This window comes from Euprymna scolopes, chromosome 14, assembly GCF_053919585.1.
Source record: "Euprymna scolopes isolate OS-2025 chromosome 14, ASM5391958v1, whole genome shotgun sequence".
In the NCBI taxonomy this organism is placed as follows: Eukaryota; Metazoa; Mollusca; class Cephalopoda; order Sepiida; family Sepiolidae; genus Euprymna; species Euprymna scolopes.
Window position 1 is genome coordinate 150009522 of NC_136495.1, and position 72089 is coordinate 150081610.

A 72089-nucleotide genomic window follows, 5' to 3' on the forward strand; every position below is an offset into this window, starting at 1 on the left:
TGCATGTCAAGAATAGAGTACGGTGTCATCAGCAAATATACCAATCTCAGACACAAAGTATATTCCACATCTAATGTTACAAGTGTAATATTAGTGTTGTAACGTTACATTTTACGTTTTTTGTTCATGTTTTTTTTACTCAAGATGAATTTTAAAGTAAATAGAATAACTCCACTGATTTTCCCCACATTAAAAGACCTTGTGTCACATCTTGCTGTTGTAGGGAACAATTAAATATGCAATTAATGTATTCAGTTTTTGCTACAACTTTTAATGTAAAATTCCACAAAATTGGAATTGATCAGAATGGAACGCTGTCTACCCCCGCCCCCCCACACCACCACCAAATTCCTCTTTTTTTTTTTTTTTTTTTACATAGGCATCACCACTTATCAAGGCCCAGAGACCACTCGAGGATAAGGGTTAAGAGTGTGCAGTAGTCAACTGGACAATATAGTAATCGTCAGTAACGGAAATTTGGTAAATTTGTTAACTTAAGTGGAACGGCTAATCAAGAACTTGTTTACGTTGGACTTGAATACACCGATATTGTAGTCAGCTGGAAAGCAGGAAAACGGAAGACAATTCTACAGGTGTGCACTTCTAAGAAAGAAACTTTGTTCATGGAATTTCCATTGTTGCCTACAATGCGATTATGATGACCTTGCACAAATGCAGTACAACAAAATTTTAAAAAAGAGGTTACTTCTTTAACGTGCGAAAATTCGTCATGAAATAAAATAAAAAGAGCCAAGGAAAACATGGCTGACAAAAAGAAAATCTACTGACAGGCTAACCCTGTATTAATGCTCCGACAGTAGCAGAGATGTTCCCAGATGCACATGCTGCTTCCCCTGATGTATCCAAATCAAAAGAATGCAGTAAAATTCCCATCTTTGCATTCTAGGGATGCAGAAAAGGATTTGCATAATAAAAATCCCATTTAGTAAAATGTCGACCTCAGAAGTTTTTCATTGTTTATTCAGGTCTTTGTAGTATTAACTGTCTTCATACAACACTCATTTACACATACATACACTGGGGGAGCTCAGATCTAATTACCTCCCTTTTCGCCATGCTAGGAGGGGGGGGTGCTGAGAGCAGTACTTTTCCTGACCTGAAACACGCATACATAACACATGCACAAGATATGTGAAACACATTCTTCCACCTTCTCTCTCTCTCACTCACACACACACACACACACACACACTCACACACACACACACACGCACACACACATTCTTTCAGACTTTCTTTGAACTATGTATGAACACAATCTAATTTAAAGCAAACTTTGCTGCTTACCCAATTTCATCTCAATATTTAAAACTGCTTGTAAAATGAAAATAAACAAGATTGCACATTGTGTACTTATCTGTTGGGTTAAAAAAACACAGTATAACAAAATGTAGGCGTATTTATTCAGTATTTTTGTTGCAAAAAGAAAAACAAATTCCTTTGAATTCTCTGATCAGCTATTTTTCACCTTTATTTAAGCAAATACCAAAGGGACATAATTCATATTTTGAAAGTCAATCAAGCCTTTCTCCTTCCTCATATTAAAAATGAATTCCAAAATTTGCGGATGGGGGTGGGTGGGGGTGTAATAATTTTATTTCATTTAAAAAAAATAAATAAATAAAAAATACCGAATAGATTTGTGTAAATTTTGGTGTACTATAGATCTTTTTTTTTTAACCTAACAGATGTACACATAATAAAATTTATGTTTACTTCATCCCATGAGGAAAGATGATTTCCCTTTTCACTCCATATATGGTCAGCCATACTCGATTTTTTAATCTCTCCACATATTACAGCTTTTTCATGTTCTCATAACCTTACCTTTAGAGGACAACGTGTCTCACCTTTGTACAATTTCTAACACGTACATGGAATCTCATACACACAATTCTGTCATGCTTTTTCCATAGGGAACTTGACTCACACAAAATTTTTCTGGAAAATTGAATCGCTCCTGAATAACGTCCTAATGGATTACATATTTTTTAATTATTTCCAACAAGCCTTTGAAATGTATTGTTGTTACTACAAATTACTTTTGCTCGGTGTTCTAGGCAATGAACGATTCCTTTCTTTATACTATATTGATGGCAGGTGTTGAAGTTTAGATACTGTCCAGAGAAAGTTTCAATATACAGATGACATAAACCATCAGTGCAAGTTATCAGCACATCTAGAAAAGATAATCTATTATTCTGTTCCTTTACCATCGTGAACTGCATAGATGTACGGATAGAGTTCACATGGTCCAGTAATGTTTGAGCATCTTCCTGGTGCAGTTACAGTATTGGGTTTAGTGGTGTTGATCCTAATGTCATTTCCACAAATCATTCTTGGCCAATATGGAGGACAATAGTAATCGTATTGTCAAACCTTCTTCTTGTTGGTATATATCAGATCCCATCACAAAGTAGGTAGTTTCTAGACAGAAGGTCAACATCTTCATTATATTGTCAATTAGGATGCAAGTGGGTTCTTTCAGTGAAGTACTGTACGAGCCTTTTTCAAGTCTCACACAAAACACACATTCATATTTCAAGCTGTCATATACATACGCGCACACAAACATACGCGCCCACGTCCACACATGTACACATATTCACGTTCGCGTACATACACTCACATTCACGTATATATACACACACGCTTATGTATACACATGTACTCACACACGCGAACACGAACACACACATGGACGACGTCACTTCCGCTTTCTAAGGAAATACACATGCGCAAAAGACACTCCAGAAGCAAGTATAAAACATGGAGACAAGCTGTTTCTAATCCTCTCTTTAGGACCAACTCTCAACGAGAGAGGTTGGGCTAACAAGCCGCCGCCGTTTCGGCGCGCACGCACGCGCACCTCACGCCCACTTCCTACTATGTATGGGGCACGAGCTAATGACTGTATGTATACATTCTCACTCTTTCTCTCTCCATCTACTACTGGTCACTAAGAACACCTTCGCGTAGCTGACTACTAACTGATGACAACTCTAATATCTTCTTCCTTGCCTACACGCTGGATTCTCATTTCCACTACAACACTCACTTCAATTCCCACGCGCGAACAAACAATAGTGACCCAAACTTGAGATGAAAACACATTTCCTTTTCTTGCTACAACACCAGTCCTGCAACGGACATTGGTTACATACGCGCGGACATGTTATAACTAAAATGTTCATTTCTTTCAACAGCAAATAAACGATGTATATCTTATCCATTACTTGAGTCTTTGTTTCCTTCAATTCCCATTCGTTTCATTATTCTTTTGTAACGGGATTGGGGTATTTATATATCCTAGTCCCCTACAGTACTTGAAATTAGCTTATCCCATTCTACCATCAGTCTTGTCAGTGGGTACTTTCATGAACAAGGTCTTGTTTACCAGCTGACTGATGCATTGTGGGACTGTTTCTTTCTTTATATTTTTCAAAAGTAAACATGACGATCTTTTTGTATTTTTAGGTTCACTTCAATCGTTTAAAATGGAGAAGTTTTCTTTCAATTTTAGTTTTTTTATATTCTATTGCATCACAAAAAAAAACAAAAAAACAAAAAACAAAAGAAAGCACTGAAAAAGAAAAGCAAATAGTTATTACAATACAAGCAGAACTTTAAAGCAAACAAAATATTATTTTCTGAAATCTCTGAGGTGAGGATTGATAATTTGTATTATTTGGTACAATGGATAAAGAGGTTGATTAACAATCAGTCAATCTTTCAGGGGTTAAAACTTCTATGCTGACAGAACAAGAACAGTCCACCCTGTAGATTATATAAAGTGTTCACTTCAAAATGTTGTATAAATTCAGAGTTTGATATAAACTTTCTCAAGTTCGCAAAAAAAAAATACACTTGAAGAAGGTCAAAACGTAAAAAAGTAGCATTTAAGATGAGAATAATACTCCAAATAGTTTCTGCTTATATATAAAACGCACTTTGTCTGTGTGTGAGTTTGTTCCTTATAAACTTTGAAACAGCTGGACCGATATTTTTGCAATTTCACACAAACTTATTTTATGTGTGAGAGCGTTCTTAAATAGGTTTTATATCAGAATGCCTCTGATAAGTATAAAAAATTACTAATAAAAAAAAATCTGATTAATGGAGGAACAGTACGATTTTGACCAAAGTTAACACCCTTATATAGCCTAACAACACACGTATATTTGAGAAGTTTTATCACTGCACACGCAGAAGGGTCTGGGATATAAAATCAACAGTAGGTTCTTTGATAAAACAGAGGTGCATTTGAAATTAAAGTTTCTTTAGAACACAATTGAACCATAATACGTGACTTTTGCTTCTTAAACTATAAATTAAGCCATTATATGTAAATAATTATATAAAATCAACAGCACATTCTTTACAGTGCAATGTAGATTACAATGTATTGTATATTAAGACGCTGCGGTGGGTCCCCAGCTAGAGCAAGCAATCAATCAATTTGATTAAAAAAAAATGAAAAAAAAAAAAAAAATGGGCGCTTTCACCAATTTCAATGACAATAAAAGCATTGGAGTCTCGGGCAACGTCATGTCTCTCTGCTAGTAAAACTAAATATAACCCTCAAAGCACCATTTCGCTTTTATTGTATTTGTTTTGCTAATAAACTATAAATTACAAATTTAATAAAAAATTTAAATGATTCTGTTGTGGAGACGCCCACTAATTAGCATACGTGGGTGAACAAGATATAGATAAAGGTATCAAGTCAGCAAGACCGGGGAGCTGTGTTTGAACGCCGGATAGGCAAGACGCATGTGCTGGTTGCTCCATGAAAGACTGTAACACGCCCTCTGCCGGACAATCTTCCAACTGCACCTTTGTAAATATGTATTATCTTTCCGTCTTAATATGTTTGTTTTACCTTTACTTTCTGCGTTCGTGTTGTTATTGACACAGACACAACAGATTCTTTTATCAATGTTTTTCCTTTGTATTTTATTACTCTGTTATTTATTGCTTTTATTGTGTTAAAGAAGAGACAACCTGAAACGATCCGTGTCTAACGATAATAGATCAAGTTCAATACAGATCTGAAATATTTGAATTTTCAAATGGAAGGTTGTGGCCATATTATGCCTTCTTAAAACCCTTTAAATTATTCCAAAGATACTGAAATTAGGCGAATATTTATTAATTAATGTCAGGCAAAAATTTTTTTAAATCAAATTAGAGAATATTCAATCATATAAAATTTCTTACGCACACAGAACTTAATATAAACAATCCCTGGCTGGCGGCAAATCCCGTCCATTCACTGTAAAGGTCTCCATACACCAAAAAACTTTCTAATAGTTTTTCCTTTATTTGCCTGCATGCATTTGGAATTCTTTTCCTGCTTTCTGTTTTAAAGATTGTCCTTACATGTAAGGATTTAAATGTAATGTGAACAAACATCTTGCTTTACAACTCATATCCCTTATAAATCTGCCCCTAAATCACATTATCCCCTGACAAAATTTAAAAAAATAAATAAATTAGAGAAGATTCAATTGTATAGAATTCCGAATGCGCATAGAATCTAATATAAACAATACGTTAATAAATATAAACAATTCATAAATAAAGCAGACACAAGAGAGTTAATCACATAGTTTATTATTAGGGCTATGACAACAGATTATTCCTTTCATTGTTTTGATTCTCGGGTATATATCTGACACAGTTAATCAACTGAGAACCGCATCATATAAGATGTCAACGGATACACACTCGAGAGTCAAAACAATGAAAAGAATATGCTGTTGTCCTAGCCCTAGTAATTATTATACACAAGACAAAACTAGTACATGTATATATAAGTATATATAATTATATATCCCAACTTCTGGTCATTAAAAAAACTATCTGACTGTTTACTGTATATGCCAACTTACTTGGCATTTATAGACTTAATTTCCCCTCAATTATTGTGCTAATTATTGGTGGCCTTGATAAAGAATGCTAGAGAAATTAAAAGTTGTTTTATAGTTATGCCTTTGCATTTATAAATCAAAATATAATAATATTTAATCTTATGCCAAGAATTTTTATTTCAATTTTGTTGAAAATCCATTGCATGATCTTGATAAAACACTCTCAAAAATTCAAAGTGTCTGAAATATATGAATTTTTCAAGCAAAAGATTCTGGCCACATTATGTTCCCAAAAAATCTTTTTAAATACTCCAACCAATTAAATCCCCTGAAATTTGACGAATATTTAGTAATTGATGTCGAATACTTATTGTTAAAATTTCACAAAAATCAGAGATATCTGCATTTTCATAAAAAGTATTACCCTCTTTTTATCCTCTTTGCCTAAAATTAAATATAGTCCACATTTGAACCCTTTATGCCTAGCAGTTGGGTTTCAAGATTCATTTAGTTTAGAAGTAGTGTTGGGACAATTAATCGAAATCGGTATCAGAAAAATTTGTGCCTACTCTTCAATTTCCAAAAGACAAAGCTCGTTTCCTTCAATAATTAGAAAAAAAAAACCTTCTCAACTACCAATAGCTTTGGCTAAAGATACATTACCTGAAAGCACTTCGTTCAAACTCCTCAGCTTAACGTTCACAGGGAACATGAGTTGGAACAGATATATAGAGAGCATTCCCAAGGCTGTTGCTGTGAAGAAAATGGGCTATCTACCGTGCTAGAAAGTTACTTATGCCTGAAAGGATCCTGTACCTCTATAAGGCCACTATTCGCCCATGTATAAAGTATTGTTGTAACATTTGGGCTGGTGCATCTGCTACTAATCTCTCGCTCCTGGACAAAGTTCAAAAGAGAGTCACCAACCTGATAGGTTCTGAAATGTTATCTAAGCTTCAACCTCTGTCCCATCCACAAAATATTACATCCCTCTGCCTGTTCTACAAGTAATTTAATGGTGGATGCTCTGACGAACTACACGCCCTTGTATCACCTCGACGTAAATACCTCAGACAAATGCAACAAGCAGCACAATCCCACCCCTACACAGTAGAGGTCCCTAGATGTAAGAAAGCTTTTTACTACAATAGTTTCTTCCCCAAAACTGCTAGACTTTGGAATTTCCTTCCAGGTTCCTGCTTCCCCAACTGTACTGACATGCATAAGTTAAAGTATAATGTGAACAGACATCTTGTTGCTCAACTCCCTACAGAGTATCCCTTCAACTTATAGTAGTCCTCTACATCAAAGTGGCACTGTGCCTTGTTTGGGATGAAAATGTAATTAAAAAAAAAAAAAAAGATTCATCTTCTTTTGAAGTCATCAGAACTAAGACGGTCTTTAAGACTCACATTACACATCCATCGTATCATTCTTGTTCAAATAAAAAAACAAAAATTTAAAAAAAAAAACAAAAAAAAACATGCACTGGCTATTCTCTTGAGCCTAACCAATAATTGGTTACAATATTGAACAGTTAACACTTCAAATTACTGATGGATAAAATGTGTCTGTGTGTATTTTGTATACCATTTACACATTTCTTATTAATCATTGATTTTAAAGTTTTGATTTTTTTAGATGAGGGTTGATTGTTTATATCACTTGTATTGAGTGGACTATTGTTTTCATCTTGAGTGTTATTTATACAACGCTTAGGTCCGTTTGGGCTTCGACCGTCTTCAGGCATGCTGTATGGAAAAGAAAGGGCGAAAAGTTACTGGCTCAGTAGATATTTTCGTATTATTGGAGTTAGTCTCTGTTTTATGGTTATTGTTTCATATGTGCAAAAAAACTTCTTTCCCAAACAAACAACATGCCTGAAGATGGTCAAAGGACAATCTGACCAAAATGTTGCACAAATAACACTCAAGATGGGAACAATAGTCCAATCAAAGCAAGTAATATAAACAATCATCGATTTATTTGAAATTAAAATGTCAACCCTGACTCTGCAGTTTGGTATTATAAAAAAATATTAACCACTTACCTACAATTATCTTGAAAAATTTTTTCAAATTTAAAATTATCCATGAAAACTTTGTAAATTCAATATTTTTATTTTCAAATCTTACAAATTTTTAAATAAATTTTTCCTTAAAAGTTTCAGGTTTGTGAAAATTATGTCAAGTGATGAGGAGGCGAGGATGAGGAAGAAGATGATGGCGAGGACGGAGATGAAGATCTTCGACGTGATTTTGAGGATAATTTATTAGAAGATTGTGACTTTGAATGTGATGCGTGATGGGATTTGGATTTTTCTGAATGACCTTTGCCCTTTCTTTTTTGTTCCTTATAAGTTTTATTTGAATAAGATTGCTTCTCATGTTTGCGAGATAAGGACCTTGAATTTTGTGGAGATTTTGATCTGCTTCTTGACCGTGATTGCATTCTTGATCTTGGCTTTGACCGCGATGACATTCTAGACCTTGATCTTGACCTAGATCTTGATTTAGACCATGACCGCGACTTTGATCTCGACCTGTGCCTAGACCTTTTTGAGGATCTAATTCTAGAATAATGATTTGGGGAAGAAGAGCCTCTTCTTTTTCTTCTTTTAGGAGAAGGAGATCGTCTTGATGTGGATCTAGTTCTAGAAGGAGAAGGAGAATGCCTTGAGCGATCACTGCGGTAATATCGATTATAACGACTACTGCTACTCCGATGGCTCATCACTGAATTTTCCCTCCGATGCTGGCGGTGATTTTGTGATTCAAAGTCTCGGTCTGATCGATTAAATTCACGAGTTGGATTACGGAAAACGTGAAGAAAATTGCACGACTTTCCTTTGTGACATCGATTTTCACTGTATAACCCTAAAAACGAGAAAGAACATTATTATTATTACGTGACAATTTTGATAGTTTTTATGGCTGAACACAAACATTAATAAAACGCACAAATCATTGAATTGCAAAAAACACACACAATGCATCCCATGTCAACAACCGTAATCTGTGTATAAATTGATGGTCAATCACACCAACACATACCAAATGTAGTTTATGCTGCAAATTTAAATTTAGCAAAAAATATTAAATTATTGAAAGTTTATAGTTTAGAGGCCTGTGGAACTGTATTCCATTTTCCTGCTTTCCAGTTGACTACAATATGGTTGTCTTCAAGTCCAATGTAAACAAGTTCTTGATAAGCCGTTCCCCTTAACAAATTTACTGAATTTCCATTACTGACAATTACTATATTGTCCAATTGACTACTTTACACTATTTAACCCTTATCCTCGAGTGACCCCTGGGCCTTGATAAGTGATGCCTATGTTAAAAAAAATAAATAAATAAATGTTATAAGAATAGTATATTTCATATTAGATCCTACCTTGATAAAGGGAGGTTCGCTATTATATATTATAAATAGAGCATTAATATAAGATAAAATAAAATGATGGAAAATAAAAATTTACATTATCAATTCATCAAAAGTTCAAAAACAAGGAATAGAACAAGACTTTCCTTATTCTATGGAGTTTCAAAATTAAGGGTTTTTTTTTTCTCTAGAGGAAATAATTATCCAAATAAAAGTATAGAATTACTAGTTAGCATAAAAACTGAAAACTTTGAAAAATGATTTAAAATAGAAAATTGAAAATGAGGTCCATCAATAAATAATGATAAATTACATGTTAATATTACGGATTTTTTACTTATAATTTACTAGCAGTTCCATCCGGCTTTGCTCGGGCCCTATGTACTGTTCATAACTTTATGTGCGTACGTATATATTAAAAAGTGTGAATATGTACGGTAATGCCGTTCTATATAATAGGCTTCCTTAACTGCCATCGAGAAAAATTGGTAGGGACTGCAGATGTCAAATTTTTTTTTAACTTTGACCCCAATTTTGACCCCTTAACATTTGTTTTGGGCTCAAATTAAATTAAAATGTTTGACTCATGTCCAAGTAATCTACATCTAAAATTTCAAGTGTTTAGACCCAACATTGGTAGAGGAGTTTGGTAGAGTCTACAAAGGTCAGCTCTAAACTTTGACCTCTTGCTAGCCAAATTTTCGCCCAAAAACTGATTAAAAAGCTAACCTGTATCTAAAATTTCAAGTGTCTAGACCCAAAATTGGTGACGGTGTTTGGTAGAATTCTCAAAGGTCAAATCGTTGAACTTTGACCCCTTAACAGCCAAATTTGTCCAAAAACTGATTAAAAAGATTTTCCCAAATCTCATTACTCCTTATTTCAAGTTTCGAGTCTGTAGACCAAAAATTGACAGAGTTATTTGATAGGGAAGTGTACACAGACAGACAAACACACAAACATTTTCACTTTTATAGATTTATCAACCAATTCATTGATTGAAATTCCAAGAAAAGCTTAATAAAAATCAAGCAGAACTATTTTATGTTAAATTTACATAAAAAACTCAACCCATGGCTAAAAATTTAAAAAGATTTATTGCACTATTTTTCTTATTTAATTATTATATAACTTTCTCTTTTCATGGGGAACTGTTTAGCCTTTAATCCAGAATTAAAAAAAAATGAAATTTGCTTTTAAGGCAATTACATGTAAACAGCCTCAAAAAATATTGTCAGAAATAGTGATAGAAAAAAGTCACATTGCCAAAGCTGCTGCAAAGAAGGTGGGCTCCCTCTATCATGCTAGAAAATACTCACATCTGACATTATCCTGTATCCCTATAAAGCCACCATTCGTCCATGCATGAAGTACTGTTGCCACATTTAAGCAAGTCCATCAACCACTCGTCTTTTTATTAGACAGGGTTCGTAGAGAGAAAAAAAAGTCTTCAATCTAATAGGTTTTGCACTGTCATCTAAGTTCCAACCTCTGTCCCATCGCCGCAATGTTGCATCCCTATGGTTGTTTTACAAGTACTTCAATGGAATCTGCTCTGACAAACTTGTAGCACTGGTTCTCCCTCGATATAATCCCCCCCCGCCCCCAACTAACTTGACAAGCAGCAAAATTCCATGCCTTCAGTGCAGAGGACCTTAATGCCAGAGAGCCTTCTACTTGAACTCCTAGACTTTGGAATTCCCTCCCTGTATCCTGCTTCCCCGACTATACTAACATGCAGAAATTTAAATGTAATGTGAACAGACATCTTGCTGCTCAACTCCCTACTTAGGATGTCCCTACAAGCATGGTTTCTAATTCACGGTAGCTCCTTACATATCAGTGATAAATTGTCTTGAATAAAAGAAAACAAAAAAAAACTTTAAAGGCTAAAAATAACTCGAGAATAAGAGTTAATGAAATGGGTAGATCTGACAATTAAATGATGATGAATACTATGAGAAGATTGAAAATCTCCAGCCGACCCAGAAAGTAATTGTTTTCTCTTTGTCAGAAACATCATACCTGCAATCAGACAACTCAAAGACTCAAAAAACAAAATAGACAGAAGTGATAATTAAGTTATAAGACTGCCAAAAAAACGTCTTAATCGTCATATCTGAAAATAATTTGTGTTATTTCAGAAAAAAACATTCCATTTGAACATTGAGAGATGAAAATGCTATTTCAAATTAAAAAATGGCAGACAGACAGACCCGGCCTCTTATAGAGATGCATGGACATATCTAAAATATTTGTCAATAAACAAAATCTTAAATTTGTATTGCACTTGTCAGTGCATTTTCTTTTTTTCTTCTTTAATCTTCTGCTTACAATAAAAACAAACCTTGTGCTTTCTTATCTGATAATGAAGAAACAAATACATTTTATCAACTCGATTTCACAAAATGATTATTTGAATGAAATATGAAAATTATCACATCTACAAAAGTTTCTCTTTGCTCATATGTGTGTGCAGACGGGAAGTTTTTGCTGCAAAAAACATGTGGTACAATAGGGAAACATTGACGCCTACCCCCCTCCACCTTCTCCAAGTGTTAGGAAGTAGCGGGGGAAAGAAAAATATGACAAAAAATAGAGAAAATAGGCTTATCAGCAGAAGAATGGAGAGGAAGTTGTTCAGAAAGAAACACAAAAGAAAGCAAAAATAGGATTGTTAATTAAGGTGTGGCAATAACTTGGGACAAAAGGCTATACAATAGGTCAATATAGAGTTAGGGTGTGGCGGTGGGTTTTTTTGACAGTTTATGACGGTTGGGAACAATTTGTGAACAGTCTTGAGTTTATAACAGTTGACAACAGTTAAAGAATAGTTGTGAGTTTGCCACAGTCAACGACAGATTGTGGCTTTGGGTCAGATCGAGAAATCTCTAGGTTGAGAAGAGGAAATGAACTTGTCCACCGACTGACAAACATAGCCTTAGCAGATGACTAAGATGCGAATGTTAGAATTCAGAGGGCCAATAGTGTCACACACACACACCCAGAGTACAACTGATATTTACAGAATGTATCAGAGTTTGTGGGGATTTTTTGTGCTTTGTTTTATTTTAATTTTATATTCGTGAACTTGTACACCAATGTGAGAGACAATGACACTGTCAGAAGAGAAAAGAAACCAAATCAACAGCACACAACATTAGGGTTGGCAATCATTGTCATGTGCATGGTATCACATTGGCGCCATGGACTGGGATCAACCCTTACAAGTAAAAAAAAAAAAAAAAAAAAAAAAAAAAAATGAAAAAGAAAAAAAGATAGAAAAATTGAATAAATTTGCATAAGAAAAGAATGAAAGAAAAATAAAAGGGAAAAATAGTTTAAAAAAATGTATCAATTATAGCAGCACTTCAAAGAGCACTGTTTTTTTTTTTTTTTTTTTTACTCTCACATTCACCCCCTAACAAGGCATATCACCACTTGGACGTAAGGGGCTACTATTTGAAACTATGCCTAGGAAAGATTAACAAGATGTTGGTTTACGTTACATTTAAACTTCTGCATATCAGTACAGTCAGGGAAGCAGTTAGCAGGAAGGGAATTTCAAAGTCTAGCTGTTTGAGGGAAGAAACTATTAGAGTGATTGGTGATTGTAATCTTACTCATTCTCTCTTCAATCTTGAACACGCAGTGAAATTCGAAAAACGTAGTTTGTTACTTTTAACATCTTTAAAAGCAAGCTTCTCGCTTTTCACTAAAAACACTTGACCATGACAAATCTTACCAAGGACAAAAACCTTTTCTGAGATTAATTTTTACCAGAATGTAATGGAAATGTTTCAATTTTAGTTTATCCTTTTGTTCACTGTTACCCCTGTTCTATAAGTTGGAGCACAAATGGTGATTGGGACTCTCAGAAATGACCAAAAGGGGTTGAATCTTTTGCTGATCAGGATCTGACTGCTTTCTTTAAGCACAAGCTGGAGGTCAAGATCAGATGTGATAGAAAAAGATTTTATCTGTCAGTTTTGAAAGGAAAAAAAAAAAATTTTTTAAGTGGATACAAGTAAGGATCTTGTGTATAAAAAGCAGTCAAGTTTTTTTGCCTGAGCATCGCATGCAATAGCTAGTTCCATTGGATTCCAGCTTTTTGGATGTTTAATCGCTTCGCTAGTCAAGTGAATGAGTTACCCCCAGCTGCTAGTAATAGACATTCTTCAAGATGCCAACTAACTTACCCTGTTAGCATTTTTTGGGGTCCTTTATTCTTCATTTTTTTTTTTAGAGTATTCATAGATCCCCCCACCCCCCTATCATTACTCAGGTATGGTATATATGTCTATTTTTGTAAATAAAATTTCATTGAATCAATTGGATATCTTTTAAGCAGGATTAAAGCCATGGAGTGAATGCAGTATTTTTGTGAAAGAGTTTAGTTTAGAGTAGGCAAAAGTTTTTGTCAAAAGAATAACTTTCGACACCCGCAGGACGTAATGAAATTATTATTTTTATTTGACTAAATAAATTGGCACCAAACATTTTTCAGTGGTTCAACATGAGATTGACTGATTAAGATAAACCTTTCCTCTAGATTAAACTCCAAAGTGTTAAAAAGTTATCAATTTGTTCTAATAACAGATTTGTTTGGTTTGTTTTAAAGCATATTAACCCTTTTCAGATTATTGCATTACTGGTTCTAGTCATTTTGATAAATGCTTTTTAGAATTCAAGTTCTTAAAATACTCAAATTTTTATTCATGCTGTAAATTTGTATATGTTGTTTTGCATTATGGCATATCAACCCTTTTCAGGTTATTTAATACTGAATCCATGGCAAGTGCTCGTCTGAACTCCAATCTCTGGTCCCCCCTCGCCAATCTTTCATGAAAAACACCGGTCTAGCTGAATCCACTGTGAAAAATTTCCCCCACTCTATATCTGTGCCTAAATCAAAATGTGGATTCCATGAACAAAGCTTCTTTCTTAGAACTGCACGCCTGTGGAACTCTGTTCCGTCTGCCTGCTTCCCTCCGGACTACAACTTGGATGTCTTCAAGTCCAATGTTAACAAATTCCTAATGAACCGCCCCTTTAAGTAAACACTTCATCAAATCTCCACACTAACGTAATGTACTTGCAATAACCCTTATCCCTGAGTGGCTTCCGGGCCTTGATAAGTGGTGATCACTGTGTAAAAAAAAAAAAAAAATCCAGTAATTTTTTATTTTTTTAAAAAGTTTTATACTTCAAGTGCTTTATATCTTCAAATATTTATTAATGGTGTTTGGTTTAGCTGATTTGTAGAGGAAAATTTTATATTTTTTTTTGCAGAACACGATTGGGAATGGGAAAAAAAATGGTGGACAGCCTGAACTGGTAGCATCAGGAAATTTGTACATATACCAACAGATAGTTTCATGGTATATACGGGACTGACTCATAGATAAAACACTTGCAAGTGAACTTTAGAATATAGGTAACTACAGGGTGGCTCCACACTGCCTAAATCTCACAAGTTGGGCCCTCATCATTGAATGTAGTTCAACAGTCATGTTCATACACTGTATGCCTTTTTCTCAATAATTTCAATCCCTTTAACTTTAGCTAGTTTTAAGAGTAATGATACTATGATTGTCTTCAAACTTGAAAAAATTATAACATTCAATTGTTAAACTATCACTGAGAATTTCTGCATTTCATAAACTTACCTTGATTATTATCCCTAGTGCTTGAAAAAAGTGTGTTTATGACAACAAACTAAATCTTCACTCTCTGAGACAAATGGCGGCGTATTGAATGTAAGCAATAGATAGTTGCAATCTGGAAGTATCTGGCATCTACTCAAGGTACAAGGCGTGTTTGAATCAATTCCCACTTTATGGTGTTATATTCATTTATTTATGACTGAACAAATTAGTTCAACCAGATTATAAAAGGTTAACAAGAGTTCTTGAAAAATGATACCACTGAGGAAATTTTCCAGCTATCATAGAAGCAAGATTCAGCAATAAATTTGTTATAGATTTTGGAGAGGACAGAGGCTAGTTCAACAGAGCCTTTTTTTTTTTTTTACTCTATAGCAAGGATAAGATCAGGTTCACAAGCTCTGGAAGTGTAAAGTATTTTATGATATTTAAAAAAAATGGGAAGAGATGACGATCAGATCATCTAGTGCAGTTTTTGTCTGAAGTGGGAAATTTGGGATTGGATTACAACAACAAATGATTGTAAAACGTAAGTACAGCTCTTAGCTTTTAAGATTATGACATACCAAGAAAAGAGAATTGATGATTAATTTAGCTACAGATCATAAACATGCATATTTGCTCATGACAGAAAAACTAATAATGCATCTAATTAATGAAGCTGAATATAGTTTTTTGAGTGTGTTATATTACCCAAAATTAAAAAGTAATTCTTTGAAGGCCAGAAACTTAAATAAGAACAATCCTCACTTAATCTAAGGGAGATAATTGTTCACTATTTTTTGGTTTTAGGTTTGATTAGGTTCCTTGGTAGAGTAAAATTGTTTTTGTTTTTGACTTTACAGAACATGAACGAGTTTTGCTATGAGAAGATTACAATGTAGAAATTAACAGTGTAATTATTATTAATATAAAATTAAAATTGCATGTGAATTCTGAAGAGGGTGTAAAAGTGAGGAAATTATTTCATCCTTTAACGTACCACAAATGGCAGCAACCCATCTTTTGATTTCCACCACTTGACAGGAAAGTCGTTTTCCACCATACCAACGACCATTAAACTTGGCATAGGCTTTCATCGTTTCCTCTTCACTGATATAGAATAGAAAAAAATAAAAGACATTTTAAGAAAGTATCACAAATGTGTGCAAAAATGGGTAAAAAAAGTAAAACTCTTTTCAATTTTAACTTGTGAATACTCATTTATTTTAGACATTTTAATTAAATAAAATGAATTTAATCTTTTCTCTTTATAGATGTAGAAGTCTTCTTTTTCTTAGATTAAAAAGAAACTATTTTTAATCATTGTATTCTAAATATAACAAGGGATAATACATATTTCTAGGTAAGACCTCTTTATCAAATGTTAAAGTGTTTCAAATCTCCTGGTTAATAATAGGATTAGATTTATTTGAGTCAGGAAAAAAGGTGAGTTCGCAAAACCAGTTAAAGTTAAAAAAGACAAAATTAGTCTTTTCTGTTCATATTTCACTAGCTTTTTTTTCTTTTAAATACTATTAATACTTGTGATGAAATTCCCTATTGCAATCTTCTGTTTTATTGCTAAGTTTATTACTTTTTGACTATTGATAAACAGATAGAGAGGCAAACAGAAAGAATGACAAAAACTGTCCAAGATTAGAGCAGAGGGAGGGGAGCAATCAACATATAAGCATACAGTGGGAGAGGGTAAGAGTAACAGAGAGAAGCTTAGTAAAAAATGAGCGACTTAGTAAATTACAAATTACGGTTAGTTACAAAAATTAAAACATTTTTTTTTTTTTCAAACATAGCTCAATCCAAAAACCTATGAACACTTCGGTAGTCTCTGTGATCAAAATATATACCAAAAAAATAAAAAGAGTACTTTATTTTATTTATTTATTTTTTAATTAAACTGGAAAGAGGATTATTTTCTGTAGAAAAACAAGGTAACCTGATCTTCTTCAAATAACCATGAAAACAGATCACATGAGTATAAGGTGATGTAAGGGTCATTGACATAGTGAGATTCAAAAGGTTGTGGACGTAAGATGATCTCTAGATGACCAGAAAGAACCCAGACAGGAGAGACAGATGACAGAATCGATAAAGCCAGAAGATTATATAAAAAAAAAAAAAAACATGTACAATTAAAGACAAGATGTTCTAGTTCTTGTCAATTTGTAATATAGTATATACCAGGATACGGCATTAAAAATTAATAACAGAATACAGTACAGTATATAATACACACGAATATAATCAAACACCATTATAAACAACACCATAAGGTAAATACCATAACCAGGGTCCGGAAAAACATTGTATTCCACATTGTAATCTGAAAAGATTGTATCCTAGAGCCACCGTATCCCAGGGTTCTTCTGCACAAGTTTTCTAATGATGGCTAAGGATTTGACAAAGTCATTCATCAAATAGGATAAAAAATGGGTTTTCTTTGCATTTTTTTTTTTTTTGAGAAATGAACCAAAGTCACGTTATAATAAAACAAAACTTTCTACAATATTATTTTTTTAAAAAAGAGAAAGAAAAGATAAAAAGGAGAAAATAATTTTTTAAATAGTTATTTACTTGCCTCCCCACGAGGGCAGTTAGACACTAATGTTTTAAATGTGAGGAAAACTAGTTCCCCAAAAGAGGCACACAGGATTGGCAACATTGCCCCAGTCTTTAAGGATTTCTTCTACTTTTTACAAAGATTTTCTAGTGTTACATTATTATTGTGTTACAAAATTTAAATTTTAAAGAAAAAGGTCACTTCTTGTAAAATTTAATTTGAAAATTTAAAAAAAAACTCTCAGCTGAAAATTGTGATTGTGACAAAATTTTTGTTTTTTTTTATTTCAATAATAAATAAATGAACTTGTTTATTTTTTTACAAGGATTAAAAAATTAAAAAAAAGTGGCACACTGGGTTGAAAAAAAGTCTCAGTCTTTAAGGATTTGCCAAAAAATAATCAACCGTAACTGTGTGTAAAGTCGTTTTGTTGTTTCTTTGAATAGCACAAGACATTTTTCATTATCAGACTCAGTAGATTGCCTGTGTAAGATAAAATATTTAATAAAAATCGGAAGTTTTCTTTAGTAAATATCTTTTTAGGTATGAACTTAAAAAGATTTTTACCAAAAATAACCTCTCGAAACTTCTGAGTAAATTTGTTTTATTGCTTATTACAAGATTGTTTTACAATATTTTACACTGACAGACCCAGTCGATAGCCTGCATCAAAATTGCTTTAATCAGCAGCAGCAATTAGTCGTATATTGATCGTACCTAATTTTTAGAAAAACCAAACAAAACTGTATAGAAAAACGATTTTTTATATAAATTTTTTTTTTTAATTTTAAGAGAAATTGCTTCAAACAAAGCCTGAAGTCACTTGTAAGTAGAACTACAAACGATTATCACAAAGACAATATGTGAGCAGATAATAGTGAACAGATAAATGGCATAACAATCTTCAGGAGAAATTACTTTTTACATTTATAAAATTACAAACAAAACACAGATTTGAAAAAAGAAATAAATGTTTTAACCTAACATTTATTTATCTGAAAAAAAAAAAAAGATGTTAAAAAATTGATGCTTAACTCCCATTTTATAAAAAAGATATTTAACTCACGTTTTATACTGAACATAAACATTGCCACGGAGATGAGGTTCAAAGTTACAAGATACTTTGAATTGAGTAACATGGCCAACATTTTTGAACTCTGGTAAGACATCTTCATAAAACTGCTTGAAATCATCATAGACTTCACCTTCTTCGAATTCAAGGGTTAAATCTGGAATAATATAATTAGAAATTTACAAAAATATCGTGAGAAGGCTCAATATGTTCTTCAGTCTTTTCACTCCTTTGGAATCATTTCTTATATTTTGGATAGAATGTATCTTCATACGCAGGATTTTAATTTGACAGAATACTCAAGAACTAACCTATTATTATTACACTAAAACTGAATTAACATTTATTTCTCTGAAGCTTTCTTCCTATATATTTTAAACAACAGGCTCCTTCAGTCTTTGACAGACAATGGATACCCACGAAGGGTTGCCTGCGCATGAAATTTTTGTGGTAGGAGGTGCGCAATATCCAATCACACCTTTCCTGAGACAACATTGTTAAATACCAGTGGCAAGTGAAGTACAGGACGACTGGAAACAAATGCCGAGATAAGCAGAGAGCACATACAGCACCTAGAATTCCCAAATGGTCACCCATTTGGTTGGTACTAACCAGACTCAACGTTGCTTAACTTCGGTGATCTGATGAGAACCGGTGTGTCAACGTGATTGTGCCTATATATTTTAATCCCACAAAATACATGTTAAAATATTCTGTGGTTATGAAATTGAGTTATGTTTAAGAAAAAAATTAATTTTAATTAGCCATAAAAAAGGGCAGGTAATATTCAATAAAACAAATGCTTTCACTGATCTTCTTTCAGCATACATTTACACATGATCCATTTTTAGATTCATTGTCATCTTTGACAGAGATGATGACGACGAGCTAAGGAAAAATCACTGCTGCTACTGTTTTTGTGCTTTTCGTTATAACTTTATTACGATTACTACTATTATGTATATTGGTTTTTGACATTTTTATTTATTTACATTTGAAGTATTTGAGATTTTGTTTTATTTTTGGTCTCAATAAATATTCGATTCATCTATAATAAATCAAATCAATGTTTTTCCTGCTACTCTGACTATTATAGACTACAAACCAAAAGCTTCATATGCTAATCTTTTCCACTAACCACCCACAACATTTCCTAATGCAGTTTTCAGAAAATATGCGTATCCTTATAAATATTATTACATTTTTTTTCGATCTAGCTGTTTCTCCAAAATGTGTTTCACAAGAAAGGTGGCAGACACTTTCACTCTCTAACAATTATCTACTCCCACATCACTCACATACATCAGGGAATTTCCTTAATATACTTACTTATGCTTCAATCACTGTTATTTCAATTTTTTACTCTTATTGTGTTGTACATATTTCTAGATCTTAAATATAAATAACAAAGGCTCCCTCAATTCACTTTCATTCTTGGAGTTGTCATGACTGTATTTGAGGAATAAAGGTATATACAAACATTTCGTCTCCTTACAAATATTACATTTTTCTGATCTAGATGCTGCTCCAAAATACATCGTACATGATATCTATTATTCCAAAGCCGAGTTAATCAACATTTGTTTCTTTAAAGTTCTTTTATATAGAATTTTAATCACACAAAATAGATGCCAAAATATTCTTTGATTTTAGGATTGAGCCATGTTTGAAAAAAGAAAATACATTTTAACCATTCTAATTAGAACAATTAAAACGTTTTTTTTTGCTTTTTTTTTTTACAATTCAATTCTAAAACCAAGGAATATTTGCAATTTACTCGTCAAGTCTCTTGTTAAGTTTTTCTACTTCCACCAAATGTTGTTTTACATGCCTTCCAGTCATTTTTATACAGTTTCCATCACTTTTGCTTCCATTACTTTCTCTCTTTCTCCATTTAATAAGTAATAAAACAAGATTGTAGTAATCCATTATAAACACTAAAGAAAATCACTACAAGTATCCATTGCCAACATGGCTGGAAAAATAGTTGGATCATTTTACCGATCCAAAATGTTTCTCAGTCCAGACAGAGTTCTCTACCCGTATAACAGCTAAATGCACCCTAAGATGGGATACAAGGAAAGACTTGCTAAGAAGACCCTTTTCTGCCTTGACAAAGTGCAAAATCAGCTTTGAAATATAGTGGGCAAGGCCCTTTTCTCTTTCCTACTTCACACAGAAAAGACATTGCGGGTGTATCTCTGTTCTATCATCATTTTCACGGCAGATGCTTGACTGAGCTTTTATCTATGCTCCCCCCCCCCGCCCCCAGCAAAAATTTTTGAAGGCTACAACTGTCAAAATTTTCATAAGCAGGGGAGATAAGTCATCCTATCATTTAACCAAGTAAAAATGAAAGTTACTGAAATGAAGTAAACATTTTAAAACTAAAATATTTGAAACAAAAACAATAATAGTAAAGCAATAGAAATTTACTGAAAAAAAAAAAAAACTTAGTAAAAATGACAGACGGCATTACCTCCCGTTTTTAGAGGGATGTGCAATATTACATAATACGATAAAATTGGTTTTTAACTTTAATTAAACTTTTTTTTTCTATGTTATTTCTGCTTCTATGAGATATATTGCTCTCTATCATTCTTCTGTCTAGAATTTTTACTTTGTGTTAGTAAAACAAGTTGAAATAAATAATTTGTTATTTAACATTAAATTATTAAAAAGGTTGTACAATTCTTTTGAAACAAACTCCCCCCCCCCTTTTATCATCAACAATGCATGCATCTTTGTTTTGTGACATAATCTAAGTTTCATTGCTAACTTCAAGTTTTTCCATGTATCCATCCAGCGCACCCGCAGCTAAGATTGAACTCACTATACGAGTTTGTAGTGTAATTCAAATCTTGTCAATAACTGAATACTTGATGCTTCGCTAGGGCTATCGAGGGTATTTTTTATTTGACGCCATTACTAAATGGGGTGTCTACCACGGCTAAAGAGAGTCTCATCTATCCTCGAGAGAAGGATAGACCACGCCAGTTTTTCAACCTGATATTTTACCTTGCAGTACATACAACGCCTCACCTTCCCAAATGGTCACCCATCTGGTACTGGCCAGGCTCAATGTTGTTTAACTTTGGTGATCTGGCGTGAACCGGTGTGTCAATGTGATGAATCAAGTTTTTAATAAACTAGCATTTCAGCCTGGCGTTGCCCGAGTGTTTGGAGGTGTATGTTGAGCAAAAAAAGAAAGGTGGTCGATTTTTTAAAACTTTGACCCCTATTATGACCCCTTAAAATTTATTTTGGGCTCAAATCAAGTTATTAAGTTAGATCCATGTCCAAGGAACCGATATCTAAAATTTCAAGTGTTTAGACCCAAAATTGTCGGAGGAGTTTGGTAGAGTTCTCAAAGGTCAAATCGTTGAACTTTGATCCCTTAACAGCCAAATTTCTGACCGAAATCTGATCACAAAGATTTTCCCAAATCTCAGTACACGATATATCAAATTTCGAGTCTGTAGACTTAAAATTGACAGAGTTATTGCATAGGGAAATGTACACAAACACACAGGCACGTTCACTTTTATAGGTACAGAGATTATAATAAATAAAATACCTGCATCGTAATCATCCTGGCTTTTCTCTAAAATCATATGCGTATACATTCCAGGAAACATTAAAGTGTGACAAGTTTCAGGTTCTGGATGGTTCCGAGAACACCTGTTAAGAATATAAATAATTAGCATAAAAAATTAATATAAAAATGAACATAGATTAATTAACATAAAAAATGAATATAGATTACTATACTAGACAGTCTTTTATGATAATTTAAAAAAAAAAAAAAGCTTAAAAAGACATTTTAAAATATTTTAAATCATAAAACGCATATCCAAGTGAACAAATGTGAAAGTTGGGCTTATTTCTTGCACTAGCAATAAATTTAAACTGCATACAATAGATGTACCACATGTTATTTAATGAATGACCCTATTTCATATAACAATTACATCGGTGCTTGTGCAGTTTAATAAAGATATTAAAAAAAAAATCAAAGATAAAATAAAAAAATTCTTGATCCAATTCAGCAATTTTTTTTAATGAGAACTTCATTCCATAACGGATGCATACATCAGAGAGACTTTTCATCTTTGTTTTTTAATATCTTTGCTAATCTGCACAAGCACCATTACACCAGTTAGTGTTAATCTTGTACAGGTTAAAGTGATACAAAGTTTGAAAAATAAACGGGTTCCCACGTTACATGAGGTTAAAGAAGTCATAGTAGAGAAAAACAAAGAGACGTCAGAATATCACGGATGACGTCATAGATATCCAACATATTTCACGTCATAGATATCAGGGTCAACATATTTCACGTCATAGATATCCAACATATTTCACGTCATAGATATCAGGGTCAACATATTTCACGTCATAGATATCAGGGTCAACATATTTCACGTCATAGATATCAGGATCAACATATTTCACGTCATAGATATCCAACATATTTCACGTCATAGATATCCAACATATTTCACGTCATAGATATCCAACATATTTCACGTCATAGATATCCAACATATTTCACGTCATAGATATCCAACATATTTCACGTCATAGATATCCAACATATTTCACGTCATAGATATCAGGGTCAACATATTTCACGTCATAGATATCAGGGTCAACATATTTCACGTCATAGATATCCAACATATTTCACGTCATAGATATCCAACATATTTCACGTCATAGATATCCAACATATTTCACGTCATAGATATCCAACATATTTCACGTCATAGATATCCAACATATTTCACGTCATAGATATCCAACATATTTCACGTCATAGATATCAGGGTCAACATATTTCACGTCATAGATATCAGGGTCAACATATTTCACGTCATAGATATCAGGGTCAACATATTTCACGTCATAGATATCAGGGTCAACATATTTCACGTCATAGATATCAGGGTCAACATATTTCACGTCATAGATATCAGGGTCAACATATTTCACGTCATAGATATCAGGGTCAACATATTTCACGTCATAGATATCAGGGTCAACATATTTCACGTCATAGATATCAGGGTCAACATATTTCGCGTCATAGATATCAGGGTCAATATATTTCACGTCATAGATATCAGGGTCAACATATTTCGCGTCATAGATATCAGGGTCAACATATTTCACGTCATAGATATCAGGGTCAACATATTTCGCGTCATAGATATCAGGGTCAACATATTTCACGTCATAGATATCAGGGTCAACATATTTCACGTCATAGATATCAGGGTCAACATATTTCACGTCATAGATATCAGGGTCAACATATTTCACGTCATAGATATCAGGGTAAACATATTTCACGTCATAGATATCAGGGTCAACATATTTCACGTCATAGATATCAGGGTCAACATATTTCACGTCATAGATATCAGGGTCAACATATTTCACGTCATAGATATCAGGGTCAACATATTTCACGTCATAGATATCAGGGTCAACATATTTCACGTCATAGATATCAGGGTCAACATATTTCACGTCATAGATATCAGGGTCAACATATTTCACGTCATAGATATCAGGGTCAACATATTTCACGTCATAGATATCAGGGTCAACATATTTCACGTCATAGATATCAGGATCAACATATTTCACGTCATAGATATCAGGGTCAACATATTTCACGTCATAGATATCAGGGTCAACATATTTCACGTCATAGATATCAGGGTCAACATATTTCACGTCATAGATATCAGGGTCAACATATTTCTTAAAAAAAAAAAAAAAAAAGAAAAAAAGGACATTTAAAAAAATCTTTTGTGTACCCACCATGCACCAAATCGGCACGCACCAGTTTTCATGAAAAATGTACAAACTTCTGTTTCTTTTCCGTATCCAGGTGGAGCCAATGGATTATGCGAAGGACCCTTAAACAGAGGATAACAATGTAATGTAAAAACTTGGGTTTGGAAAAATTTATGAAAATAAACAAAAAAGAATTCTTAAATAGAATTATTATTGTGGTTATGTGTCTGAATAAATAGAAGAAAAAGGAAGAGAGAAAGGGGGAAGAAAGAGGAAGAGAGACAGGGCGAATAGAGGGAGCGGGGGAAAGAGGAACGAAGAGGGAGCGGGGGAAAGAGGAACGAAGAGGGAGCGGGGGAAAGAGGAACGAAGAGGGAGCGGGGGAAAGAGGAACGAAGAGGGAGCGGGGGAAAGAGGAACGAAGAGGGAGGGGGGAAAGAGGAACGAAGAGGGAGGGGGGAAAGAGGAACGAAGAGGGAGGGGGGAAAGAGGAACGAAGAGGGAGGGGGGAAAGAGGAACGAAGAGGGAGGGGGGAAAGAGGAACGAAGAGGGAGGGGGGAAAGAGGAACGAAGAGGGAGGGGGGAAAGAGGAACGAAGAGGGAGGGGGGAAAGAGGAACGAAGAGGGAGGGGGAAAGAGGAACGAAAAGGGAGGGGGAAAGAGGAACGAAAAGGGAGGGGGAAAGAGGAACGAAAAGGGAGGGGGAAAGAGGAACGAAAAGGGAGGGGGAAAGAGGAACGAAAAGGGAGGGGGAAAGAGGAACGAAAAGGGAGGGGGAAAGAGGAACGAAAAGGGAGGGGGAAAGAGGAACAAAGATGGAGGGGGAAAGAGGAACAAAGATGGAGGGGGAAAGAGGAACAAAGATGGAGGGGGAAAGAGGAACAAAGATGGAGGGGGAAAGAGGAACAAAGATGGAGGGGGAAAGAGGAACAAAGATGGAGGGGGAAAGAGGAACAAAGATGGAGGGGGAAAGAGGAACAAAGATGGAGGGGGAAAGAGGAACAAAGATGGAGGGGGAAAGAGGAACAAAGATGGAGGGGAAAGAGGAACAAAGATGGAGGGGGAAAGAGAAAGAAAGAGAGAAAGAGGAAAAGATGAACAAAGGTGTAGAAAGAGGAACAAAGGTAGAGAAGACGAAGAAGAACAAAAGGGGGGGGGAGAAAGAAGAACAAAAGGGGGGAGAGAAAGAAGAACAAAAGGGGGGAGAGAAAGAAGAACAAAAGGGGGGGAGAGAAAGAAGAACAAAAGGGGGGGAGAGAAAGAAGAACAAAAGGGGGGGGAGAAAGAAGAACAAAGGAGGGGGAGAAAGAAGAACAAAGGGGGGGAGAAAGAAGAACAAAGGGGGGAGAAAGAAGAACAAAGGGGGAGAGAAAGAAGAACAAAGGGGGAGAGAAAGAAGAAAAAGGGGGGGGGAGAAAGAAGAAAAAAGGGAGGGGGGAAAAACACAAGGGGGGGGGAGAAAGAAGAACAAGGGGGGGGGAGAAAGAAGAACAAAAAGCGAGGGGGAGAAAGAAGAACAAAAAGCGAGGGGGAGAAAGAAGAACAAAAAGGGAGGGGGAGAAAGAAGAACAAAAAGGGAGGGGGAGAAAGAAGAACAAAAAGGGAGGGGGAGAAAGAAGAACAAAAAGGGAGGGGGAGAAAGAAGAACAAAAAGGGAGGGGGAGAAAGAAGAACAAAAAGGGAGGGGGAGAAAGAAGAACAAAAAGGGAGGGGGAGAAAGAAGAACAAAAAGGGAGGGGGAGAAAGAACAAAAGGGAGGGGGAGAAAGAAGAACAGAAAGGGAGGGGGAGAAAGAAGAACAGAAAGGGAGGAGGAGAAAGAAGAACAGAAAGGGAGGAGGAGAAAGAAGAACAGAAAGGGAGGAGGAGAAAGAAGAACAGAAAGGGAGGAGGAGAAAGAAGAACAGAAAGGGAGGGGGAGAAAGAACAGAGAAAGTGAAAGGGAGGGGGAGAAAAAACAGAGAAAGTGAATTAAATAATTTTTTAAATGTGTCCATGCATTTTTATAAATAGGCTCTATTTGTCAGGATTTCACACTTAGGCAAAGAGATAATAAATATTATTTCACACAAAACTTGTCTATTCAAATACAATATTAATATGAATTGAACTCTAAAATAACCACATTTAATACCCACTTGGAAATTATATATAAATATAGTTAAATATGTTCATCTTTGTAAATTTTCAAGGTGAAACTCACATAGCTTAGCATATCAGCAACACAGTTTACAATTATAATATATTAGTGGGACATGTTTCCTGGGAAATTTTATTAAGCCAAGAAACTATTGCTCTTACCCTTGAATTAATCAAATTTTTAGTTTTATGTAAGTATAAATTTTCAAATCTCTAATGTAAATCTCACCTGTCTGTTTAAATGTATGCACGTATGTCTGCCTAAAACTTTCTATAGAGACGACGGACTGTCACGAGATCGGTATTGTTTTGAAGCTTAACCCTTTGGATGACAAATATGGAAAAATTGGCTAAAACACATTAATTCCTTCACCCTCAACTAGGCAGTTGTCTACAGGGAAGGGTCGCATTTTTCACCGATATTTTCGAAAGTCATCCCCCTCTTTTCGATTGACTAGCCTTAATTTAAACGTTCTTCACTTCCGGTTTGGGCGCAACAGTAAAGACATCACGTTTTTTTTCCTCCTTTGCGGTATGGGTTCGAGCCTGCCTACTTGTTACCAATTTCTTTTTTGCTCAACACACACCTCCAAACCTCGGGCAACACCGGGCACTCAGGCTAGTCTATAATATAAAAGTTAAAATGTGTGCATTTTTTGTGTATGTCCGCCAAAGGCTTTTAGAGTGTGTGCGTGTGGGGGGGGGGCACTCCAGGCGGTTACTGTTTCTTGGAACTTTTTATATGCTACCTAGATTATAATATCTATGATTTACGAAAGAGGGTGGTGTGTATCTTTTATTTGGGCAACTTTTACATGCTATTTTTGCAGTATTTCTTAGCCTCCACGAGTTTATTTGGCTTTTCTGTATATAAGCAAAACTGAACCAAGTTTCATGAGAATAGCTTGAAAAATAAATAAATGATGGCAAAATTACCGAATTTCTTGAAATGTTGAGGTCCGGAATTTAACCCACTTTTTCTAAAGGAAAATGTCCATGGAAAAGCCAAAATATTGGCACTTAAAATTCTCATAATTTTTTAACTACTGATGGTATTTGCACAATTCAAACAGTTTTAAGCATCTTTTACATAGTTCTTTTCATACAAGTTGATAAAATAACAATTATCTAAAAAGAAAAAAATCAACTTGTAATGTTACTTTTCAAAACAGAGCCAACCCAGTAAACAGCAATCCCTCACGATCTATGAGTAATGTTTCAGACAAAGCGGGAAGAATTGCTGTTTTCAGACCATCAATCTATTCATCTTATTAATTCTTAACCTAAAGGGTTTATTTTTTATTTTTGTCTTGATTAGTGATGCCTTGTTAGAATATATCCTAGTGAACAGGTTAGTGTTAAGGTTAACAGATATTTCTTTTCTCTGTCCAAAGATGATATTCACAAGAATGTTTGAAGCATTTCAAGTGGTATCTATAGTAATTGATCTTCATCTCAGAAATATACAATTCAATCTGAAAAATAATGCAACCGAGGGTGCTATGTGATCTATAGGAGAAAGAGCAATGAATAAGCATATTGTATAATCATGTGATATGATATTTTGGGAATATATAACTTTATATCAGCTTTGTACAACCATTGTATTGTATCACATAATATTGTTTAACGCGTTTTATATTAATTTATTCAATTATATTAAGAACTGAAGGGCAAATGATGAACAACAAATAAAAAGAATATTGCAACATTGAAACAACATCCATGTTCACCTGAGTTTACTACGTATGACTTTTTTCTTTTTTTTTTTCCAAAATTTAAAAGGGGTGGGGGTTTTGAAGACATGGAGACCATCAAGAAGGCTGCAATGACAGAGTTGAGAAGAATGTAAAAAAAAATCCTCTCAGCAGTATATAGAAGTGTGTCAGACAAAGATGTGAAAGTGTGTTATAATTGAGGAAGATTAATAATTTGAAGGTGAAATCATGCCGTTTGTCATTTGGAATCAGGTGATGGTGACATCAGTCCTGTTACTTTTCAGACAGCTTTTGTAAATGTCAATATTTGGCAAAAGAGAGGAAAAGGGTGAGAGGAGAAGAAAAAGAGCAAAGGAAAAGGAAGAAAGATAAAGCGAAATCAAAAAACGAAACAGAGCAAGAGAGAGGAAGGGAAAACGAGAGACACACAGAGAAAATGAGAGAGAGAAAGGGAAAACGAGAAAGAGAGAAGGGGAAAACAAGGGAATGAAAGAGAAAGGAAAAAGGAAAACGAGTCAAGGAATAGATATAAAGATACTTACATTTTTACACTTTTGATTTGCAGTGGCCTCAGACAGTAAGGCTTCCTACAATGACGAATGTAGTTCTCAGAATAGAAGAAATTCATTTGAGCTTATACAAGGTGCTTTAGAGGAGGTATATGATTTTTAAAACACAACACGATAAGGAAATTTTCAAAGAGAATTTCATTCAAAGCTTCAAACAAAAGCAGTTAAGGTAAATCATGTCAGAATTGGATATGCAAAAAAAATATTCATTGAGTTGGAAAAAAAAAAAAAAGACGTCTGTGAATTGAAATACAAAACATTGAATAATATTAAAGAATTAACAACTTCAAGCAACAGCATCGTTGTCACCATCCCAACTGTTCCTTACAGTAGCAGTGAAGACATTAGTGTCTGAACTATATGGACAACAAGAGCTTTGATGAAAATCCAGGTGTCACCATCAGAATCCATCATCCCCTGTCTACCTCTACATAAAACAACCAAGGATGAACCAGATACAAAACTGCAAATCCATGGAATGAGACTAACAATATTGTTTTCATGTATGTACAACCAACATTTTTGGTGTCTTCCAAGTCAAACCTTCCTGGACTTCATATGCAACTGCTGGGCCTATCTGCTACAATCTTGCTTATCCTGTTGAAAAATGCATTATCATCTTCTCACACAGTAAAAATAACACTTTTTCTATTGATTTGTACACAAACTTGAAAAGAATTTACCATAAAACAGCCAAAACAAAGTATTAATCATGATGATGACAATCCAAATTATTAGACAATCTCCATAAATTTGTTTAAAGTAAATTGTGCATTGTAGAGAATGACCAACTCTTTCCATCTGACAAATTAATCATTTCTAAATATCTGATGTGCTTCAGGATAGAAACTTGGTTGCAAGTGTTATTTCAGGTGTTTTTTTGATTTCTTTTTACTATTTGTCTAATTTCCCTGCCAAGATTTGAGAGTCTAGGCTATCCTACATAATTTAAAGATAAAGAAAACAGAATGAAAATTCTAATTAATTATAAGAGCTGACCATTGTTGCTTATGAGGAGTTTTCCTAATTTGGTCATTTGAACATGTCAAGAATAATTGACCACTAGAGTAAAACTCATTCTTCAATCACAATAGACTTAATCAGATGGTGATTATACTGGTGCAATCTTATAGGTGTTCAAACACTTGATCCTACAGCTATGAAGCCTCTCATACTTCTTGAAAAAATAAACAGTAAAATAAAAAAATAAAGAAAACCAGCTAAAAATCTAATCCTTCAGTGTTAAAGTAGAGAATGGACTTTAAATTCTTACTGGATCCAAACATAATTTTCATAGGGATCAAGAATCGATTACAATTGTGATTGAGGAAGCTCAAAATTGTCAAGACCAGTATGCAACAATATGGGACCATATTAAATAGATAGGAGCTACCCTTGGTGACAACCATAACATGAAAGTCCCACATCTTTGTTTTTATTAATCACGTATGGCCAACACATGCCAGCACGTTAAACAGAATATCATGATAAATTGAAAGCAGTTGCCATTGTATATGGTTTTTATCGATACACAAATGGCAAGAAATTAGAAAACGAGGAGCCAGCATATTCAATGTGAACTGCGGAATTGACAAGCTGCATTTAAGTCCTTGTGAGATCTCTTGCAATTACACGTGCACTAATACTCATGGGGAAAAATTAAAAACCGACAATGTTTTTAGAAGGGAAAGGTCTCTTCAGAAATTATCAAAGATATTACATCATTCCAGATTTAGAACTAAGTCTCATATTTATATAACTTGTTTTGATCGGACTATTATTCTCATCTTGAGCGTTATTTGTAAAATGATTCGGTTGGTGTAGTCTTTGATCCTTGTCAGGCATATTGGTCTTTATCTTGGAAAAGTGTTTTCCAAGATAAACACCAAAACGTTGCACAAATAACACTCAAGATGAGATTACTAGTTCGATCAATACAAGTAATATAAACACTCAGCCTTTATCTCAAAAATTCAAAACTGTAAGTCTCATATTTACTGATTTGATATCTGAAAAGATCTTTTGAAAAATAGATTTTGTGAAAATTCATAACCCAAATATCTTCAATGGTTTCTTTTTCTGTCTTGCTATCAGCCTTCATAAAAAAAAATCACAATTTTATTTATATTCAAATTAAAGCTTTGACATTAAATAACTCACAAAAGAATGGATATGCTGCAATACTAACCAAACCAGAATATATTTTTGTCTCTGTAAACCAACAATTGTTTTAATGTTTCATGGCATATATATTTGACCAATAACAGGAAGCAGAGGGAGGATAGTATTTTTCTTATTTTTTTCATGGCATCTAACTGAAAATAAATTTTTCCTGTTCACAATATTATTGTGTCTATACCTGTAGCTTTTCCCCCCACATCATGAGACCAATTAACCAATCAGCAGAGCACATTACCAATGTTTAACTTTTTCATAACTTCTATTAAAAATTTTTTTTTTTTTTTACAATAGATAAACATCTTTCTCCACACACAATGCATGCTAAATGTGGTGTCTGCTGCAATACCTCATCATCACAATCAGGTTTTGAGATCAGTCTGTCTATGGGAATCAAGCGAAATACATCGTCAATAATGCTCTAATAACAAAAGGAGAACTTTGATAATCATTAAGAGTGAAATATCCTCCTGCTCCTAAGTTCTCTGTTTGCCGTGTTCACCCATTAACTGTTTTATTAAAGATAAATTAGTTAAAAGAATACAAATCTCCAATGTGTGAGACATTTCTCTTGGAAAATAAACATTAAAAACTCTTAGCCATCTTTAGTCTCTTCTAACCCATGTAAAAAGAACATTTTAAAAAGAAATTAAACATTACATTTCCAACCACCAAGTAACATCAAAAAAAAAAAAAAAAAAAAAAAATCAGGGAAACAAAGTTACGATAACAAACAAGATGAGGACACTGATGGTAAATAATGTGAATTCAAATTCCTTGTTTTCAAAATTCAAGCAATTTTTTTTTAATCTTTTATAAATTAGCAAAACCATTTGAACACATTTCTGAAAAAAAAAAAATAAAAATAACATTTCAATAACAAGAAAAATAAAAGCAAAAACAATAAAAAGATACAGTTCATCAAGCCAGGTATGATCCATGAAATCCAGATTGTATCAAAGTTAAGGAATAAAATGGTAGACATAAAAAACAAAAAACAATGCGGAAAGAAAACTCATTAAATTACAACACTGTCAACAAATTAACATAACAAACCTGGAAAAAATTAAATGCCAACTTTAAAACAAATTGACTTAATAAAAAAGACAATTTTACGCATATATTAAGAACAAGCCGAAACACTAACTTTTAAGTGCAAGAGACCAGATCTCCTGCATATTTCAAAATAGTCCAAAGTATTGATAGGATCAAAAGTGTCTTCAAATAGAGATTACACAATTAAAGTTATGGACTGAGAAAAGTTTTCATTTTGTGGGATAAGTAGTAGTATTAGCAGTAGTAGTAGCAGCAGTAGTGTCATATAATGGGCATAACATAGACAGACTGGCAGTTGTGACTAGTGCAATATATAGAATTATGAATTGGATCCTATTCGTCTTTAGATTAGAAGTTATCAGCACAGGTTGTTTGTTTGTCATAAAAATATTAGACAAGTAGAACAGGCAGAGCATTTGTTGCGATGGTGTGATGTGAATCGTCACGTCACATAATGATTCGCGGAATGTGATTTTGAAGGAAAATTTATATAAGTTAGCGGTCTGATTGGGGTAGTCAGAGAAACAGATCAGAAAAAAAGTGTCTCTGATTTCCTGAGAAGATGGATTGGCAGAGTTCTCAATGGGAAAGAAATAAAAGATATTAGCAGTCCACCATTTTCTATTTTAAAATGGCAAATGACAATTATATTATATATATTATATTATTATAATATATAGATTGCAGTTACCTCCCCTGGATTTTAAGATTTGTTTAATATTAACATTACGATAAAATTCCAACTCGATAAATTATTTTTACTTATAATTATTTTTCTACTTTATCATTTTTGGAACTTATACTAATTTTGACATGACACATAAGTACGTAATAGTGTTTTTTTTTACCTAAAACAGATTTATTTAAAATACCATTACACTGCAAAAGCATGAATATATTTTCTATTGTACTTGCTGATACAAGAAAAACATACGAACATAGTTGCCACACGCATAGAGCATATTTATATATTCCCCCACATATGTGCAGCTGAAATGATGAAGTTGAATATCCCATATTACAAGCATTTCTCCTATCTTGTAGAGCAGAGAGCCAAGGACTAAAATAGATGGTGAAGGCTGGAGAATTCAACACTGGTGATTTTGAGGAAACTTGAGTTTAAATTTACCTGGTTAGCATGTGCTTGAGATTTGGATGAAGCCACCATCAGTTAGAAAATATGTATCAAATCAATTTAAATACTAACGATAGTTAAATATCTGGATGTATTATCGCTTTTAATGATGTAAAAAAATAAAAATAAAAAAATGTAAAAAAAAAATGTAAAAAAAAATTTTTATGTAAAAAAAATGTAAAAGAAAATGTTAAAAAATATATAAAAAAAAGTGTTAAAAGAATAAAAAGCTAATTATGTGTATTTACTACATTTTCATTTTTTCTCTGAAATCAAAATCATTTTTGTGTAATAAAATGAAAATTGAATCTGTAATGAGATGGAATCTAAAAAGGTGCTGTGCAATAAAATGGAATTTAAAATAAATACATTTTAGGAAAAAAGACATGATTACATACTTATGTATCATGTCGAAATTAGTAAAACTTCCAAAAATTGATAGAGTAGAAAAATAATTAAAAGTAAAAGAATTTATCAAATTATCGAATTTTATTCATATTTGTTTATATTAAAAACTTCTTAAAATCCAGGGGAGGTAACTGCAGTCTATGACTGACAAAATAATTGTAATCTACCATTTTAAAATAAGAAATGGTGGGCGGATATGTTTTTTTGTAAAAAAATAGTTCTAACAGATTTGCTACGCAATCATTTTTCGCAAGTTTTACTAACTTCAACATGATACGCAAATACAGAATTATTTTTACCTAAAATGCATTGTTTTATTCTGTTATACCGCACAAGCACAAAAAAAAAAGTATGAATATTGAAAGATATTGAGATGACAACACAATATATAGCGCTATTCAGGGTCTGAGGAGACATACAATACAAAGTTATATTTCACAAAATGACATACAATTTCTTAAAAGAAAGCAAACAAAATTGAAATTATTCGTATGAGGATATAAGGTTATCCATTCGCCAGACATCACCTGTTTTTCTTTTTTCGCTTTTTCTTCCAATTCTTTTCTTTCATTTTCTTCTTTTTCCTTCTTTTGTTGCTCTTCCCATTCTTCACGGATTCGTCTCTGTTGAAGAGAAAGAAAGTTGAAGTCAAAAATAGAAATGAAACATGAAAAATATAAATTTTTATTGAAGAGTTGAACAGAAAAAGAAGATTCGTCTTTTATGAATCGACTCATATCCATTATACTGAAAGTTGCCAGCTCTTTACATCTTCATTGGTGAATGGAGTCTAAGGTGGAAAAGATAAGTTTTCGTATGATGTGGAGATAATTGGAAAAGCATACCCAGATATCAAATCTGGCATTAAGTGGTCAGTAGCAAAGACCATCAGAGAAGCCAGAGCCAGTTTGCATATCAAGGAAATTATTAAAAGTGCAATTCAATTGAGCTGGTCTGGCAAGCACAATCGAAAACTCATTCTTCAATTCCTATTCAGGCCAAGATCACAGTGTAGTATCTCCTGACTATACTTCACCTTTTCTGAACTCGATCAGTGGAGGAGAAATCCTTCATAACTGAGACCATTTTACTTTTTGTTCCTATCCAGAGTGCCCCGGAGCAGAATTTTCCCCACATTGAAAACCGACCTTTTGTCTAACTTTACCCTTGTGTAAGTATTCATTCTCCAAAGAGGGTACAAAATGAAAAATAGATACAAGAGAAAAAAGAGGTTTGAGGAAGTACAATAAACATCCACTTTTATTTTGTAACAAATGCACTGAAATGTGCATTGTAACAAATGCAATGAAATGCGACTTTGCAATAAATGCAATGAAATGCGACTTTGCAATAAATGCAATGAAATGTACTTTGCAATAAATGCAATGAAATGTACTTTGCAATAAATGCAATGAAATGTACTTTGCAATAAATGCAATGAAATGTACTTTGTAATAAATGCAATTAAATGTACTTTGTAATAAATGCAATTAAATGTACTTTGTAATAAATGCAATTAAATGTACTTTGTAATAAATGCAATTAAATGTACTTTGTAATAAATGCAATTAAATGTACTTTGTAATAAATGCAATTAAATGTACTTTGTAATAAATGCAATTAAATGTACTTTGTAATAAATGCAATTAAATGTACTTTCTAATAAATGCAATTAAATGTACTTTCTAATAAATGCAATTAAATGTACTTTGTAATAAATGCAATTAAATGTACTTTGTAATAAATGCAATGAAATGTACTTTGTAATAAATGCAATTAAATGTACTTTGTAATAAATGCAATTAAATGTACTTTGCAATAAATGCAATGAAATGTATATTGTAAGATGGGTAGCAGTTCTAGAAAAGAAACTTTACTCATGAAAGTTTTGTTTAGTTTTAGGCAAATAGAGAGAGAGAGAGAGAGAGAGAAAAAAGGAAAATTACTGACAGTGGCTGTAGCTAGAGAAGTTCTTATTATGAATGTTTTATAAAGAGGGGGGACTATAATTGAAATTCAGTCAAAATCCGGCCATGAAAATAACAATTGAGTAGAGAAAGACTAGCAACATCTCTTCTGTGAGAAAAGGCAGTAGGGAGGAGTGTTGTTTTAGTTTAAACAACATGGCAGCAAACAATCTTCATTGAAAAGGAGAAAACAAATATTAAAAAAAGAAAAGTTTAGAAGAAATCAAATAAAAAAGAAAGCAAAAAAAAAACCCTAAAAAAACGTACATCTTTTTCTTCTTGTCTTTTCTTTTCTTGTTCTGCCAACCATTTCTTATTTAACCATTCTTCATGAGCTTTCCTTTCTCTTTGCAACCATCGAGCGTGTTCCACCAACTGCAGCTGCATTTCTTTCTCACGAATATGCATTGCATATGCATCATCCTCAGATAAATTTCCATTGGATGGTGCTAAATTTTGAAAGTAAACAAACAGGATACAAATGACAATATCTATAGTCTTATTTAAAAGATGCATGTGTGTACGTTCATCCACACACACACACACATATATATACTGTTATATAAGTCACTTCGCATGTGTGTGTGAGTTCTTCCTCAGTCTCAGCCATTTTGGAACCTATCTTTTGAAATTTTCACACAAAGCTAATTTATATGTCTGACAGTGTTCTTAGATAAGTTTTGTACAGAAATTCATCTGATAAGTATCAAAAATTCAAAACATCCGATCCTAAAAATAGTCCTTTATTAAAAAGAAAAAAAATTTTTATAAGGGAATATTTTACATTACACCGGCCAAAGAAGATAAAATGTCACCAAATCATTTATTAAAAAAAAAAAAAAAAAAAAATTGACATTTGGAGATATAGCTCAGCAGTAGAGGCATTCGATTACAGATCAAATGATCTCCTGTCCAAGCCCAGGTGTACACCATTTTATTTTAATTTTTTCTTATTAATGAGTTCAATTTACGATAACAGAGGAGGTACAATTTAACATTGCCACAAATCATTTCGTTTGTATATTTTAAAACTAAACATTAATCGAAAGTAACTTTTCCAGGGCATTCATCCTCAAGCCCAAATATCAACTAACGTAATATTGTAAACAAACACAGACGGAATTTGATGAATGACATTATCATTATATTTTTTTTGCAAATTAGTCCACCAGGCAAACTATCCCTTATAATATATAATAGAGGATTGATTCTATAATAATATATATGCAATCTGCATAAAATTAAAATATGTTTAAGCATATTGTACGACCGGGCAACGCCAGGCATCCAGTTATTGTATATTATGAACAGGAATGTGATTAGTGATGAAAATGATATTGCAAACCCAAAGATGAACAATTATTAATTGAATTATTTGGAATACTGTTCCCATCTTAAATGTTATTCTTACAATGTTTTAAACAATGAAAGCGCTAAGCTTAAAAAAAAAATGTTTTTAAAACTCTTATTCACACTAAACAAGGTATATTACCAATTTGACGTAAGGGGGTGCTATTTGAGGCCATATCTACAAGGACATTATGTATGGAGTTGAGAAGCAAGATGTCTGTCTACATTAAATTTAAATTTCAACATGTAAGAACCGTCAGGGAAGCAGGAAACAGGGATGGAATTTCAAAGTCTAGCAGTTTGAGGGAAGAAACTATGAGAGTAAAAGGCTTTCCAGCCTCTACAGTGAAGTGAGGAGGGGGAATTTTGTTGTTTGTCAAATTAGTTGGGGTATTTATGCCGAGGAGACACAAGTGCTATAAGTTTATCAGAGCATGTTCCATTCATACTTCTAAAACAGGTACAAGGGTATCTTAGTAAACTTGGATATCTTTTTGTCAAACTCAGGAATCTATACAGAACTCTTTATTTAATCTACAGAGGTAGCTTGCTCTTGTTCCATCAGCCAAGTCTTAATTAATTCGTAATTAAGTACCACCCGCACTAAGGATTGTACCTTCAAACTTTAAAAGAGTGTCACCTACAATTGAATTTTACTGTTTGCTTGTTTTACGGCATATTAACCACTTTTGGGTTATTTAATACCGAAACATTAATTGTAATGTGTTAGATGGTGGTTAGTTGATTTTGGTCTTTTCTTGTGGGATCTTTGGTTATATTTTGTTGTATATTTTAATCTCTTTCAGGAATTCAATCATTTTTTTTGGATCGATTTTGTTAAATATTTCCCTTACATTATTCTCCTTATAACGCTTCCTTAGGCCCCATTTAAAGTCTATACAGCCCGTCAGTATATGATGTACTGTGTAGGGCTCCTGACACATTATGCAAATAAGTACCTCTTCTCCTTTTAGTAGATGTGAGTGAATGGCATGAGTGTGACCTATTCGCAGTTTAGTCATTACTACCTGAATTTTACTTTTTACTTTATGCGTTATGCCATTTATCTGCAATAATCCAAATCATCATTCCTCATCTTAAAAATTCAGAAACAATTAATTTTAAATAATTGTGATCCAACTAGATCAGAAAAGTGATGCATACAGAGGTTTGTAGATAATAAATGTAAAAGTGCAACAAGAAACGAGCCAGAAAGAAAATCCTCAAAATACCACCGCTTTGTTTAGAAATGAATATACTTTCAAATGAATTCATAAATAATAACATACATTATATTTTAAGAGTTTTAGGCAAATAAAATGATAAAAATGTGATCATAAAACAGTGTTTTCGGTAAAGTATTGTAAAGACCCTCCCTGATTTGTAACTGCTTGTACCACATTTGTATTAAGAATTTTGTCATGAAATTTGGAAATTAAACAGAAGAGGCGTCACTTCTAATAGTTTGGAATGTCCAAAATACTTTTGATCACTGAATTTTTTTTTATTGTGTTAAAAAAAAAAAAAAAAAAAAAAAGACTTCAACATGACGAGTATTGAAAATTTTGAAAAAAAAATTTTCTTAGGACACCCACCAGTAAATAAAACAATCTTTTTACTGCTTTTATCCATTAAAAGTATAATTGTATGTCGTTTTTGCTTGTGGTAGCTAGCAATTTAAAATCATGATATTTGGAAAAAAATCTTTTCTGACTTTCAATGCAAAACTGTTTTGTAATATTAGTAGCAGCAGCAACAGCACGGCTGTAAACAGACGTTTATTTTATATTTTTTTATTTTTATTCCAGAACTATATTTTTAAATAACTGAAAATATGAATATAAAAAAATATTTTTACATGTTTACTTCGTTTAATTAGAGCGATTCAGTTATCAGAATATGAACACAATCCCAACCAGTCCAGCATAATCAACTTTGTCCAACTTGCAATTCCTCGCATATTTCTAGTCAACTTTTTAAAAATACTTATATGGTTGAAAAGACAAGAAAATGTATCACTTGTGTGTATTTTTATCTGTTTTGCATTAGTTTTTAGCAGTGAATTAAACAGTGCTTTGCTTTGAACAACCGAGAATGTGAAATGATTTTTTTGTTCACGTGTACAAGCGGTATAGCCCCCTATTTATTTTTTATTTTCAATTTTTTCAGCGAATTATTATTGAATCGACACTAATCTACCAGATTATATATATATAAAAAAGAAATCAATATTTCTAGTTTTTTAGTGAAATTAAGAAATAAAAAACACTTTAAACTGGAAAGTTTAAAATGAAATAATGTATCACTCGGTAGAAAAAAAAGGACACAAAATGTAATTGAAAATAAAAATCAAATTCATTCAAAATTTGTGAACGATTTTTCAGCTTTAGCAATTTTTTTTCTTTTTTAATATTTAAATAAGTGGGCAAAAAATACTTGATACTTTTCCAAAACGTCACTTTTTCTATTAGATTGATGTCACTTGTCTTAATTCTTGAAAAGTTTCACATTAATTCTTGAAAAGTTTCACATCCCTCATTTTCCTAAGTTTGCATATTTAAAAGTAATTTGATGTTCAAAATCTAAGCTATAACATTTTCAAAAGCCAATAGTTATGAACGAGTAACCATTAATATGAGTGTCAAATGCCTCTTTAACAAAAACTCCCTTAATCCTACCTTTAACCCTAGGTATGAGTGGGAAGCCTCCTCCTAAAATCTTCTTTAGCCTTAACAATAACACTAAGTCCCAGTGGCAAGCTCTCCATCAAACAAAATTCCTCTGTACACTACATAAGCGTCTTTAAAAAAAAAAAAAAAAGATCCTTCCTTAAAAATGCACATGATTTATCTCTCATAAAAATAACTTGGTTAACTGTCCTAAAACGCTACAATGACCTTGACATGGTGAATTATTTTACATTCAATTTGGGAAACTAACCCTCATTCTAAATTCTAAAATTGTTTTGTTTCTGTCAAGTCTTCAGGATGTTCACACATAATTTCCCTTAGCCCTAACCCAAAATAAGAATGGAAAACCTCCCCATTCTCCCATAATTGCACAAAGACTCTCTTAACACTACGCTTCTTTTCTGTTAATGAATACATGGTATTTTTAAGAAATTGCAGCATATTTATGCACATTTACTGCAGATTATTTGGACACCATTAAATTCTTGAGATTTTCAGTTGCATATTCTGATTCCTTGCACAAATTTTTACAAAACTATATGATGTATGTACCCATGACAAAACGAAAATATCATATTTCAAAAATCATGTAAATTGATCAAGAAGTTTTATTATTAAATAAGAAAATCAAATTTTATGAGTAACTAAAGAGTTTTGGAAAAAAAAATCCACAGAAAACAAAGGGAGATAACTTAATTCAAACTTGCTAGAATTATGTTGCAATGTGAATTCCCATTAATCGCTTAAAAATGATTTTCTTCAGAAGAAGAATAAAACTACTTGATCAATTTAACAGATTTTTGGAATATGCTATTTTTTCTTTGTCACGGGTATGTATATCATACAGATTTTTCTTCTTTTGATATAGGAGGAATTTTGAACAAGAATTGCTTGTTTTATTTACTTACATTTTTCTTGTTCTTGAGCAGCTTTCCTTCGTTTCAATTTTCGTTTTAACTTCTTCAAAACATTTCGCCAGGTCTTGTGACTTGAAAAAGGTAAAAAGAGAAAGAATTCCCTTCAGTAAAGTGAAATATATTTATTTCAGTAGATGCGTCATTAAAAGACCTCACACTGTCTCCCTCATCTTTTACTTTATAATATAGGGTACGGTTTTTAGAGGCGGCAAACTTTAAATTGACAACTCTATTTTCTTTAACTGCAGATTTACTATAACTATAAGCTATTTTAAGTTCAGCTTGGTTTGGCAATTCATCATCAAGAGACTGACATCCAAGGAGCATTTATAAATTGCACAACTTTATTTCTGTTTACTGAGAGAAACATTTGATGAACAAATAATTTCACAAAATGGACTTGTCAACTAGCCACCTCGTTCGTGTGATTTAACTCCATTAGATTATTTTATTTTGGGGTATATAAAGTCCTATGTATACACTATATATAAAGTCCTACGTATACACTGATAAACCAGACACAATAGATCACTTGGGAGACAACATTGGATATATTATTGTCAAAACAGGGCCTAATTTAATTTGAGTTTGTGAAAATTAGACCTTTTTTTTTTTACATAGGCATCACCACTTATCAAGGCCCCAGAGACCACTCGAGGATAAGGGTTAAGAGTGTACAGTAGTCAACTGGACAATATAGTAATTGTTAGTAATGGAAATTTGGTAAATTTGTTAACTTAAGTGGAACGGCTCATCAAAAACTTGTTTACGTTGGACTTGAAGACAATCAGATTGTAGTCAGCTGGAAAGCAAGAAAACGGAAGACAGTTCCACAGGTGTGCACTTCTAAGAAAGAAGCTTTGTTCATGGAATCTACGTTTAGGTTTAGGCACAGATAAAGAGTGGGGGGGGGGAGACATTTTTGATAGTGTTTTTAGCTAGATGAGCGTTTCTTGTGAAAGTTTGGTGAGGGGGACCATAGATTGAAGCTCAGTCGAGCAATTGCCATGAAATAACGATAAAGCAGAGACAAACTTGCAACATCTCTTCTGTGAGATAGAGGTTCCAGGGAAGAGAAAAAGACATCTACGAGGCTACAAAGTCTTTTTTGAACTCTATCACTTTCTAGCAGCTCCTGCCCAGATGTGGCAACAGTACTCCATCCTTGGACGTACCTGGCTCTTATATAGATAGAGAATTGCATCAGCAGTGAGATATCTACTGGATTGATAGAAGGATCCCACCATTTTTCCAGCGACCTTGGCAACAGATTTGATGTATGTATTCCATTTCAGATCAGGAGTAAAGGTCAAGCCCAGAAGCCTGTCAAAACATGAGGCTTCCCCAAGACGAGAGCCATTCATTTCAATTGATACCAGATGGGGATCAGAGCGTTGATGATGTAAAGATAAAAGCTTGGCTTTAGATGCATTAAAAGTAACCAGCCACTCCTTTCCCCATTGCACCACGTGCTCAAGATCAGAGGAGAGAGAATCGGAGAGAACTTGGTTGTTTACAGTCTTAGATGTGTTACTATAGATGGTAGTGTCATCAGCATAAATGTCTACGAATGATGTAAGGATGTGATTTGGAAGATCATTAATGTAGCTCAGGAAAAGAGTTGGGCCCAGGATGGACCCATAAGGGATTCCAGCATTAATACTGTGAGCTTCTGATTTCTGCCCATCAACTACTACTTTTATGAACCTATCAGAGAGAAATGATTTACTAATTGAGAAGACATTTCCAGCTATACTAGATGAGCTTCAACTCTTTAGTGAATCTTCTTTATTAACCATTGATTACAGCATCTGGAAATACATGAAATAGAAGAGTGGCTTCTGAAGAACAACATCTTGTATGCCCCCCCCCCAGTCTTTAAGACATAAAGACGAGTATGAGTGTTATAAGATTTCCAGGTAATCAGTTAAGCTCAATGCGAATGGTCCAGCTGGGCATGAGAACTTAATAAAATCTGTTCGTACATAAAGTAGATTTAGAGATTTAAAGTCTGTTTCACTCTACACTCAGTCGGGCAGGTGGGTGTGAGAGGTAGGTTGACCGATGTAGAGGCAACGCGTCCACTGGCTCCTGTGCGGTGTCTGGGTCAGGCTGAGACACCTGGCGTTCCTGTAGGACGGGGGTGTTGTGTGGCATCAGATTCCAAAGAGCCATAGGGATCTTCTGTTTGTGCTCGGCTGCTAGTTTCTCCGTAGTCACGGGGGCTGGCTGAACAAATGCTGGGTCAGGGTTGGGAAAGCATGACAGTTGTATCTGCTGGGTGTTCCTTTTGCTCGGGAGGCTCGGAAGGTGTGTTAGTCAGCGGTGTTAGTTGGTTTGGCTGTGGCTGTTCAGTTGCACTGCTGGGGCTGTGGGACGCAGGCGTTGGTCCGGATAGCCTCAGGACTGGTATGTATTTCCGTCGGAATTTCCGGAATGCGACGGATGAAATCCGGTGGCGAACGCCCCAATTGTAAAGGAAATCACGCGTGTTGTGAGCAGTGAACTCAGGTCCTCCGTCTAATGTTATTTCATCACTGATACCAACGTAGTGCTGAAATGAGTCCCTTAGAACCGTTGACCGCCTGCTTGACTATCGGCCAGTTGCTGTACATGTCAATGATGACAAGGTAGTGTTTTCCATGGAATATGAAGTAGTCTGTGGCAATACACTGGAACGGGTATTCGGGTAGAGCCAGAGGAGTTGGTGGTTGGCTTGGGTTCGACAGAGATATCCGATTGCATGGAGAGCAGCGAGAGTGCATTTTGGTGATAGCAGAGGTCATTCCTGGCCAGAAGAATGACGACTCCGCACGTGAGCACATGGTAGCTACACCCTGGTGAGAAGAGTGCAGCGTCTGGAGCACCTGGTTGCGGAGAGTTGGCGGGATGATGATTCGGTCCTTGTAAAGGCATACCCCATCGAACTCCGAGAGGTATTCTCGGAATTGATGGTAGGGTCGGATGTCATCAGGGAGATCTGTTGGGTGATAAGGGAAGCCCTGGTAGATAGCTTCTATTAACCTGATCATGGATGCATCGCTGGATGTGGTGACGCGAACATCATCCCATGTGATCGATTTGATCTCTTTGACATTGGTGATAGCTGTCTGGGAGCAGATGCTAGAGTCCAAAGTGTCTTCGGTTTGGGTGTGGATTGTGGCCAGGACGTCATGTGGCAGGTATGGTAGTGAGCAGTCGACTCGACCCTGCCGAGACGTTACTAGAGCTGTGTCATCCATGTCATCAGGTAGCATGAGTTGAGTTGCCTCGTGACAGGGTGTATAAATATGCCATCAGCTGCGGCATGGCGAGCACCTGGGATGTACATCTTGAATCAATAGCGGAATGATCTTTCCTTCAGATTGCGCAACATTGGGTTTGAGATGTCGTCGAGAGAGCGGTCGGTGAATATCTTCAGGAGGGGCTTGTGGTCCACTGCGATGATCAGGTCGGAGCATCCCAACACGAAGTGTTGACATTTGTCCAGAGCGTCTACTACGACGAGCGCCTCTTCCTCTACTGGGGCGTAACGGGATTCTGCCCCCGACGTGAAGCGACTACCAACCAGTGTGATCTTCCAGCCTGTTCTGCAGCACAACAACCTGGGGGATGAGCAATCATAGTGCTTCTGGAAGAGCCAAAAGCCCATACCATCCCTGCTCCAATCGGTCGCCAGGCAGCTTGGCTTCGTCTTGTCGAATATATCTACCCCCTTTTGAATTTCACTGATTATGATGGCTTTAGACTCCTCAAAAATTTGATTCAATGAGCTTGTCCATTGGAATGGGTTGCCAGGTTTCAGCAGTGTGTGGAATGGCTTCAGGCTGATTGATGAGTCCGAACCAGCTGCGGACATCTGTGATGTTGCGAGGAGCAAGGAAATCCTGGATCGCCTCTAAGTACCGGGAACATGGACGTACTGTGGTTGGGGTGATCTCTAAGCCAGCAAATGTCATGTGGGTCTTGGCAAAAACGAATTTGTTCGGGTTCAGGATTATGCCATTGTTGCCACAGGTGTGGAGCCATTCAACTGCTTGGAAGAATGCATCTTCAATCGAGTCTGACCACATGAAGGTGTCATCCACACATTTGGTTTTCCGTGTGATGTGGGATACGATTTCATCAAAGCGACGACTGTAGCCATCCCCAGACGCGATGTAGCCCTGTGGTGTGATACGGTAGCGGTAACGACCCCAAGGCGTAAGGAACGTGGTAAGGTGGTGGTCGTCCTCGTGGAGAGCAACGCTATGATAGCCATTCCAAGCGTCGGATACTGTTTTGCAAGTATGCGGAGGTATGATCCTGGCTTGATGGAAGTGTGACTGGGTATGGTGGGTCTCTCTAGTGGCGTTACGGTTAAAGGGTTGTAGGTCAACTGTCCGTCGAGGTTTGCCAGACTTCTTTGGGCAGACCACCATTTTGTAGCACCAGGTGACCGAGGAGCTGATTGGAACAGGCTCTATCACACCGAGCTGAACGTCCTGGTCCAAGTCAGCTTTTACCTTGGCTTGCCAGTGCACAGGTACGGGTATCGTGGGGAAGCTGATTGGTATCATCCCGAGGGCGACACATGCTTCCTTCGACAAAAGCAGTTTGTCTGTTGAGTCAGAGAAGTAGACAATTTGTCTTGCTTCCAAGGCTTTTCCGGACAGGGATGTCCCAGAGATTCTTAGAATCGTGGCGCCTGTGATGTCAATCCCACGATTATTGGCAGTAGTCATCTTCATGTGAACTGGATGCAGATGTCTCTTTTCCAGCCCTAGTTTCAAGAAAAGTGTTGTGCAGGCCAAGGACTGGCAGACGGTGTCAGCCAAGGCTTTGAAGGGGGTGGTGCGCAAAGGGATGGTCTCTAGTGTCGGGAGTCCGAGAGCGTGTGCATTAGATGGGGTGGCGCTAACTCTCACGTCAATGCAAGGCTGGAGGTCAGAAGGCCGCCGCTCCCATACGTCGCAAAACTCATTGTATATATGGTGGTCGAGCTTTATGGCATCAATTGCCGCAGAAGGGATGTTGGCGATCGGGCACAAGGTGTTAAAGATGACAGTGGCATCATCTGGGGTTGGCGCTGTTCCAGCAAGGGGTGACTTTTGACGTGTCTGTCGGTATACGTCTTCTAAGTGGTGAAGTATTCTGCATTCGGTGCATGTGTGATTATATGCCGGGTATTTCTGCATGCGCTCCTGTCTGGTTCGCTCATGGCCTGTGGTGCCACGGTAATCACAAAGCTTGGTATCTTTGGTGGTGTCACGAGCCATTTTCGGTTTGTTGCGACGCTTGTACGTGCTCGCTGCGGCAGCTGTAACTGAGGTAGGAGTCTCAGGTAAGCGGCTTGCTGCTCTCTTTGGCCTTGATGAACTGTAGGATGTCTTCTAGGCTCACGTGCTGTTTTGCCTGGCCGAGGACATCTAATCTGATGTCTTCATCTTCCAGTCCACGAATGAGGGTGTCCCGGATCATGATGTCGCTGAAATCGACCTCCAGGGCACACGTGCATGTCTTCTTGAAGTTACAGGCGCCGACCTGTCCGCGGAGGCGGGCGGCGTACATCCTCACAGGCTCATCACGGTCCTGGCGAGTCTGTTGAAGTTGGACACGAGAGCAACCATGATGTTCTCTTGGCGGACTGAGAGGCTTTTGATGTTCCCGAGTATGGTCTTTTCGTCCTTGATTGTCAGGGTGCCAAAAGTCCGTGTGAGGTCCTTTCGAAGACTGTCTTCGCAGCATTCGAGGAGTTGGTGTGCGATGTCCATGCCAGTGAGCCGAGTCGCAACCTTGTACTCTGTCCAGCACAGCTTGAAGTAGGACTATTCCTCGCTGGTGCCACCTGCTGTGACGATCGGCCGTTTTACCCTCTCTGCTTTAGGTGCACTGGCGGCGGGAGCTGAATGTGTGGTCTGGCCAACCAGATGGACTGTGCGGGTGTGAAGGTCAATTAAGCTGAGCAGGACATTCGGTGGGATGTCATCTGACCAGGTGGTCTCGCAGTCTGGGGCGGGGCATGAATGTCAGGCATTGTTGGCTTGAGACTTGTGATGAGGAAGAAGTCAAGCGGCTCGATAGCAAGGTGCTATAATCATAGATGAGCTTCAACTCTTAAGTCAATGTTCTTTATTAATCAATTAGCATCTCAGCATCTGGAAATACATGAAATAGAAGAGTGGTTTCTGAAGAGCAACATCATGTAGTTACCATAGTTGGAGATTTTGTGAAGTAAACCTTTATGCCATACTCTATCAAAGGCCTTCGATATGTCAAGAGCAATTGCCCTAGAAAGGTTGCCTCTGTCGAGAGATTCGCTAATCGTATGAGATATAACTGTAAGCACATCTGCTGTAGATCTAGCAGAACGGAAACCATATTCTGTGTCACTAAGAAGGTTATTTTTGCTGAGATGGTTGACTACTTCTCTATTTAACACAGATTCCAGCAACTTACTCATAACGCACAGGTGACTTATTGGCCTGTACTGTGAGGGAGATGAGCAATCACCTGAATTCTTAAATACAGGGCATACTGATGAGATTTTTCCAGGGTGATGGGAAGCAATTTTCCTTAAGACAACGTTTAAACAGTTTTGTAAATATGGGTGCTAGTTATGGTTGAAGTTTTTTTGAGTACTATAATTGGAATACCGTCAGGGCCAGATGCTTTACTGGAATCAAGGTTTTTGATTAGCTTGGCAACATCACGTACAGATATTTGTATATCACATGTGTTTTCTGATACAGGAGGAAATATTGGGGTTGGTGGCCTAGGTCGCAAAGGGTGGAATTAGCTGCAAAGTTCTTGGCAAAGAGTTTGGCTTTGTCTGATGTTGAGATTACCTCAGGTCCATTGATGATAGTTGGGATAGAACACACGCTTCTGTTCAGGATCCTGTTTGCTATTTGCCAACTCTCTTGCATTCTTTATTACTTTCTTACAATGGTTGCTGGCAGTCCTGAAAGCAGCTTTAGTCTCAATGCATCTATTACATTGGAAGCAATGGAAAAAGTGATTTTTGTGCGCAAATGGCAGCAGCACATTCTGGAGAGAACCATGGCTGGCCGTTAGATTTTTGCTGGAACTTTTCGAGGACATGAAACGGTCTATACCTACAATTAACCATGACACTATAGAGGACACATCCTTTTTAAACATGGAACGCAGAGATAGATCTGATATAAATGTACGAAAGCTAACCCAGTCAGCCATAGTGTACCTCTCCATCATACAGTATATCGATATATACTGTACGATGGAGAGGTACATCTGAAGACATTACATTTCATTTTTATCTTAATTGATACAACAGAGTGGTCGGAAGATCCAAGTGGAGATAGAATGGAAACTGAACATAGTTCAAGGCAAGTTGTGAGAAAAAGGTCTAGGAGACTCGCATACTGGCTGTCAGTGTCGGGCACACGGGTGGGTTTGTGAACAATCTGAGTGAGGTCATAAGCAATGGAGAAATCATGACAGAATCTCCCCTCATCAATCTTGTTTGAGTGGGTTAACCATTCCACATAGTGAACATTGAAGTCTCCACATACGTGAATGCCTTTTCAATGCTTTTTCTCTTTACAAACAGTTCCAGTAAAACAGCCGAACCAGAACGATGGAACTCAACTCTCTCTGAATATGAGGCATTTGGATGCCTCTAACTTTTTGTCTCCTTGAGACTTTATTTTAAAGCCTAAATAATTAGGTTAAGTTATTGTCATATATGTCACCCAGGGACTTTCTGAAGATCAGAATTATCAACCTGTCGTTAATGACTTTTCCTTTAAATGAACATTAATTGTGAACTTCTGTAATGTTGACTCAAATCAAGAATTGAATCTTTTCATAAGGCAATCCCTTCAACGGCTGTAATTAATCCAATCTTCGAACAGTGCTGAACCCGAATACCAGTTCCTGATGAAGATAAAAGATTACCTTTCAAGGTTGTTACCAGTTCTATTCAGAGGCAAATCAGTCATTTCCTTTTTGCAATGAAGAATGAATAAAATTTGTGTCGAATTTTAGAGTTATGTGTTGTTGCAATTGTTATGTTAATTTTTTGCCAAAGTCTTGGGGCAAAAACAGGTGAGATAAAATATCTCACAACTACTGTACACTCATTAACCCTTATCCTCGAGTGGCCACTCCTTTGTAAAAAAAAAAAAAAAAAAAAAAAAAAAAATTATTTATTTTTCGATTTTTGGACGATTATGGAGGCTCAAATGAAGCCATTTTGTTTTTCGTTTTAACTCAATTAACACTGATTACTTTTTAACTAAAAAACAAAACCCGTTAAAATAAGTTCAAACACAAAAATCTTATGCAGGTAGGTAGAAGAGTAACTTTTGGGAACATTTATTTATTGGGTATTTATTTGGCGCTTCTACACTTTATCGCCGAAATTGGAGACGCCATTTTATTTCACGCACCTGCTGTCCAAATCTAAGGGAAAAACCAGTATTTTAAACTATGGCCAAAGTTAGAAATAAATAACAAAAAGATTAAACTTCCGGAAAGGACTATGGAAGGACTATGTAAATAAAGAAAGTGAAAGAGAACATAATTATCCACAATTGTTTCATTGGAAATGTTTTGATTTAATTAATGAAAACGGAAAAGATTTTCATGAAACATATTTTTTTTTTTATTAAAAACAGAAAATTAAATGACATATTCATAATTGTTTAAACTGGACGAACGCCATTTGAAAACCAAAACATTTATTGTATAAAAATTTATCAAAATATAATTCTAAAAACATTTATTGAAAAGTTTGCAAAAGCAATATTGAATTTTTATAAAATAGTTTGTTTTGTTTTTTGTTTTGTTCTTTTTTTCGAACAAATAAATAATTTTAAACATTAAATAAAGTAATAAATGTTAATTTTAGGTCAATTTATTCTTTCCAGAAGCAATCGTTCTCCAGTTTAATTTTTTTTTTTTTGTTATTTATTTCATGCTTCGGCCATAGTTTAAAAATAATGATTTCCCCTGCAGGTGCGTGAAATAAAATGGCGTCTCCAGTTTCGGCTATAAAGTGTACAAGTGACATTTATTTCTTTTTTGCTTTGTTAGCTATTCTGGAATATCCCCCCCCCCCATTTATTTTAATTATTAAAAAAAACAAAAATAAACAAGTTTAAAAAAATAAACGTTTTTCGGTGCTAGTGCAGAGAGTAGAGAGTGATTCGCGCTATTTTTTATTAAATCGTATTTCCAAGTTTAATTCAAGTTTTATGATGTTTTTTTTATTCAATTGTAAGGTTGAAGTATAGAATAGGTATAAAACACCCTCCCCATGTTAAGAATGGCTTTTTTAAATAATAACATTATTATTTACGTCCGGATGATCACTCTCTGCACTAAGTACCAGTTTTTCAACATGCTCGTGACTTGTACAGACACGTTTTTTATTTGGTTGAAATAAAAAATATTAGTACATTTTGATTTGTTTTACAATTCTTGTCAACATCAGATAAAAATCTTTTAAGAATATTTTTTTTATCAATCATTACTGCTCTTTTCTAGAATAGTGGCTCCAGTATATATCTTTTGTTTAGAAAAATATTTAATTTTGCCTCATAAACTTCAATTCGATTCAGGAATTACTTTCGAACAGACATTTTGAAGGTTTCAAGATTCAAATTTTCAACGCTAACGATAAGACTGGAAACATCGTGTCGAACATATCTATCGTTTTCATAATGCCGCGTTTTTTTTTGTTTTTTTTTTGTCGCTGTAGAAAATTCGGAAGCAATTTTGAAATCTTCAGATTAGAAAATCGAAAGTAATGTTTGGTTAAAAGTCGCTTTTTTATGATTAATTTCAGCTTCGTAATATTACAGGGAGTATGCCGCATAAAACACAGATACTGTTTAAGTTTTTTGGCGTTCACCGATCTTAAGAAAAGAGAAAACAAATTTCAGTCGAGAAATAAAATGGCTATTTTTTTTACCTTAACTTTTCTCCTGCCAATACTTGTGTACCCAACGGCCCCAGAGCATTTATAATATTTGCATTATTATTGTTATCATCGTTAGATACTTCCATTGTGTAATAAGATGACTGAACAAATATTTTCTTTGGTGGCCATTTACTTGCGGTTATAAATTTTGATTCAAAAACGGTGTGACGGTGTTTTCGTATCCTTTTAATTTTATTTCATGAAAACAACAAAAAATTAGAAAATATAACACCTGCTAAAGCTTTATTTAAACACATGGTGCTAGTGCACTTACTGATCCGTGCTATTTTTTTTAAAAATCCTATTTCCAAGTTTAATTAAAGTTTTATGATATGTTTTTTTTTTATTCAATTGTAAGGTTAAAGTATAAAATAGGTACAAAGCACCCTACCCTCCCCATGTTAAGAATGGCTTTTTAAATAATAACGTTATTATTTCAGCAGGGATCAATAAGTGCACTAGTACCAAATACATTCTTGATTATTTTATTTTCCCTTATTTCAATTTTTCATATATTTATTTATTGTGGAGGGGGGGGAGAAAAAGAACTCAGAAGGAGAAGATTAATGCTGTTCTCAGCTTCTTTGTTATAACATCTCTGTATAAAACGATAAATGTATGTATGTGTGAAAATATTTAACCGATAAACTCTTAAACTAGCAGTCACATAGCATGGAAATCAGCAGGAAATAGTAATCATACATCAAGGATGGTTTATAGCGATTAAAATCTTTGTTTGGATGGATGAATAAAACGCATAGAAATATGTCCGCAAGTTCAAATGCATAAATGTTCATTTCAACTTGCCAACACATTTCTGTTACTTTTACGCATGCATAAATTCATTCATAGCTTGAAGTAGTTTAATTTAAAATCTTCCAGATCTATCTCTCAATTGCTCAAGCAGTAGGGAACATGGCTGGAGTACTAAATGCTTTGGTTTCGATTCTAGATTTCGATTCAAGTTATTTATTTTTTTTAATTTTGAAATCAGTACTATATATTAGGTACAATATAATATTCAATAGAGAATTGGCTCTATCATAATAAATAAGAAATCTGCATGAATTAAAATATATTTAAGTGTATTTTACGACCAAGCGAGACCGAGCGCCCCCGTTAGTCTACGAATAATAATGAAAAACATTTAGGCCTGAAACACCCCTACATGCTGTTGTTGCGGACCAAGATATAAATACCCTAACTCGCTACAAAGAAAATAATGAAACGAATGGAATGAAGGAAACAAAGACTCAATTGCTGGAATAGATAAATGTGTCGTTTATTTACTGTTGAAAGAATGAATGTTTTAGGTATAACACGTGTTCATGTCCGCGTTCGGGTGTAACCATCGTTTGTTGCGGGACTGGTGGTGTAGAAAGAAAAGGAAATGTGTGTTCATCTCACGTTCGGGTCACTATCGTTTGTTCACGCGTGGGAAGAGAAGTGAGTAATGTTGTGGAACAAGAAATGACCGTCCGGCACGTAGAAAGAGAAAGAGAGAGGATTGCATCAATTAAGCTGTGCGCCATGTTAGCAGTCAGCTATGCGGAGTTGTTCTCAGGCACGAGTTGTAGATGAGTTGTCTAGTTGATGGACCAAAGCAAAAGGGAAAAAAGAGAGTGAGAAAGTCAATCCAGTTCATGGAGAGAGAAAGCGTATTAAGTGTACGTACTGTTTGTTAGCTTTTTGCCCCAGATGGTAGCAAGTGGCATGAGGCACGCCTGCCGAAACAGCGGCTGGTCCATAGACCACTCACCTCGCAAGGCGAGTTGGAAAAGGAGGAAGCAGCTTATTGCTCTTGCTTTTATAGTTGTTTCCAGTGGTCTTTTGCGCATGTGTGGATTTCCTTTGAAAAGGGAAGTGACGTTGCCCATGTGTGCGTACGTGTGCTTACATGTGTGTATGTTAGCGTGTGTGTGTATACACGTGAATGTGAGTGTATATACGCGAACGTGAATATATGTACGTGTGTGGACGTGCACGCGTATGTTTGTGTGTGTGTATGTATATGACAAGTAATATGGCTTGAGATGTGAACGCATGTTTTTGTGTAAGACTAGAAAAGGCTCGCGCACTGTGACTTCTTGTCACTACATGGGTCGGACAGGATATTCACAAGATTTCAGCCAATTTAATCTCTGATTGTGCATCTTTTTGGACTTAAAAGTTTCTAAGTTTGAAAAAATGTATCAGAAGAAGGTTGAACGTGTGGGGGATTCATAAACTCCCAACCAGATGTTTATCCATCGGCTGTCACAAACGCATCCATCCTATCAAAAAGAAAAAAAATAATAAAAATGAATTAGCCAATGGAAACAGGGGATGATAAAAAATAAAATTTAACAACCAACATGTCTGTTGGAGCTGGTAAGAAGAGATAAAACCTCAGGATTTTTGTAACGAGAGAGAAGAGAAACAAGATACCAAGAGGACCACATGCTGGTGCAGTCAGGAGAGAAGTCAGCCCGCTTTTGATGTTGAAGCCAGCAAACACTCCGCTTTATGACCAAAACTAAACCAACAAAAAGGAACAAGGAATAGGTCCACTTTATGAACATTCTTTTTCTTTTTCTCCATTAGAATAAACAAAGAAAAAGAAAAGTATACTTATTCCTTGTTCCTTTGTTGGGGACTTGCATAAATCCCCTGAAACAAATAAATAAAAAGAAATACACTACCAAATAATGTAAAATAAACTTTTGTTTATTTTCATTAAAAGAAAAGAAATTACTTTTTAGTGTGCGCCAAGGTGGCAGTCTGTATGAAAGAAGGAAGGGAGGTAGGAGGTGAAGACTTGAGAGCATGAAAGAAAAAGTCCGATTATGTGTTGTGGCGAAGTGAGAGACAGAGCGAGTCAAGCAATGTTCTTTAACATGCGAGAAAAGCTGTCATTTCAACTACTGAATTTCACTTGGCAAACATTGCCGTTGGTGTCGGTTATCCCTTTCTCTGACAAGAGAAGTTCTCCGTGCCTTTTATATTTCTTTAGTGGCTCCCAGAGGCTTGCAAAAATAAGTTTTTTAAATCGAGCCCTGATTGGTCAAAAATTCAGCTACGTCGGCCATTTCGCAAGTGTCCTACTTTTTGACCCAAGAGATTTGGTGTAGGTAAATGCTGTAATTCCCGTGAAAGTGAATTTATAAATTTTAATGTGTGTGTGTGTCTTAGAAAAATAAAATAAGAAACTGTACAGTTCTTGTCGGTTTAGTAGTGGTCATAACGCAGAGTGTTTGCTGGCTTCAACATCCAAAGCTGACTTCTCTCCTCACTGCATCTGCATGTTGTTCACTCGTTTTACAAAAATGCTGGGATTTTATCTCTTTTTAACCAGCTCCCACAAACATGTTGGCTGTTAAATTTATTTTTTCCGGACTTTGCTTCCATTGACTAATTAATTTATATTATTTTTCTTTTTTTGACCGGATGGGTGCATCCTGTGCGTAGCGCACACTTTGTCTTTGACGGTCGATGGGTAAACATCCGATTGGGAGTTTATGAATCCCCCAAAAGCATTACATCAGAGAAACTTTGTGATTATAGCAACATTGGTCCGAATTATCCAAATAACACAGGTGATTAAATTATCAATTTAATAAATATAAATTTAACGGTAAATCTCTAGTTTTTCTCCAAAAATGTTGGACGACTCTTTAAAAACAGTAAACAATTAATTGACATTAATCATTTACTGTTTTAAAGAGTTATATTTCGGATCCATTTATTAAAAATAAAAATGAAAAAACACTGATTTAATTTTCACAATAAAATTGAAAATAGAATTATTTTCTAAGATTAATTTTTTATATGGATCTAAAAATATAATAAAATATAACCTTTTAAAATAGCAGAGGATTAATTGGTACTACAGTTATCTACCATTTTTGTTGAAAACCTACAAATTGACCAATTTAGCATTAAAATGGACATTTTCAAATTATTAAATTTTGCTAATTAAATTAACTGTAAATTGCTCATCGATTATTGAATCAGGGTTTAAATTTTTTGATGATAAAAATCTTGAACTTTCAAAAAGTCATAACTGGATAAGATATTCTATTGTTTTCATTTTGTATCAAATGTCAAAATTTAAAATATACTTTTTAAGAATAAGTTTTTCTTTAGCATAATTAACCTTAAGTATTTTGTATTTATTTAATATTTAATTTAATACTAATCTGGCAAAAATGGAATTGGAATTTTTTTCTAAAGTGTATTATATTTTTTGACACCGTTTCTAAATAAGCAAAAACAAAAGGACAATTTGATTGGCTGATCTTTTCATGAATTGACCAATGGAAAGTTGCCGTTCTTCTACATTTCACAAACAAACACGTTTGCAAAATGGCAAGTATTGTTTTCGTCAAATATCAAATGTTGATATATATTTTATTTTAAGTTTTTCTTTAGTACGATTAACTAGATATAAAATACTCAACTATGAACGCAACATGTTATTGTGCGTAAATTATGTTACTTAAAAATTGAGTTTTACACGATTTAAGTTAAAAAAAAAAAAAATGGAAATAGTTGTTTCTGCACTTGTACAGTTTAACACCCTCCGGCAAATTTAGAAAGCCATTCTTAACACAGGAAGGGTGGGGTGTTGTTAACTTTTCTTTTGCCTCGGACTGAACTTTCTTAAAATAAAAAGTAATTTGCCGGGAGATGTTAAACTATACAAACCCCTTTTCTTCACGCTAAATAATTTACGTGACTAAAATAGGAAATTACCGCATCTACTTTTATCAAATCAAAATTTGGTTTCCTGATATTTTCCCTCTCGTGGTTTATTTGTAGAAACAATTAAAATCAGACGCTCCAGTCGTATGTCTTATTATTCGCTAATAATAATCCTTAAAACTGGCTCGTGTTAACTTCCTGCCAAACTTAGGCATTCTTTAAACGTGGAACTAGCACTTGATGAATTTCTGTGCGGCATTTCTTGGTTCTTAAATTTAAAGATATCAGTGTTTAAAATGCAATCGACAGATCGATTTTTTTAATTTTTTTTTTTTTTTTTTACATTTAATATGTTGTTCTATCTACTGCTGGGTGGGCACTATTTCAAAGACACCTATCGTATATAAAATCATAAAAACTGTTGTTTTACAAATCGTGCTGAAATAACTTGATTGTGGTAGAAAATGAATTCTTAACATTAAGAGAGGATGACGTTTTGTAATTATTCTGTACTTTTTATTAACCAATTAATAAACTAAATATACCGTTAAAGTTGAATTTTATTTGAAAATCCTCTCTAAAAAAAAAAAAAAAAAAATAGCACGCTCTCGCTCTAGATACCCGTATATATATATATATATATATATATATATATATATATATATATATATATATATACGGTGGTGGTGACTGGTGCTCGCAATAAATCTAGAATAGGTTTCTGTAGTTGGACAAGGAATGTTAAATTTGTCTCGGAAGTGGCCGAATTAAAAGTTACGACAAAATAAAGACAGACGACGCTAGGCATATGCACAGATTTATTTTTTTTAAAAAAGTGGGGGCATTTCATCAAGACCGTCTTAAAAGGCCACGATTTCATGCCCCTACAAATAATAAACATAGCTTTAGTCAAGATTGTCTGCTATTTTTTTACTTCCGGTTTTTGCTCTGCAGACGTGACTACGGTGACAAGCAAGATATGGTCCTTTCTGATTATCTTTGTATCGAATAATGTGAAAACTCAGTCCCCCCTAGTTTTTAACGTTATTATTTAGAAAGCTATTATTAACATGGCAGAAGGAAGGAGTAAGGCTTTTTGGTAAACACGTATATTAACCTAGTCGAGCGTAATCTGCTGACATCGCAAAATAAAGCCACGGTTAAACAATAGATGACTATTACGAGGTGTGAGGAAAATTCACAGAGGTAAAAGACCCTTGAAGACACGAAATTCACAAAACTAGGACACCTACCTGGAACAGATTTTGGTACTTATGCTACCGTGTTGAAATAACGTTATTTAGAAAGCCATTCTTAACATGGAGAGGGTGTTTTGTAACTCTTCTGTGCTTTCAGTTAACAATTTAATAAAAAGGATATGGTAAACTGAATTTAACTTGAAAATACGATTTTTAAAAAAGCTCAGCAACATGAATTCATAAGCACCCAGAATTTTTTTTTATTCAGTCAGTGGTTTCAGTGGCCTTTCCAAGTAGTCTATCCTTCTTGACTGAGGCAAATCAAGAATTTGGAAGGATAGCGATTATACGTATCGCCATATAGTTGAAAAGTTCTTATATAGCTCATAACAATTTAAAAAAAAATTTTTTTTTTATAAAGGAATCGCTTATCAAGGCCTGGAAACCACTCGAGGATAAAGGTTAATAAGTGTACAGTAATCAATGGAAAAATATCATAGTAATCGATAGTAGTGTAAATTTTTTAAATTAGATTACTTTAGGGGATGACTCATCAAGAATTTGTTCACATTGGACTTGAAGACGACCATATTGTAGTCAGTTGGAAAGCAAGAAAACAGTCCCACAGGCATGCCGTTCTAAGAAAGAAGCTTTCTTCATGGAATCTATGTTTAGGTTTAGGCACAGATAAAAAGTGGTGGAAATTATTTATAGTGTTTTCAGCTAGACGTGTTTTCCATGAAAGTTTTGCAATGGTGAATCATAAATTGGAGCTCAGATCAACACTTGCCACGAAGCAAACACGGCTCACAACGTTTCTTCTGTGGGAAAGAAGTTACTGGGAAGAGAAAAGGGCATCCTCTACTAGGCTATGAATTTTGAATTCTGTCAAGGCAGAATAAGTGCTTTTAGCGGCACCTGCCCAGATGTAGCCACAGTACTCCCTTCTAGGATGTACTTGAGCAGTTGAATGATCCCACCATTTTTGCAGCAACCTTGGCATGAATTTGATGTATGTGTTCATTTCAGATCAGGAGTAAAGGTCAGACCCAGAAGCTCGTCGAAACATGGAGCCTCCCCAAGACTAGAGTCATTCATCATTGAGCCGAATCAGTAATTTCTTTAAAAGTTTCCAACTAAGAATTAATTCGAACTCCCACTATGGGGATTCATCCACAGAAGCATGAGTTTCTTTGAATGCATTTTGCTAATTCAAGAGAAATTTTCCTGCCTTAAATTGAATTAGACGAATAGTTCACGTCCTTGCACAACAAATCATCACTGGAAACTGCGTGATTTTTTTTGCACATCACACGTGTATATAAAAGTGGGGGGGGGGAGTTCAAAGGCAACTCGAAAAGCAACAGTGGAAATGCTCCAGACAATGTGAATTCCAACAGAGGATAGTTATAAGAAATTACCAACAGATGTATAAAACTGGTTCAAAAACGACTATTTTATTTTCCAAAGATAAGAATTATTTTACATTTGAAAACGTGCAATTAAAAAGGAATATTTTTTTGCCAGGAAAATACTTAAATGAAGTTTTATTTTTTAAAAGTGTATTTAATTATTAATTTTGAAATGCACTCCCCTAAAAAAATAATCCTCGTAATAGTCATCTATCGCCTAACCATGGCCATTGTACTGTGACGTCAGTAGGTTACGTAACCTTAGTGGAACGGCCTTCTATTTATATAGGCCATGCTCGACTAGGTTAATATGCATGTTTATAGGCTTTTTTTTTTTTTTTGTCATTTTGGTAATAGTTTATATGCTTCAAATTCTTTATATCTTTATTTTATTTTTTTATTTTTTTTTTTTTTTTTTTTTTTACGATTGTTTTAAAACGGAAATTATTCTCTAGAGTAGATAAACTTAGGACTTTATAAAAAAAAAAAAAGCTAGAATTTTTTTTTTTTTTTTTTTTTTTTTTTAGCAAAAAACTATTCATAGTGTGGTGTGGTTGCTTTGTAAAGGAAATTTTTTTTATTTTATTTTTTTATGCAGTATGATTGCATTTTGCTAAAGGAAAAAAATTATATTATTTTATTAATAACAATTATGAAGATGAGAATAATATACAGATTACTCATTTCAACAGATTCGAAGAATAAAATAAGGACTATTTTTATGTAAAATACTTAAAACTTATGAGAAAAAATATCTTTATAAAATACTTTAAAAAAGATAAATTTTATTTATTTGTTTAAAAAAAATCTTATTTTTATTAAAAATTTATTATCAAAAGTAAAATTCTGAAAAACGGATGAATTTGAGTATTTGATTAAAAAAAGGTACTTGTACAGTTTAATCAAGACATTATAAAATGAAAATATCGGAAAAAGGTTATATTGTACGTATCCGTTTTGGACTGAAGGTCTCCGAAAAAAAAAATTTCTTTTAATTTGATCAATTTTTTTTTTTTTTTTTTTTTTTTTTTTTACAGCGAAAAATGGAAATTTTTAACACACCACAGGGAGATAACTCCATATAAAGCGCCGACACTCCCTTCCCATCTTTATTACTAGCTTTTCTTCCTAAAAGTCAAACCTTTTGCTCAGTATCATAACAAATTATTTTTTTGTGCAGAACTTCGTTCCATAACAATTACGATACAATATAACCTTTTTTTGATATTTTCATTTTTTTAATGTCTTGATTAAACTGTACAAGTACCCCCCCCCCAAAAAAAAAAATTATAAGGAAAATCATTGTAATAAAAAAAAATATGTATGTACTAATCATTAGCCAGAAGGGACCGTATCTTGCTTGTCACTACCATCCCATATAGGCATATTGGGAGCATAAACCAGAATTCAAAGAGCAGAAAATCTTGACTATAATCCAAACTGTAAATAGCTTTTGCTATTTCTGGGACTGACTCTTCAGCCTAATAAAGTATGTTTATTCAAACTAATACATTTGAATATTTTGTTGCAGTCATTCAATATTTACTACAATAGTGCTCAATCAATTAAAATACTAATAAATGCGTGAGATAGTTGAGGTTTTCATATTTATTTTATTACTAGAAAATGTACCCAGCGTTGCCCAGTATTAAATGTAGCGTTAAATTCCTTTTAAAAAAAAAATGGAAAGAAACTGAGATGTGCATGCAAGTATTGCTTTTTTTTTTTTTTTTTATAGTTCACTTCTTGTATGTGTAAAAAAAAAAAAAAAAAAAAAAAAAAAAAAAAAATCATCTCTAGCTGAGATTTAAACCAAAACCTAGAGACAGCAAGTCAAGCTTGACACGATCTTTAAAAAGTGTTTTCAAACCTACTTATTCTTAAGATAATGAATCTGTCGTGAACTATTCATGCATCTGTATTTATGAAACAGTTAACAGATAAAAATCCGATGACCTCTACATATCAATTTTTCAATTTTTACTCCTTAGCAGCCCTTTTTTTCTGGATGAAAACCGATTAAAAAGTTTTTCACATGTCTGAATACTGAATATCCTATATACCAAATTTCAAGTTTGTGGATCAAAAATTCAATGAGTATGTAGTTTTTTTTTTTTTTTTTTTTTTTTCACGGTGGGAAGGGGAGTTCTGAAAAAACATTTACTTATGTAAAATGTCTGCTAAATAACATTATGCAGACTTCAAATGATTTCCTGATGTTATTTGCATTCCTTTGTGTTTTTCAGTCTGCCTTATTCAACTTCCAAAGTCTGTTGACTGTCGTCCTGTTGTTGATATGTACGTGCTCTTATCTACGTGCAATTGTTCCAAGTCTGATCGACAAAAATAAACAGGGGTGAGTATCATTTCTAATCGAACTAATTCCCGTTAGTTTCAATATTCTGTTCCTTCTGTAAATATTAAAACCAGAGCCTGAAAAAATGTCATTTTAGTCACCTTAATTGCCACAAAAATACACATTAAAACTCTTTTGCCAGAAGAGTACATATGCATTCTACTAACGCATTTCTTCTACATCACATGTTGGCCATGACGGCATGAACTCCTATCCTTACATCATCAACGCTCTGATCCCCAGCTGGCATCAATTGTGATGGATGGCTCTCGTCTGGGTGAGGCTCCGTGTTTTGACAAGCCTCTGGGTTTGACCTTTACTCCTGATCTGAAATGGAACACGTACATCAAGTCTGTTGCCAAGGTCGCTGGAAAGATGGTGGGATCCTTCTACCGCTCCAGAAGATATCTCACTACTGATGCAATTCTCTATCTATATAAAAGCCAAGTACGGCCAAGGATGGAATACTGTTGCCATATCTGGGCAGGAGCTGCTAAAAACAGCCTATCCTGCCTTGTCAGAGTACAAAATAGACTTCGTGGCTTAGTGGGGGATGCCCTTTTCTCTACCCTGCAACCTCTCTCCCACAGAAGAGACGTTGCGAGCCTGTCCTTGTTTTATCGTTATTTTCATGGCAGATGCTCGTCTGAACTCCAATCTCTGGTCCCCCCTCGCCAATCTTTCACGAAAAACACCCGTCTAGCTGAATCCACTGTGAAAAATTTCCCCCACTCTATATCTGTGCCTAAATCCAAACGCGGATTCCATGAACAAAGCTTCTTTCTTAGAACTGCACGCCTGTGGAACTCTGTTCCGTCTGCCTGCTTCCCTCCGGACTACAACTTGGATGTCTTCAAGTCCAATGTTAACAAATTCCTAATGAACCGCCCCCTTAAGTAAACACTTTAGCAAATCTCCTCACTAACTTAATGTACTTGCAATAACCCTTATCCCTGAGTGGCTTCCGGGCCTTGATAAGTGGTAATCACTGTGTAAAAAAAAAAAAAAAAAAAAAAAAAATGAAGCAACTTTCTCCATGAAACTATCACTTATGCTGGTTTTTTAAGTCATTCTCAGCCTACCTTTTTCCTAGCTAACCCTCACTTGAGATTTGCATACATATGTTTATCCAACCAACCAGAGCTTTATTTAACCTGTTCATACTATCGTATGTAGTTGCAACACAATCTGGGCACTTTTATCCTTAATAGTCGGAAGAAAAGGAGATGAACATTGATTTCTAATAATTAAAACAACTTTATCGTATCATCTTTCTTAACATGTAAGAGAAATGAAAGAGAAGGGCGTTAGTAAAGAAATACGTCCATAAATACGTATGAAGACAAAAGATTAGGAAGTTCACGTGGTACATAGATATCCCGTTAGAAGGGAAGGGAGAAAAGTGTTCATATATGAAAAATGTTTGCATACCGTACACAGATTGTTGAAGTCAGGGTGTGTGTAAGTAATTATGAAGATGTGTATGCATGTGTTATATTAAACCGACTTGTGTGCTGCTGTAGTAGCCATGTTAGGTCTGCGGAGCTTCTTGTTGAACCTCAGGGCTAGATGACCTGGATCTGTGTTCCTAGAGAGGCTTGGAGATTGAAAGAAACATCATGGAATGAGTCAGCTTGCTGTGATCTTCTGGCTGGAAAAAGAGGAAGAGTCTAATTGGCACTTTCTTTTATCAACTTTATTAGTGTCCTCAACGCACGTGCAAAATGGCCTCAAATTGGAAAAATAAGAAAGTTAAATGCTTGCAACAATCAGTGCCAAGCTTAGAAACTAAGCACAAATTCAAAATCATGTATCGTGGCAGTTTCCAAATAAATAGTAATTGTCTCAGTATGAAGGGTTTCCCCTACATTGACCAAGGACGAATTACAGAACAGATACTACCGGGCTGAAAGATGGACGTAGTCATTTCTTTTTTTGCATGGTACAGAACTCAAATTTACATATGTTAAGGCGTAAAACTGCACCGTTTGTTCATTTTCAGCAGGATTTGCGTCTCCTGGGAACTTTTGGGGCTAAATCAGGGGGGGGGGGCAATGTTGAACATTTTTTTATGCCTCGTTCACTGCGCACTCATGGGGGACCATGCATGCTGCACTTGTTATATAGTGAAATTCTTAGTATATTAAAAATAAAATGATTCTATTCATTTTAAATTTACATCATTTTTGGTTTCAATGTCTAAATAAATTGTTTTTGATGAATTTTTCCATTGTATTTCTTTTAAAATAATTAATTTCAATAATTATGATTATCAAATAATATATTTGCATTTAGATTTCATTTTGTTTTTTCTTCTTCAGACTTTTAGGAACTTTTTGGAAATGTGCTCGGATAGGTAAGATATTATTTCTTTATTCTCCTGTAATCTATTTTTGTATTTTTAATAAATTTATTGAATGTCTGTCATGCTTCAATTCTAACTTATACACTCAGAATATATTTGCTAAAACCCATCATATATAGCTATACGATTGTATGATGACCATTCTGCTCTCTGTTACTGATGAGTCCTTATAAGACTATACAATCTGATTCGTGATACACAATCTTTGCTATTAACAGAACGCGTCTCAACAGATCATGAAGATTTGGTTTTGGCTTTATTCGGCCTTTTCTGGTGTTTTTGTTTTGTTTTGATGAATGTCTTTGTACTAACTTGGATTTAAATCACACTTTTACATGTGTGTCTTCAGTCGATCTTTGTAGCATCTATTCCTGACTTCCTACCAAACCTGGCCCTGTCGGTGGGACATTAGAATACGCCGACTGCCCTCCTGCAGAGGGTAAAAGTCCTTCAATGGGGGTCCTGGATATGACCTTAAACTATATCCAGTGGTGAGGCCCCAGCTTGTGGACTTTGGGGAGTGTGGAGCCACCCTTTAATTATAATTGCTCCAAGGTCCACTCTGACCCGGAGTGGTAGTACCTGTTAGGGTCCCAACTATGGGTTAAATAGAAACCGACGTGAAAACAACAAATATATTCTATTAAAAAAAATTTTCTTCAAAATGTTTGGATTCGGCATTAAATAACCCGAAAAGGGTTGATATGCCGTAAAACAAAAACAACCAACCAACCAATCCTACCAAACCATATGTAATTTGTCATTCAACACTTAGCAGTAGTAAGCACTCTCTTGGCATCCTTATGATATGACCAAACCAACAAAACTGGTGATGGTAGATAGTTATCATACTTACGTGATTCATATTTCCATGTAAGGTACTCTGTCACACTATTAATGTTGAAGAACATCTACACACGGTTTCTTAAATATGTTTTGTAGATATTGAAAATATTCGGCCTCAGAAAACTGATATTTTTTTTTTATCAGTATTTGTAGACACATCTAAAGTTCTTAACCCTAAATCAACTCAAATTCGCATGACTACAATCGGAAAGAAACCATTTTGAAGAGTAAAAATGAGGAATAGTGCCTAAGTTCACCTAAAAAATGCTTCAAGAAGATTCTGGAACATTTTGATGAATATGGATGAGAACTCGAATGTGGAGAAAGTATATCTGGATGGCAAAGTTATTGAAGTTACTTTAATGATGCCGTTGGACCACAGGGTGGAGCAGGTGCTAATGTGATTGCAAGAATCAAAGAACTTCTGCCATTGTTAACCAGGAGAGAGTTACTGTTGTAGATCAAGTGTTGAGTCTGTCAGACATGTGTATGCAGTGTGATGATGTATATAAGTGAAACCTGACCGGTGAGGATTGAGGACATGCATTGCATGGAGAAAAAGGATATGAAAATGATATGATGGATGTGTAGTGTGAGTCTTAAAAACAGGTTTAGTTTCGATGGCCTGAGAGGGAGATTAAATCTGTACAGTAAAGGGTGTAACGATAAAAGTGTTGCCCTAAAGAAAACAACACCACAGTTTTATTTTAAAACTTTTATTGAAAAAATCAATTCAAGTAACTTTAGTATGTAGTAGAGCTGACATCTATTCACTGTAGCTGCCTTCAGCCTCAATCACCACCTTGATGCAGGTTTGGAACTGGGAGCATGCCTTTTTCACAAGCAGGAGTCCGACAAATACTTGGTGGATGGTAATGATCAGGCTGACTTTGATGTTGTGGGCGGTCATGTTGGTGATGTTCTCAATGTATGACCAAACGAAGTAGTCCAGCAGGTTCAGGTTGGGAGGGGGGGGCAGTTAAAGAACGGTACAAAGTCATAGAACTCCTTCTGAAGCCAAGTCTGGGTCTCTTTGGACTTATAGGCCAGCTCATGCTGCCACACCCAGGCTCTGCCAGCTGCCACCTGATTGCACCAGAGGATCACCTCACTCTTTAGCACACCCAGATACACCTTGATGTTGACTTTCAAGCCGACTTTGAAGATATGAGGTTGCATGGTGTGGCTCTCACTTGAAACCACACTAAAGATCATAACCATAGCTGGAAACTTTGTTGAGATATGCTGTCAAGCATTGAACCGTCCGGATTTGCATTTTGAGGGTGCTGGCAATGGTCCTGTTGTCATAACTTGGATTGGTAGAGAGCTTGAGTCATACAGTGGTACATCTCCAATCTCGCTTGTTATGTCACTTTTAGACATGATAGAAGGCTCCTATTGCTTTTAGGATTTATAGACAACTGGCCAACTAGTAGATGGTCTGACACAAAAAACAAAGCAACAATTTTCATCAAACGGAAATGGAATCATGTCTTTTCTAGGGTGAAAATTTTATTGTTCCACCTTGTATAGGGAGATGTGTGCAAAATAGTAGACTTAAAAAGTATGACTGTTAAAAGAATTGTTGATGAGAGCCATCATTGTGTTTTCTGTTTTTTTTTTTTATTAAAGAAATTCAGGTGCTTATACAGTATGAAGCACAAATGAAAATCGCATTCAAAGTAAAAATCCTTCGATGTTCTTGTGTATCAGGCAAAAATAAGTATGTTTACTAAAAATTAGGAAAGATGATAGAGTAGAATTTTAATTAAAAATCAAAAATCAGTTTTATTGTATTTTTCCAGTTGACCATTCATGATTAAATAAGACTGATTTATCTCCCTTTGCTTTATGGGCATATCCATGCTTATCAATAGCAGATTGACAAAAGACGGTAAAACTGATTCTTATTTTTAACTAGCAGGTTGCCTGGCTTTGCTTGGTCGTAAAATATACTTGAATATGATATTTTAATTCATACAGGTTTCATATTTATTATGGAGCGAATTCTCTATTGATTATCATATTCTACCCAATATGGTAATGATTTCAAAAGTTTTTTTAAAAAATGACTACAACTAAAATCAAAACCAAAATATTTAGTGCTCCAGCCTTATTTGTTACCGTCTGAGCTAACAACTGATGGATGAGAAAATTTTAAAAATCAACTGACTCTAATGTATAAATGTGTTTTCGTATGTGTAGAATTTAGTTTAGTCAACTTATGTCTGCCAAGTTATAATTTTTTTTTTTTTTTTTTTTCAAAGCTGACCCTTTGACACCTATTTTTAGCGGCTTAAAACCAAATCAAATTTGTTCTATGGATCCAAATCCTCTATATATTAAATTTCAAGTCTGTAGACTACAAATTTACAGAGTAGTTTGCTAGAAACCAATCCGCACACAGATAGACAGACAAGATCCCTTTTATATATATATATATATATTTTGTCATCTGATCGTCATAATGATTAGATCACTCTCTGACTGACATTAAAAGCATTTAATAAGGATAAATGTTTAATTTCAACTGTATCTCTCACGGTTGATGGTAGTCGAATGGTTCAGGTCCTTGCTAATGAAGCCAGACATGACTTCTGTTGCCAGGGTTTGAATCTCTTGACTGGCGTTAATCATGACATATTGCACTGATGATTCCCGAAAGGATGAAACACTAGTGTCTGTTGGCATTTAATTATTATAGTAATATATATAATTAGAATTCTACTTGCTAAATTTGGAACTGAATGTTTTTATCTATCCTATACTGTTTGAGCACCAAAATATTTTTTTAATTTGGTAGAAAAGAAAAAAAGTAAAAGATTAACCATTTTCTCCAAAGATTATATTTGGAGGAAAATGATTAATCTTTTTTTAAACCCCAAACAAGGCATATTGCCACTTGGAACATAAGAGACTGCTATTTGGGAAACTGAGTAGCGAAATGTCTGTTCCCATTACATTTAAACTTCTGCAGATTAATGCAGGAAATAGGGAGGGAATTCAAAAGTCCAGCAGTCTGAGGAAAGGTGTTATTAGAGTAGAAGGCTTTCTGGCATCTGGGGGCCCTCAATAGTGAGGGGTGGAATTTTGTTTCTTGTCAAGTTTTAGTTTTTTTTTTTTTTTTTTTTTTTTTCTTTTACACTACCAAATTTTAAAAGATTATTCATTTGCTGTCATCCCCACTTCTTTTCTAATTTAATAATAAAAATTTGTATACCATTTAATCTTTCAGGTGAAAGAAAAAGTCCTTATGTTGCTGTTTGTTGTGTTGCAATGGCCCTCAGCGTGTTGTTTTGGTCATAACTAGAGAATCAACTAATGCATCAATCCACTGGGGGACAGTTGCATGAGGAAGATTAACAGCTTCTGAATCGGAAGTGCTTTTTTTTTTTTTTTTTTTTTTTTTTTTATTGAAGGTGACTTTCAACATGGACGAACATAAATCTATTAAAAATAAAAATGCTTTTCAAGGTTATTTGTGAGCAGAGTTAGCAGCTGGCTTGCTTTGTTTGGCAAACTCAACAATTCTTGGCTTGGAAGTATTGAACACATCGCAGACATTATTGCTCTTTGTTGATAAATGAAGTTTGAAAGCTGTTAAAAAAAGTTGTACTTTTATAATCAGGAAGAGATGACACTAAAATCAAAGAATTTTGTTTTTAGAATCTGCTCACTTGTTTTGCTCGTCCATTTTATAATTTCCATCTTTGATTGGGATTATAAAAATATGAAATAATGCACTCGACTTTTTTATAAAATAAAAAAAAAAAATGAAAAGATTGTTCTCCATCTTCTGTACAGTATACAGTAAATATTCTTCTGTTCATTTTTTGTTTCATCATTTTGGTTCTTATTTAGAATTCGACTTGATTACAAAAAAAAAAAAAATACAACCAAATCCTCATGATATATGCACCAATAATGGAACAAAGATGTCATATTCCAACATTCATAAATTGATCAATGTTTTTTACAAAATCAAATTTTATTACAAAGCATGATGCTATTTTTTAAAATCCATCTTTTATAAATAAGACAACTCAATTCGATTTATCAAAATCAGCCTTGTAATAATACAATTTACTGTTAAAATTGTAAAAAAAAATAAATAAATAAAAATAAAAACTACTTGATCAAATTGTGATTTTGGGAATATGACATTCGTTCTGTGACGAGTATGTAAATCAAAGATTTCTCTGTATATGTATATTTTTTTTTAATTAAGTCAGATTCAAAGCAACCGAATCTTTTTAGCATACCTTTTATGCATAATGGTAAGTTAAGTGGGCTGTATTTAGTTTGTGCAAAGAGGGTATCTCAAAAAATAATCAAACATCACTCATACTTTTTTTTTTTTTTTTTTATATCTAGGTTGCAATTTTATGGAAATATGGTCAGAATTTTAATCCATGAATCTGCTTTAAAGGGATATTCTGTCTCTTCTGCATTAAACTAAATATAGTTCACAATATCTTTTGGTATGCTTACAAGTTACATTAAAAAAAATGTTTTAATTAGTTTTAGCTTTTACCTGGCTAATGTTGGGAGGTGAGTCCTGGAAGTATTCAGGACTGAGATATCTGACGTGAGCATGTGAACTCCATCTTGACTACAGTCAAAACCAGATGATACCACTAAAGCTAATCAACATTTGTTTCCTTACAGTTTTATTCCCATGTATTTTACTGACAAAATACATGCTAAAACATTCCTTAGTTCTGAGATTAAGTTATGTTTGAAATTCTATTTTAATTCTAATTTGCCATCTTTCGCTTAGCGATCTATGAATTTCCTCCATCCTCTCTCATTCGTGGTGTTGTTGCAAAGATGGTTAGATGAAGTGATTGAAGTTAAGTAAATCATACTGATGGAGTTGATTGTTAGTTTTATTTCGTGGTTAAAAGTTTAACAAAATAAAAAATTAAAGAACAACAGGGAGATAAATCTATATAATTATAAAATTATGAACTCGTAATATTTGCTCCAAATTTAACTTTGATAATCGCTGTCAGGATCCAGAGGTGCAAATACTAAGCAGCAAAAGGAAAAAAAGTTGTCACATTAAAGGAAAATGCGTCTCTAACTTGTCTATAATCAAACACATGCATATGATATTGGATCATCAACTGAATTCTAAGCTGCTAATGCAGGAAACAAAGTAAACAACGGTAACCGTAGATAAAAATGTTATGTTTGAGGTTTTTTTTTTTTTTTTTTTTGCGGGTGTATGCGCGATGTTAATGTGTGCAGAGGTATCGAAAAAAAATGTAAATAAAGAAAAAACATAGGAAGGAAACCACTCATAAAATAAAACAAAAAAAAAAAAGAAAGAAATAACAATGTTGTCTAAGTCTAATCGCGAGCCAAAAAAAAAAAAAAAAAAAAAAAAAAAAAACTATCTGTAAATTGTATTTTGTTTCAGATTTTTTTTTAGGGGGGGGGTGTAGGTGCGCGTACACGTGAGGGTATAAGTACATAAGTTTATGATCATGAGCGTTTAATAATTTTGTATTTGGTTTAATATTCATAAAACTTGTTTCATATTGTGTAGAGAGAGCGGCCATATTTGTAAAGGTCTCGTGTTCGTTTTTTGTAAGGTGTTTATTTTGTAATAATAGATTGTTTTCAGCCAATGAGAATAGCTGGAATGTTAGTAGGAAGAAATTATTTTTTGAATCGGGAAGTGGAAAGGTAATTGTATGCCGAGTGTGTGATCCAGTTAAAAAGGGTGTCAGGGTAATATAGTTATGTGTATATATATTCCCAGCCTTAGCTGGGGGCGGTGAGAGACTTTAAATTTAGAGGGGGAAAATAGGAACTACCTCCACCTCCTCTAAAGATATTGGCGATGTTTCTCCTAGGATGTAATGTATAATTTTATAATAATGAACAAAAAAAAATTTTAGAAAGATGAAAAAAGATTAATAAGCTGATCAGCAGAACAAAGGTATAGGAAGTGACGTTAGTAGAAATACAATGGGGAGAAAATGATTTACCAAGGCACACAAAAGCTGTCTGAATAGGATTGCTAATCAAAGTGTAGCAACAACTGGGACAAAGGATCAGATATATTTAGAGTTAGTTCATGGACAGTTTTAGGAGTGGCAGTGAGTTTTGCGACAATTTACGGACAGTCTTGTTTGTGACAGTTGGGGATAGTGTACCACAGTAAACAGCATGGAGGTTACCTGATAGAGATTGGAGTCAAAGCCGGGCAAGAGTAGATCAGACCAAGAATAAGAATCGCTGGGGATCAACGTGACCAGACAGCTAATGACATGTCTGCGGTTCGCTTTTTCTATCCTATGTGACTGTATCACAAAAGCAAAGCTTAACTGACTTACATTAAGTACTTACCTTACGCTGTTTTATTGTAGCTTGACCACAAATGGAATCATTGGATAACATATCAAATGAAAAACAAACGTAGGAGTTAATGGATAAAATGTTCAGGGAATAAGGAAATAAGAAGAATGTATGAAGCCAAGATGGCTGAGAAAAACTGAGTTCTTCAACATTTGGTAGATCATTCCATTAATTTTCTTAGGTGGCACTGTTGCGTTGCTTCCAACCTCTTTATGTGGTTTTGTTCAGATGTTGCCTTTATTTTGTGAAGGCTACTACGCCAACAACTTCAGTCTGCTGCTAGCTCTTCCCAATTTTTAGTGTTCATGTTGATTGCCTTTAGGTGGCTCTTTATCACATCCTTGTTGCAGAGTTTCTGCCCACTAATTTTTCTGTACCCATTTTCCAATTCTCCATATAATAGAATTTTGGGGATGCGAATGTTTTCCATTCTGGCCACATGTCCAGTCCATCACAGTTATGTGCTGGCGAGTATGGCTTCTATGCTGTCTGTTGGCTCTGTCGAGTCCTTCAACATTTGGTATAAGATTGTTCCATTTAATTTTCATAACTTAAACACGCTGTTGTATTGATTCCACCCTCTTTATGTGGTTGCTGTACAGGGTGTAGGTTTCTACTGAATATAGTAGAGCAAGAAATATCACTGCTTCATAATCGTTGCATTTTGTTCCTAGTCTAATGCCGTTCTTGACAGAATCGTTTTCCTAGTTTTCCAAACACACACTCTGGATGTGGCAGCTTATCTCATCGTCTGCACAGTTATTGATAGCCAGTGTACTTCTCAGGTACTCAAAGCCTGGTACCACTTAATTCCTTACCGTTTATCATGATGGATGGATCTTGTGGGTGTATATTGTCAGGTGAAAACTGAGGTAATATACCAACCACCTAGATATACTACAAGGGTGATTAAAAGATTGAGGTATTCTAGATAATTAAACAGAGGGCAAAGACAAATATTGTTGGAGGAAAGTGTTAATTGCATGTTAGGAGTTTATGAAAATGTTGCTACCTGTTTAAAACAATGTGATAATGGAGTGTATTAATATCTCCATTGAACTAGCTGTAAATAAAAAACAAATAAAAAAATTTTAATATCCAGTTTAGCGGATACAGCTAGTTATAAGGGCTGGGACAGCAAAATATTATTTTCATTGTTTTGACTCTTGACATTAATATCTTATGTTTTTATATAGTTGACTGATGTGGTTCTCAGTTGACTGAGAATAACTGCATCGGATATATACTCAAGAGTCAAAAGAATGAAAAGAACATGCTGTTGTCACAGACCTAGTTATAACATAAGAAATTGGTTGCAAAAAAAAAAAAAAGAAACAATTTTAAATACCATTTCTATTTTATTACAGCACAATATTATGCTATTACAAATAAACAGTATAAAACAATATATTACAAGTGTCCCCCTCCCCGCCCAATTATGTACAAAAGTTTTGATAGAATTTTAAGAGACAGATGAGATGAAGTAGCTTCAAAACCAGGTTTTTTTTTTTGTTGTTTTCGAGAAATACATCAACAAGATTTAAAAAAAACAAAAAAAAAACAGGAGGGGCCAATTGTACTGACCAAGCAATATTATCACATGCTGGCTATTCATGAAGAATCATTAATCACATTTGACATTATAGAAGCTGAAAGCTGAATATAAGTTCAATTGGCTTTTTTTTTTTCATTTTTTTTTTTTTCTTATAAGAGAAGCTTTTTTTTTTCCATTTTCTTTTTTAAATACAAGTTTCACAAATGCAAAAGAAAGATGCCAAATTTGTTGCTAAATTGATATCTGCACTTAAAACAAAAAAAATATTGCGTGCATGCGAGGAAAATGCATTTATTTGAACCTGAAACAGTCAAAAAGAATCAAGCAGAATTTTCTTGTTTTACATTATTGTAAAATTCATTTTTTTTTGTATTGTATGTTTAAAAAAAAACATCAGTTATATACAGCATCTAATATTGAAATAAATATAGTAGTAATAATAATGGCTATATATGTATATCAGATATCTATATTTGACAGCATTTGTCCCTGTTTGGTTAAACCATCGTGCTTAGAGGAATAATAATAATATACATTTTAAAGTCCCCTATAATAGGGATAACAGAATTACAAAGGGGATGTGGTGTTAGAGTGGGAGACAATTTAGCAAACAATCCAGTAATAAAATAGTTAACATACAAGAAAGAGAGGTTTTATTCCCTTTTCAGTAAACAGCAACATCATAATCAAATCACAATGGTGATGCAATGATTGCCAGAGACAAGAAAAAAAAAAAAAAAATGCATCTGTTCAATTTTGCTACCAGAACAAAAAAAAAAAAAAAAAAAAAAAAAGTTTGGAGAGAAAGAGGAGGAGGAGGGGGGGGGGTCATAAATAAAGCAAG

At 34.6% G+C, this 72089-nt stretch overlaps 2 protein-coding genes and 1 pseudogene across 2 annotated transcripts; 1 reads left to right on the plus strand and 2 right to left on the minus strand.

Annotated features, from left to right (window-relative positions):
* Positions 1-7994: 7994 nt before the first annotated feature.
* LOC145293287 (uncharacterized) lies at positions 7995-50632 on the minus strand. Its single transcript, XM_080139890.1, has 10 exons — positions 50452-50632; positions 40503-40582; positions 35822-36003; positions 34115-34210; positions 28784-28828; positions 24409-24506; positions 22154-22257; positions 18571-18733; positions 15927-16036; positions 7995-8770 (listed from the first exon to the last, which is right to left on the minus strand). The coding sequence occupies exons 1-10, from the start codon at positions 50544-50546 to the stop codon at positions 8076-8078; spliced, it is 1668 nt and encodes a 555-aa protein (XP_079996016.1). The 5' UTR covers positions 50547-50632; the 3' UTR covers positions 7995-8075.
* LOC145293417 (5S ribosomal RNA) lies at positions 19137-19258 on the minus strand (annotated as a pseudogene).
* A 4062-nt stretch (positions 50633-54694) lies between the features above and the next one.
* LOC145293289 (protein kish-A) lies at positions 54695-67150 on the plus strand. The gene is made up of 4 exons (XM_080139893.1): positions 54695-54807; positions 60001-60110; positions 62432-62466; positions 66557-67150. The coding sequence occupies exons 1-4, from the start codon at positions 54805-54807 to the stop codon at positions 66625-66627; spliced, it is 219 nt and encodes a 72-aa protein (XP_079996019.1). The 5' UTR covers positions 54695-54804; the 3' UTR covers positions 66628-67150.
* Positions 67151-72089: the final 4939 nt, after the last annotated feature.

Excerpts from the sequence above, each read along its gene's own strand:
- LOC145293289 (XM_080139893.1), top strand. Across the intron at positions 60,111-62,431 it reads ATCGACAAAAATAAACAGGG|ACTTTTAGGAACTTTTTGGA; the intron begins GTGAGTATCATT and ends TTTCTTCTTCAG. Across the intron at positions 62,467-66,556 it reads TTGGAAATGTGCTCGGATAG|GTGAAAGAAAAAGTCCTTAT; the intron begins GTAAGATATTAT and ends TTAATCTTTCAG.
- LOC145293287 (XM_080139890.1), bottom strand. The coding sequence starts at position 50,546 with ATGGAAGTATCTAACGATGATAACAATAATAATGCAAATATTATAAAT. Across the intron at positions 36,004-40,502 it reads TGCTCAAGAACAAGAAAAAT|CACCATCCAATGGAAATTTA; the intron begins GTAAGTAAATAA and ends TTCAAAATTTAG. Across the intron at positions 18,734-22,153 it reads CCAGGATGATTACGATGCAG|ATTTAACCCTTGAATTCGAA; the intron begins GTATTTTATTTA and ends ATATTATTCCAG.